The following is a 72,089-nucleotide window of genomic DNA, read 5'->3' on the forward strand; positions in this document are numbered from 1 at the left end:
CAGGAAGTGACACTGATGCTGTGTCGCTCTCGTCACAATAAAATGTTTGTCTTCAAACACGTCAGTGTGTCAAATAGTTCAAAGTACCACAGAGAAACTATTTGGTCCAAATCATCGGCCACATCGTCAGCAGTCACATTCATGTCTCTGGGTCCTCAGACTCCAAGATTAGAGACACCTGGCAAGATGTATCACTCAACTAAAACATGGGGTACTGCAGGGTTCTGTATTCAGCCCTCTGCTAATCTCTCTTTTGACAGCACCTCTTGGACAAATACTGCAGTAATGTGGAATTACTTTTCACTGTTATGCTGATGACACTCATCTCTACATGTCAGTTAATGGAAATCATCTCTCTCACATGCTGATTTTAGAGTGTTGTCTTGGTTCAGGTCCCTGGTGTTTGTTTTCTCCATCTTGGTTTTCTGATAATTCTTTTACACTTAGTCTTCAGTCTAGTTTCAGAAGCTTCAGTTGATAAATGATTCCACGGCATTGTGCACGAGCTGAAAACGCTCTCCCACCTGCTGTTTGTTGTTTCCTCACCTTCAGTCCACACAGGAGTCTCACAGGGGACGTCCCATCACATGTGGCTGAACCAACTCAACCATGTTGGATGGAGCTCAACCACTGAGTTATAAAAGGCAACAACATCAATTTAAACTGTCTTCAGATGGACAGACAGTCAGTGCAGAGAAGTTCACACTGGGGTCACATGACCACATGTTTGAGTTCCAGTCAAGATTTGAACATCTGCATTTTGAATCATCTGCATCATCTTATGTGTTAAAGTACAAAATAAGTCGTCACAGTGATCGATTCTTTTGTCACTTCAGTTTATTTTTCAGCACCAAATCACAACATAAGTCCCTCTGAAGTGTCTCACAAAGGTCAGGTCAAAGCTGAAAGAAATCTCAGGAAGAACAGACCCAGAGGGGGGACCATCTGCTGTGGCCAAACTACCAATGACAAGACTAAAATAAAAGTCTGCGACCAAATAAAAGGACATATGGCGCTTCCCCCGTAGCCTCACTGTGTGCAGCTCTATGAATGAACCACTTTTGCCAAAGAGGACTTCCAGTCTGCTTTCACCGCTTCAGGCAAATTTCTGAGCATTGCCAACAAAGTACGATTAAATCTCTCCACCTGTCCATTCCCTTGGGGGTGGTAGGGTGTTGTTCAGGACCCCTGCACACCACTATACTCCTGGACCTTTGCAAACAGTTTATTTTGAAACTTCTTACCCTGGTCATGATGGAGACGTGTGGAAAAACAAATCTGACGGCAAAATCTCCAACTATCTTCTCGGCAGCAGTGTGGGCAGCTTTGTTAAGACGGGATCAGCCCGGGCAAAGTGGTCCATTAAAACCAGGATGTACTTGTATCCTCCTTTACATCTCTCCAAGCGTAGGAAATCAACAGACACCAATCCAGTCACAGAATCTTCCTCCTGAGCTGCTTTTCTCACCACTTTTGTTTTTTCAGCTACTGAGGTGACTTCTCCATCTGCTTCACTAATGAGAGTGGAAATGGTGACCAGGCAGAACCATGGCTCATTTTCTTTGGACTTTACTTTTACTGCCTGCATCACACAGTGCATTACCTCAGAATTAACATCCTGTGTGCACTTGTTCATATATTGCTCCATATCTAAGTGCATACGTGAGAGACTATCTGCACCCCTATTGGCTTTCCCAGGGTGATACTTCATCACAAACTGGAAATCAGCTCGTTCTGCCACCAATCTCTGTGTGGTGGTATTTAACTTAGCAGTGGTGAGCACATAAGTAAGGGGATTATTGTTTGTATAGACAGTAAATGGTGGGGAATAATACGCTATCACCACGAGCTTGTCCTTGTTGTGAAAGTGTAGTGACACGGACCCACAACAGGGGGTGCAAATGAACGGTCAATAGATGAGCCAAAAAGTAACAATTTAATGTTGTGAAGGTGCACAACGAATACACAGACAATCTCAGAATATGATAACAGTCAATCCACAAAGGTGACGTGTGGGCAGGCTCGAGGATAGAAGACGTCTGTCCTGAGAAGAGCCGGAACCACACGATTTCCGCCGCCACCGAACCTGGTGAATACTGGAGCCGCCAAGTCCCGAATTCCCAGGTGATCACCGTCCCCGACTGTCGGATCTGGTACTGCTGGCGAAGAACAAAGACAGTCAAGTGTGGGTGTGTGTACACCCCGTAACAACAACGGTGGGAATGCCACCTCCACCTCTAACACACACTCGTGCAGCGTCTGTTTAACCACTTATCTGACGGATGTAGGACGAAACAGTCGCGACCCACGCCGATCCTCTGGTTGACAGCTGCAAAACAATAACTCTTAGAAACAATTACTACAGGCAGAGAAAGTTACCTCCATTGAAGTACGATATCTCGGCAACGAGGTGGAGATGACGTCTGGTCTTTATGGAGTGAGATGCTGTAGAGTAGATGGGTGACAGCTGTCAAGAGATAATGAGTGACAGCTGTCACCCCCGGCTGTGTCCGTGGTGGCAGCGCCCTCTCGTGCCTGAAGCCCGCACTTCAGGCAGGGCACCCACTGGTGGTGGGCCAGCAGTACCTCCTCTTCTGGCGGCCCACACAACAGGACCCCCCCCTCAACGGGGGCCTCCAGGCTTGTTCGGGTGACAGTGGTAGAAGTCGGCCAGGAGGGCCGGATCGAGGATGAAGCTCCTCTTCACCCAGGAGCGTTCTTCGGGTCCATACCCCTCCCAGTCCACAAAGTACTGGAACCCCTGGCCCATCCGACGGACGTCCAGGAGCCGGCACACCGTCCAAGCCGGCTCCCCGTCGATGATCCGAGCACAGAGGGGTGAGGTGTGGTGAGGTTTGATCCTTGAAACGTGAAAAACCGGGTGGATCCGCAGTGAAGCTGGGAGTTGGAGCTTCACTGCGGCAGGAATGAGGACTTTGAGGATCTTGTATGGTCCGATATATCTGTCCTTAAGTTTCGGGGAGTCCACCTGGAGGGGGATGTCCTTCGTGGATAGCCACACCTCCTGCCCGGGCTGGTAAGCAGGGGCCGGGGATCGCCGGCAGTCTGCATGGGTCTTCGCCCTCGTCCGGGCCTTCAACAAGGCAGAACGGGCGGAGCGCCACACCCGACGGCACTTCCGCAGGTGGGCCTGGACCGAGGGCACACCGACCTCTCCCTCCACCACGGGAAACAACGGGGGCTGATACCCCAAACACACCTCAAATGGGGAGAGGCTGGTGGCAGACGACACCTGGCTGTTATGCGCATACTCGATCCAGGCCAGATGTTTACTCCAGGCCGTCGGGTGTGCGGTCGTCACACAGCGCAGAGCTTGCTCCAATTCCTGATTGGCCCGTTCTGCCTGTCCATTGGTCTGCGGGTGATACCCGGACGAGAGGCTCACAGTAGCCCCCAGTTCCCGGCAGAAGCTCTTCCAGACGTGTGAGGAGAACTGGGGACCACGATCAGAGACGATGTCGGTGGGTATCTCATGCAGACGGACGACGTGGTGGACCAGGAGGTCTGCTGTCTCCTGGGCTGTTGGGAGCTTCGGGAGGGCCACGAAGTGGGCCGCCTTGGAGAATCGGTCCACTATCGTGAAGATGGTGGTGTTGCCCTGGGACGGCGGGAGGCCCGTGACGAAATCCAGGCCGATGTGGGACCAGGGGCGATGAGGCACAGGTAGCGGCTGGAGAAGTCCTTGGGACCTTTTATGGTCTGCCTTGCCCCTGGCACAGGTGGTGCAGGCCTGGATGTACTCCCGGACGTCGGTCTCAGGAACTGTTGCAGCTTCCTACGGCTTGTTGGTTGGGGCCAATCTCTCACCGCCGCAACCTTGGCCGGATCAGGGGCGACGGAGTTAGAGGAGATGATAAACCCCAGGAAGGACAAAGACGTGCAGTGAAACTCGCACTTCTCGCCCTTCACAAACAGTCGGTTCTCTAACAACCGCTGCAGGACCTGACGTACATGCTGGACATGGGTCTCAGGATCCGGAGAAAAGATGAGAATATCGTCCAGATATACGAAGACAAATCGGTGCAGGAAGTCCCGCAAGACGTCGTTAACCAAGGCTTGGAACGTCGCAGGGGCGATGGTGAGGCCGAACGGCATGACCAGGTACTCAAAGTGACCTAACGGGGTGTTAAATGCCGTCTTCCATTCGTCTCCCTTCCGGATCCGAACCAGGTGATACGCATTTCTAAGATCCAGCTTAGTAAAGATTTTGGCTCCATGCAGGGGGGTGAACACGGAATCCAACAATGGCAACGGGTATCGGTTGCGAACCGTAATCTCATTCAGCCCCCTGTAATCAATGCATGGACGGAGTCCGCCATCTTTCTTGCCCACAAAAAAGAAACCTGCCCCCATCGGGGAGGTGGAGTTCCGGATCAGCCCGGCAGCTAATGAGTCCCGGATGTAGGTCTCCATCGATTCGCGCTCAGGTCGTGAGAGGTTGTACAGCCTGCTGGACGGGAACTCAGCGCCTGGAACCAAATCAATGGCACAATCGTACGGACGGTGCGGGGGAAGGGTGAGTGCCAGATCCTTGCTGAAGACGTCAGCAAGATCGTGGTACTCAACCGGCACTGCCGTCAGATTGGGAGGGACTTTGACCTCCTCCTTAGCCTGTAAACTGGGAGGAACCGAGGATCCTAAACACACCCGATGGCAGGTTTCGCTCCACTGAACCACCACCCCAGACGGCCAATCAATCCGGGGATTGTGCTTCAACATCCATGGGAAGCCCAAAATCACGCGGGAGGTAGAAGGAGTTACAAAAAACTCAATCTCCTCCCGATGGTTTCCAGACACCACCAGAGTTACTGGTTGTGTCTTGTGTGTGATTAAAGGGAGGAGGGTGCCATCTAGTGCCCGCACCTGCAATGGCGAAGGAAGCGCCACCAGAGGGAGCCCTACCTCCCTTGCCCATCTGCTGTCTAGCAAATTCCCTTCTGACCCCGTGTCCACCAGTGCTGGGGCTTGAAGGGTTAAATCCCCTCAGGATTGTAACTGGGAGTCGTGTGGCAATCTGTGTGTGTCCCACGTGAATGTTTTGACCCCCCCTTAGCCCAGTCTCTGAGGGCGGTTGTTGTTGTGGCCGTTTGGGGCAGTTTTTCTGTATGTGCTCCTTTGAGCTGCAGAGAAAACACTCCCCGCGGACCAGCCTCCTCATTTTGGCCCTGTGCGTTTCCCTAACAACGTCAGCAGGGGGAGCTGTTGCTCCACGGAGCGCTGCGGCTGTGGAGCGTGGGGAGGGCGGCCCCTTTTCGAACCCGGAAGGGAGAGGGACGGCGCGTATCCGGCCACATCCTTCGCCTCGCTCCCGACGGCGTTCCTCCAACCGATTGTCTAACCGTATAACGAGATCGATACGCCCATCTAAATCCCGCGGCTCCTCCTTAGCTACCAGATGCTCCTTCAGGACCGATGACAGTCCGTTTATGAAGGCGGCGTGGAGCGCAACGTTATTCCAGCCGGACCTCGCAGCCGCGATGCGGAAGTCAACTGCATATTCGGCTGCGCACCGGCGCCCCTGTCGCATTGACAGCAGCATTGTTGAAGCGGTCTCTCCTCTGTTAGGGTGATCAAACACAGTTCTGAACTCCGCCACAAACCCAGTGTATGCTGATAACAACCGTGAGTTCTGTTCCCAGAGCGCCGTAGCCCAGGCGCGTGCCTTACCCCGAAGCAAATTAATAACATAAGCCACCTTGCTGGCATCAGACGCGTACATCACAGGTCGTTGTGCAAAGATGAGCGAACACTGCATCAAAAAGTCTGCGCACGTCTCCACACAACCCCCGTACGGCTCAGGGGGACTTATGTATGCTTCAGGGGATGGTGGGGAGGTTTGTTGAACGACCAGTGGAATGTTAATACCCGGCACCGGGTCGGCAGGAGGAGGAGCCGCAGCATCGCTCTGATCGCGCGCTTCCACCTGTGCGGTGAGAGCCTCCATCCTGCGATTAAGGATGACGTTTTGCTCGGACATCAAATCCAGCCGAGCGGTAAAGGCGGTGAGGATTTGCTGCAACTCACCGAGCACGCCTCCTGCAGACGCCTGTGCACTCTGCTCTTCCATTGGCTGTCCAACAGATGGATGACGCCCCTCGGGATCCATGACGCTGGCCGAGATATCCTGTTGTGAAAGTGTAGTGACACAGACCCACAACAGGGGGCGCAAATGAACGGTCAATAGATGAGCCCAAAAGTAACAATTTAATGTTGTGAAGGTGCACAACGAATACACAGACAATCTCAGAATATGATAACAGTCAATCCACAAAGGTGACGTGTGGGCAGGCTCGAGGATAGAAGACGTCTGTCCTGAGAAGAGCCGGAACCACACGATTTCCGCCGCCACCGAACCTGGTGAATACTGGAGCCGCCAAGTCCCGAATTCCCAGGTGATCACCGTCCCCGACTGTCGGATCTGGTACTGCTGGCGAAGAACAAAGACAGTCAAGTGTAACAACAATGGTGGGAATGCCACCTCCACCTCTAACACACACTCGTGCAGCGTCTGTTTAACCACTTATCTGATGGATGTAGGACGAAACAGTCGCGACCCACGCCGGTCCTCTGGTTGACAGCTGCAAAACAATAACTCTTAGAAACAATTACTACAGGCAGAGAAAGTTACCTCCACTGAAGTACGATATCTCGGCAACGAGGTGGAGATGACGTCTGGTCTTTATGGAGTGAGATTCTGTAGAGTAGATGGGTGACAGCTGTCAAGAGATAATGAGTGACAGCTGTCACCCCCGGCTGTGTCCGTGGCGGCAGCGCCCTCTCGTGCCTGAAGCCCGCACTTCAGGCAGGGCGCCCACTGGTGGTGGGCCAGCAGTACCTCCTCTTCTGGCGGCCCACACAACAGTCCTGTTGTCATTGATACAGCACCGCCCCAAGCCCCTCCTGTGAAGCATCACAGTGCACAATAAAAGGCTTTTTGAAATCTGGGTAACCGAGCACTGGGGGCTGGGAGAGAAAGTCAATAAGTTGGCCAAAAACTATATGATGCTTAAGGTGCCCCTTCATCATATGGGATAAAGGAAGTTGGCCAACACCCCTTTCTTTCTTTTTAACCTGTGTCTTCAAGGTCGGTTTTACTTGGTCTTTGCAGTCATTAGCAAGGAGATCATCATCAGCTATATGGGAGAAGTTTGGAATATAGCTGCAGTAACAGGAAATAAAACCCTGCAGCTTTCTCAGTTCTCCCACAGTGGTGGATTGCTGATGTTTTAAAACCTGCACAGGGACAATGTCAGCAGGGTCCATAGTACAGCTCTCTTTAGTAACTACTTTGCCAAGGAACCGTACCTGCTGCTTGAATAACTCTAACCTCCGGGAGTAAGCTTCACCGCATGGTCCTGATAACGGTGCAGGATGTTCCTCAGGTCACACAATTGATCTTCAAAAGTCTGTGAATGGACAAGGTTATCATGGAGGTAAGGCAGACAAATATCATCCCTGAACCCCCACAAACACTCCTCCATAGATCTGTGGAATACTGCTGGTGCCGAGGACAAGCCAAATGGAATTCTTACCTATTCATCCAAACCCCATGGTGTAACAAATGCCATGAGGGAGTGACTCGACTCTTCCAGGAAGCCCTGGTGATACGCCTTTCCTTGGTTGAGGACTGAAAACCAGGCACTTCCCTTCAGACTATTTAGCATATCCTGTATGTGGGGGATTGTGTGTCGATCGGGTCTTGACTTTTTATTCAACTCTCTAAAGTCACAGCCCAAATGCAGTCCTCCGTCCTTTTTCTGGACACAGACTATTGGACTAGAATATGATGACTTAGATTTAGTGATCCAGGCCCTGTTTAACAAATCTTCCAGGTATTCTTTTACTTCTTTATGAAGTGGACTGAGGACTGAGATGTAAGTCTTCTTCACAGGAATGGAGTCATGCAGTCTTATTTTCAATCCATCGTACTCATCACGGAAAAATGTTTGTCTTTCCTCCCTGAACAGTTGCCTAACTTGTTCCTGAGGTGATCAAGTGGAACTGGGGGATCCCAAATGCCCATCACATCCCTAACATCACCATTCACTTCTGTCCTTCCACCTCTTCCTTTGTTTATCACCCGGCCTGTGACTCCCCAGGCTCACAGTAGTGGGTCTGATGTCGGCAGGATAGATGGTCTGAACTCTCTGTGTCTGTCCTAAAATAGTCATTGCTGGCAGTTGAATATCATAAGTAGTTCTATTTCTGTTTGGTATTTTAAACACAGACCAACTTCTCTTCTGCAACTTCACCCCCCCCCCCCCCCACTCTGCACCTGCAGTCCCTCTGCTAGTTGGGGACACTGACTTGGGTCAACAGAACATCTTGTGTGTCTGTAAGTCTACCTGTACCTTTAGTTTGGCCGGCAGGAATAGTGATGAACCCACTGCCAACTTTTACTAGGTCTTCCCCCAGCCTGTCCTCCTCATCACTTCAATCAACTTCAATCAACTTTTTTCTTGTATAGCGCCAAATCACAACAAACAGTTGCCCCAAGGCGCTCCACATTGCAAGGCAAGGCCATACAATAATTATGAAACACAGTCTACGTCTAAAGCAACATAACCAAGGGATGGTCCAGGGTCACCCGATCCAGCCCTAACTATAAGCCTTAGCGAAAAGGAAAGTTTTAAGCCTAATCTTAAAAGTAGAGAGGGTATCTGTCTCCCTGATCTGAATTGGGAGCTGGTTCCACAGGAGAGGAGCCTGAAAGCTGAAGGCTCTGCCTCCCATTCTACTCTTACAAACCCTAGGAACTACAAGTAAGCCCGCAGTCTGAGAGCGAAGCGCTCTAATGGGGTAATATGGTACTACGAGGTCCCTAAGATAAGATGGGACCTGATTATTCAAAACCTTATAAGTAAGAAGAAGAATTTTAAATTCTATTCTAGCATTAACAGGAAGCCAATGAAGGGAGGCCAACACGGGTGAGATATGCTCTCTCCTGCTAGTCCCCGTCAGTACTCTAGCTGCAGCATTCTGAACCAACTGAAGGCTTTTTAGGGAACTTTTAGGACAACCTGATAATAATGAATTACAATAGTCCAGCCTAGAGGAAATAAATGCATGAATTAGTTTTTCAGCATCACTCTGAGACAAGACCTTTCTGATTTTAGAGATATTGCGTAAATGCAAAAAGGCAGTCCTACATATTTGTTTAATATGCGCTTTGAATGACATATCCTGATCAAAAATAACTCCAAGATTTCTCACAGTATTACTAGAGATCAGGGAAATGCCATCCAGAGTAACGATCTGGTTAGACACCATGCTTCTAAGATTTGTGGGGCCAAGTACAATAACTTCAGTTTTATCTGAGTTTAAAAGCAGGAAATTAGAGGTCATCCATGTCTTTATGTCTGTAAGACAATCCTGCAGTTTAGCTAATTGGTGCGTATCCTCTGGCTTCATGGATAGATAAAGCTGGGTATCATCTGCGTAACAATGAAAATTTAAGCAATACCGTCTAATAATACTGCCCAAGGGAAGCATGTATATCACTTGCAGGTACACCTCTGTTTTCTTACAATCGAATGAGAAGGCAGCACTAATAGCTGCACTGATGGCACAAGAGGGTTCAATACCCACGTTAAGGACACGCGCAGTCACATTAAACCCAAAACTGTCTTTTGGGCTTTAGGGGTTTTACCTTTTGTCGGGGGGGGGGGCGTTTCACTGAGTTTCCGCTCCAAGTTCTTGGACTTTAGGTCCTTTGATGTGCTTTCTAAACTCTTGGTGTCGTTCCCACTCCAGACTGGCTGCTGTGCTTGTTGTAGCTCATCTGTGGCAGCAGGATCCTCCAGGTGTCACTTAAATTGATACTTTCCATCCTGTTTCTACAGCCCTCAGAAACGTCCTCTGAATGAGGTCCGGGCCATGCTGCTCTTCAGTGTCTGGCTCTCTGGATGCCACCAAAAGTCTCTCTTTCAGCTCAATAGCCCAAAACCAGAAGTTCTGTGGTGATTTATTACTGTGAGGTTTATCAGACGATTATACAAGTTAGTGGAACTGTCCTCTTTATAATGTCCTCACAGAACTGGACGCAGCTGAGACAGGGTGAGATCTGACTTAATGTCCGTCATATCAGAGAAACTCAGTCCAAGACTCTAACAGCCTCACTGTGTTTGTTCTTTTGGCCAATATCATTCTGCTGAATCAGGTTAGAAGAGGACAACTTGTCTTTTTGACCTGTCTCCCCAATCTGACCTTTGATCTAAACTCTGGTTTCATGGTCACTTCTGGTAGAAGGGGCACTGGGGGGCAGCAGGTTGTCCCAGAGCAGGGTGACTTTGTGGCTGATTTGTCTCTCTCTTGGTAAGTCTTGACATTTCTTCTTCTAACTTTTTAGTAGAATCCAGAAACCTTTCATGCAGAGCCACATATTTTCTTTGCAAACTTGTGAGTTCCTCCCCGTGTTATGTGTCGACGCGGATTGAGGAGCGAACCTGCGTCAGACAGGACCCAGCGCTAAAAATAACCAGAAAGCGGTTCCAACAACAAAAACTATTTATTATACACCTGTGTTAAAAAGTGTAAAAACATAAAAAAACAACGTCCCTCTGGTGGAGTTATCGTGGCTCGCTCTCCAGCGCCCGCAAGGATTAAAGCCGGCGCTCCTGGACTTCCTACCACCGCCAAACACCCCCCAGGTGGACACGACAAACTGATTCTCTGTGAAGCAAAGAGACGGTGAGGTAAGTCAACAGATACAACTATATCTTCCAATAAACACACGCTGCCAGCAACACACTCAGGTCAGTGTCCTTTCTTTTTACTTTATGCAAATGAGCAGCTTCTCACAACAAGTGGAGGATCACTTATCCTTCACGCCACCGCAGTGAGAAGCAAACTACGCAATTCTCTTTACAATTCCAATATACTGTGTAACAAAACACCAAGTTACTATCAACAAGTACCTAAACACTTAATTACCTTTCGTGTGTGCTGACAGCATGTGTCCTCACCCCTCCCTGCTTCACGGGCTCGATGTGTCAAACCCAGGCGCGGTCCTCAGCGTCTCACAAACGAACGTCACAAGGTCGAGTTCCCGGCAGTTCTGCTTGAATCACACATGACTTAAATGCAGAACGCCATCCAATTATCTGCTTCAGCTGCAAGTCGTCCAGGTTGCACGTGAGCACCAAGCACAGGTGCTTTCCATGATGTTGATGAGGGTGAAGACTCTTCAGCCAGCACCTTCTTCACAGACAAATCAGCCCTCATGCCACCTGGAGAGCAAAGAAAAGAAAAGAACACCAAAACATCCAGCCACGCCCCCCCCAACACACAACACCCCGTCCTGACTTGTGGTTCCTGCTTGTCTGGTTTAGCTTCATTCACACACCTAATTAGCTTCAGCATAAACATGCAGGCTCCGTCCTCTTCTTCACTTCCAAAGATCTTTTCAGTGTCATTGTTGATCAGTTTTATCAGTGTACTTTTTGGAGCAGCCGGTCTGCTCTGTGTCGGTCTGATCCGTCAGATCTCAGAAGCTAAGCAGTGCAGGACCTGGTTAGTACTTGGATGGGAGACCTCTTTGGAACACCAGCGGCTGTGTGTGTTTCTCCAGGTAACACTGCAGTTGCATCAGGAAGGACATTCAGAGTAAATCTTGTGCCAAATACCATTGTGGATCTGTCTGTATCTGCTGTGTGGACCCAGAACAAAAACAGGAGCAGCTGAATGGACAACATCAGCGTGTACTTTTTGGACGGCTTGACAGTGTGTATCTCTGCAGACAAACACACTTCTTGTAGCTGCACCAAGGTCTCACCCAGCTTATCTTGCAGTAGCTCGAGCTCCATTGTGTTTGCTGGTCTTCTTGGCGCTCACCGTCTCCTGAAGCACAGCTGAACCGTCCTGTGATAACACATTTTGTCCCACATGTCTTTAAAGAAGAGGCGGCTTGTTGTCTTCAGCAGGTTTCTTTGGCTGACAGCAGGCATTAGCAGCAACATCTGCATTCTTCACATCCTCTCTTGTTCACATTCACATCACTTAGGGGAGGTGATGATTTAGTGTTGGGCTTGAGACCAGAGGATCCTCGGTTCAAATCCCAGCCTGACCGGAAAAATCACTAAGGACCCTTGGACAAGGTCCTTAATCCCCTAGTTGATCCCAGTGTGTCGTGGGCGCCTTGTATGGCAGCAGCCTGACATCGGGGTGAATGTGAGGCACTGATGTGAAAAGTGTGTTATAAATGCAGTCTGTTTACCTCCTTTTCTGCTCTTGATCATGAGCCTTCTGCATTTTGGAAAATTCCAGCTATCTCAGCCACATGGTGTCTGCAGCCAGTACAATCTGAGCGCTGATCCTAAGTCTGAATAAATGAGCAGGGTTGTGTCAGGAAGGGAATTACAAAAAAAAGGAAAAAGCCAACATATTTTCAAGTCACAAATTTAATTTCCATCCCATATGGGTCGAGGGCCGGGTTAACAGCGACCGCCAAGGGTGCTGTTGCTCAACAGGGTGTCTGTGCAAATAAAGTTAATGATGAGCAGTGAGGAAGAATAGGAGGGCGATGTGTCCAGAGACACAGGGAGAAGAGGAAAATTAGGATGAAAATGAGTCAGGACTTTAAATGTTGGCAGTTTGACGGGTAAAGGGAGAGAGCTGGCTGACATGGAGAGGAGAACGGCAGACATATTGTGTGTTTCAGACACCAAGTGAAAGGGCAGTAAGAGCAGGAGCATAGACATGCGTGTGTATATGCACTTAAAGAAATAGTGAACCTGTATAGGGCCAAAAATTTATCTGTTATATGCTTTACTGATGCTTCTAAAGCATTTGATAAGGTGAATCACAGGAAGCTATTCATGAAGTTGGCACAAAGAGGCGTGCCTGGTTATATTGTGCGGGTTCTGTTTTACTGGTATGTTCACCAGAGGATGCAGATGTAATGGGGTGGCAGTGTATCAGCCCCCTGTGGAGTTGGTAACGGTGTTATGCAGTGAGGAATCCTGTCACCAATTTTATTTAATTTATATGTGAACGATCTGTCAATGCAATTGAAAGCCTGTAACACAGGGTGTGTGATTGGTGGATTGCTGGTGAACCACCTTATGTATGCAGATGATCTGGTGATCATTAGCCCAAGTAGTGCTGGACTACAGCAACGTTTAAATATCTGCACTGAATTTGGTCTAATGCATGACATTAAGTACAGCACGAGTGCTGTTTTAATATGTAGAACCAAGCAGGACAAAAAGCTCAATTTTCCTGCTTTTAAACTGACTGGCAATGTTCTTAAAGTATGCAGCAAGATTTAATATCTTGGACATTTTATCAATGAGGAACTAAAAGATGATGATGACATATATAGAGAATGTTGTAAACTATATGTCCAGGCAAACACCATTGGACGCAAGTTCATCTTCTGTTCAACGCAGGTGAAAGTAGCCCTGTTTAAGGCACACTGTACACTGCTTTATTGTGCCCATTTATGGTCAAGCTATAAGAAATCTAGGATTCAGAGGCTGCAAGTTACGTACAATAATGCTATGTGTATCGCTTTGAAAATACCCAGAGGGGGCAGTGCCAGCCAGATGTTTGTCACTGCAGGAGTGAGAACATTTCATGCACTCTTAAGACATTTAATGTTTAAATTTATGAATAGACTGGAGGAATCTGGGAACAGTATTATCCTGGCCCTTATAAATCCCACCCTAGCTGCTCTCACTACACCTCTAGCCTGAGGGAGCACTGGCTGAAATGTTTGATTTTATTTATTTATTGTTTTTTGGACTGTATATTTTTGTATTGAAGTTGTTTTGTTATTTATGGACCTGAGTCTGAATTAAAGCACCTATCTATCACAGGAGGTGGGTTCAATTTGTTCTATCATGTTTTGTTTTCACAGCTGAGTTCAATCTGTCAGCGCTTGCCTCTACTGGTGGTTGGCTCTCACTGCGGTATTGTATCACTTCCTGTTCCGGAGCACAGCGGTGTTTTTCTGTATCTGTTAGCTGTTTAATCTGCGCAGTTAGATTGATCTAGTTATCTAGATTACGATTTGTTTCCCAGTGTAATCTTTACGTGCCTTAACTAAAGCACTCCTTCTGCTGAATCACCTCTAAATTATTTACACATTATTCACTTTGCGTGTTTTTAGGAATCCGCTAGCTTAGCGTAGCTACTAGCTCTTAGCCGATTTAGCATGGCGGCTTCTCCTGTCTCTCCCACACTTTTCTGCTCTGGGTGTGAAATGTTTAGTTATTCCTCGGCCTCCTTTAGCAGTAACGGTACTTGTAATAAGTGTAGCTTATTCGTAGCTTTGGAGGCCAGGCTGGGCGAATTGGAGACTCGGCTCCGCACCGTGGAAAATTCTACAGCTAGCAAGGCCCCTGTAGTCGGTGCGGACCAAGGTAGCTTAGCCGCCGTTAGTTCCCCCCTGGCAGATCCCGAGCAGCCGGGAAAGCAGGCTGACTGGGTGACTGTGAGGAGGAAGCGTAGCCCTAAACAGAAGCCCCGTGTACACCGCCAACCCGTTCACATCTCTAACCGTTTTTCCCCACTCGACGACACACCCGCCGAGGATCAAACTCTGGTTATTGGCGACTCTGTTTTGAGAAATGTGAAGTTAGCGACACCAGCAACCATTGTCAATTGTCTTCCGGGGGCCAGAGCAGGCGACATTGAAGGAAATTTGAAACTGCTGGCTAAGGCTAAGCGTAAATTTGGTAAGATTGTAATTCACGTCGGCAGTAATGACACCCGGTTACGCCAATCGGAGGTCACTAAAATTAACATTAAATCGGTGTGTAACTTTGCAAAAACAATGTCGGACTCTGTAGTTTTCTCTGGGCCCCTCCCCAATCGGACCGGGAGTGACATGTTTAGCCGCATGTTCTCCTTGAATTGCTGGCTATCTGAGTGGTGTCCAAAAAATGAGGTGGGCTTCATAGATAATTGGCAAAGCTTCTGGGGAAAACCTGGTCTTGTTAGGAGAGACGGCATCCATCCCACTTTGGATGGAGCAGCTCTCATTTCTAGAAATCTGGCCAATTTTCTTAAATCCTCCAAACCGTGACTATCCAGGGTTGGGACCAGGAAGCAGAGTTGTAGTCTTACACACCTCTCTGCAGCTTCTCTCCCCCTGCCATCCCCTCATTACCCCATCCCCGTAGAGACGGTGCCTGCTCCCAGACTACCAATAACCAGCAAAAATCTATTAAGCATAAAAATTCAAAAAGAAAAAATAATATAGCACCTTCAACTGCACCACAGACTAAAACAGTTAAATGTGGTCTATTAAACATTAGGTCTCTCTCTTCTAAGTCCCTGTTGGTAAATGATATAATAATTGATCAACATATTGATTTATTCTGCCTAACAGAAACCTGGTTACAGCAGGATGAATATGTTAGTTTAAATGAGTCAACACCCCCGAGTCACACTAACTGTCAGAATGCTCGTAGCACGGGCCGGGGTGGAGGATTAGCAGCAATCTTCCATTCCAGCTTATTAATTAATCCAAAACCCAGACAGAGCTTTAATTCATTTGAAAGCTTGTCTCTTAGTCTTGTCCATCCAAATTGGAAGTCCCAAAAACCAGTTTTATTTGTTATTATCTATCGTCCACCTGGTCGTTACTGTGAGTTTCTCTGTGAATTTTCAGACCTTTTGCCTGACTTAGTGCTTAGCTCAGATAAGATAATTATAGTGGGCGATTTTAACATCCACACAGATGCTGAGAATGACAGCCTCAACACTGCATTTAATCTATTATTAGACTCTATTGGCTTTGCTCAAAAAGTAAATGAGTCCACCCACCACTTTAATCATATCTTAGATCTTGTTCTGACTTATGGTATGGAAATAGAAGACTTAACAGTATTCCCTGAAAACTCCCTTCTGTCTGATCATTTCTTAATAACATTTACATTTACTCTGATGGACTATCCAGCAGTGGGGAATAAGTTTCATTACACTAGAAGTCTTCAGAAAGCGCTGTAACTAGGTTTAAGGATATGATTCCTTCTTTATGTTCTCTAATGCCATATACCAACACAGTGCAGAGTAGCTACCTAAACTCTGTAAGGGAGATAGAGTATCTCGTCAATAGTTTTACATCCTCATTGAAGACAACTTTGGATGCTGTAGCTCCTCTGAAAAAGAGAGCTTTAAATCAGAAGTGTCTGACTCCGTGGTATAACTCACAAACTCGTAGCTTAAAGCAGATAACCCGTAAGTTGGAGAGGAAATGGCGTCTCACTAATTTAGAAGATCTTCACTTAGCCTGGAAAAGAGTCTGTTGCTCTATAAAAAAGCCCTCCGTAAAGCTAGGACATCTTTCTACTCATCACTAATTGAAGAAAATAAGAACAACCCCAGGTTTCTTTTCAGCACTGTAGCCAGGCTGACAAAGAGTCAGAGCTCTATTGAGCTGAGTATTCCATTAACTTTAACTAGTAATGACTTCATGACTTTCTTTGCTAACAAAATTTTAACTATTAGAGATAAAATTACTCATAACCATCCCAAAGACGTATCGTTATCTTTGGCTGCTTTCAGTGATGCCGGTATTTGGTTAGACTCTTTCTCTCCGGTTGTTCTGTCTGTTCTTCATCCAAACCATCAACATGTTTATTAGACCCCATTCCTACCAGGCTGCTCAAGGAAGCCCTACCATTATTTAATGCTTCGATCTTAAATATGATCAATCTATCTTTGTTAGTTGGCTATGTACCACAGGCTTTTAAGGTGGCAGTAATTAAACCATTACTTAAAAAGCCATCACTTGACCCAGCTATCTTAGCTAATTATAGGCCAATCTCCAACCTTCCTTTTCTCTCAAAATTCTTGAAAGGGTAGTTGTAAAACAGCTAACTGATCATCTGCAGAGGAATGGTCTATTTGAAGAGTTTCAGTCAGGTTTTAGAATTCATCATAGTACAGAAACAGCATTAGTGAAGGTTACAAATGATCTTCTTATGGCCTCGGACAGTGGACTCATCTCTGTGCTTGTTCTGTTAGACCTCAGTGCTGCTTTTGATACTGTTGACCATAAAATTTTATTACAGAGATTAGAGCATGCCATAGGTATTAAAGGCACTGCGCTGCGGTGGTTTGAATCATATTTGTCTAATAGATTACAATTTGTTCATGTAAATGGGGAATCTTCTTCACAGACTAAGGTTAATTATGGAGTTCCACAAGGTTCTGTGCTAGGACCAATTTTATTCACTTTATACATGCTTCCCTTAGGCAGTATTATTAGACGGTATTGCTTAAATTTTCATTGTTACGCAGATGATACCCAGCTTTATCTATCCATGAAGCCAGAGGACACACACCAATTAGCTAAACTGCAGGATTGTCTTACAGACATAAAGACATGGATGACCTCTAATTTCCTGCTTTTAAACTCAGATAAAACTGAAGTTATTGTACTTGGCCCCACAAATCTTAGAAACATGGTGTCTAACCAGATCCTTACTCTGGATGGCATTACCCTGACCTCTAGTAATACTGTGAGAAATCTTGGAGTCATTTTTGATCAGGATATGTCATTCAAAGCGCATATTAAACAAATATGTAGGACTGCCTTTTTGCATTTACGCAATATCTCTAAAATCAGAAAGGTCTTGTCTCAGAGTGATGCTGAAAAACTAATTCATGCATTTATTTCCTCTAGGCTGGACTATTGTAATTCATTATTATCAGGTTGTCCTAAAAGTTCCCTAAAAAGCCTTCAGTTAATTCAGAATGCTGCAGCTAGAGTACTGACGGGGACTAGAAGGAGAGAGCATATCTCACCCATATTGGCCTCTCTTCATTGGCTTCCTGTTAATTCTAGAATAGAATTTAAAATTCTTCTTCTTACTTATAAGGTTTTGAATAATCAGGTCCCATCTTATCTTAGGGACCTCGTAGTACCATATCACCCCAATAGAGCGCTTCGCTCTCAGACTGCAGGCTTACTTGTAGTTCCTAGGGTTTGTAAGAGTAGAATGGGAGGCAGAGCCTTCAGCTTTCAGGCTCCTCTCCTGTGGAACCAGCTCCCAATTCAGATCAGGGAGACAGACACCCTCTCTACTTTTAAGATTAGGCTTAAAACTTTCCTTTTTGCTAAAGCTTATAGTTAGGGCTGGATCAGGTGACCCTGAACCATCCCTTAGTTATGCTGCTATAGACGTAGACTGCTGGGGGGTTCCCATGATGCACTGTTTCTTTCTCTTTTTGCTCTGTATGCACCACTCTGCATTTAATCATTAGTGATTGATCTCTGCTCCCCTCCACAGCATGTCTTTTTCTTGGTTCTCTCCCTCAGCCCCAACCAGTCCCAGCAGAAGACTGCCCCTCCTTGAGCCTGGTTCTGCTGGAGGTTTCTTCCTGTTAAAAGGGAGTTTTTCCTTCCCACTGTAGCCAAGTGCTTGCTCACAGGGGGTCGTTTTGACCGTTGGGGTTTTACGTAATTATTGTATGGCCTTGCCTTACAATATAAAGCGCCTTGGGGCAACTGTTGGTTGTGATTTGGCGCTATATAAAAAATTGATTGATTGATTGATTGATTGATGTTTTGGATGGGAGGAGAAATGGTGTTGGGGTCATTTTAAAGGAGGAGTATGTGAAAAGTGTGTTGGATGTGAAGCGAGTGTCTGACAGTGTGATGAGTGTGAAGTTGGAACCAGAAGGTGTGATGATGAATATCATCAGTGTATATGCCCCACAGGTAGGTTGTTAGATGGTGAAAGATTTCTGGAGTGAATTCGATGAGGTGGTGGAGAGCGACCCTAAGCATGAAAGAGTGCTGACAGGAGCAGACTTAAATGTCATGTTAGTGAAGGCAACAGAGGTGACAAGGAAGTAAAGGGTAGATATGGTATCACGGACAGGAATGTGGAAGAGCAGATGAAAGTAGTTTTTGCAAAAAAAAGGAAATGGACAGAATAGACAGACTGAAGGCATCAAACTTACCAGGAACCAGCGTGAGTACGACCCAACTTAAACCATAAATAAGTACTTAACATAAGAACAGTGAAAGAGAAACCAAAGCAGAACACAAAAGTCAGAAGAGAAGCAAGAAACTAAAGAAGAACTCATGAATGCAAAAAGTAAAGCAGCAGCGACCCCCCCCCCCCCCCAAAAAAAAAAAAAAAAAAAAAAAAACTATTACATTTAACAAATATGACACAGGACAGGGACCAGGGGGAGGACACAACACAGTAACACACACTTGTTGTTGAGCTATGAAATATGTTTAATTTTGAGCTTCTCCAAATGATGCTTCTGTTTAGATTTTGCAAATGTTCACTAAACCAACGTGTTTCCGTATTAGAGTGAAGAGATTTTAGAGTGTATAGTCTCAATCAAATCCAGTGTACTCATGAACAATGAATTTAAGTTATCCACGGGGCTATCTACTGATTGACCCTGTTTGGAAAGAGATGCTACAATATCAGGTCATCTGGTGTGAAGTTCACGTAAGGTCAAGGAGCTCATGTGAGTCTGAGATGACACACAGAATCCAGTTCTATTGGACAGGATAATGACACTTCAAACGTAATATGTGAGTGATCTGAACCTGCCAACATAAGAGAGGCTGTGTCAGGATCTAAGATGGTAATACTGCAAATGAAGACCACATCCAGAGTGTCACAGTGGATTGATCCCTGAATGCACTGAAGAAATCACAACTTTTCCAGATCCATAAACTGTCATGATGCGAGATGGTGAGACTCTAAACTGGAGGTGGACACAAATGCAGACTCGCAGGCTGAGGAACTGATGTCATCAAAAAGGCTTTATCGAAAAAATCAGGCAAGGGTTTGGTAGTCAGCAGTGTGGAGGTAACAGACAATCGTGAGGCAGAAAGCAGGAGCGTGATTCAAAAATTAAGCAGACTTTGGGTTCACAGTGTGGCTGAGATTGGGAAAAACAAACAAGGTCAAAATACAGTGAGGCAAACAAGACTGAGACAAAAGGTGAGGATGGAAATGGAATTTAACAAACTGACAGAGAACAGAGGGACAGTGAGGGCTTAAATACAAGGCAGGGTAATCAGGGTGTGAATGTAAAACAGGTGCAGGGAAAGTTCTGGAAGGGGGAATGACAGCAAGACAAAGATGAGTGAAGGCATGTGCAAGAAAGTGCAGTGAGGAAAAAGCAAAGCAGGAGAAATTAGTGACAGAAAAACCAATGGCGGATAACAAAAAAAGCCAAAAGAAAGATAAGATCCAAAAACCAACAATAATTAACCCAAACAGAACAAAGTGGGAAATAAAATGGCAAACCTAAAAAGAGGACAAGAAAATAAAACACTATTACTAAACTTGAACGAAAGGAAGGATAACAGATTATGCAACGAATGACTACACAAAAAAAAAAAAAAATACAGAGAGTAAAACCAGTGACAAAAGCATTACACAAAGAAAAGAGAGAAACAGAACCAAAATAAGACATAAATGACCAAAGTGTAATCATATGAAAAATAAAATAGCAGAATACTCAGTAAGAACCTGGACAAAATTGGAGACAAACCCAGATACAAACTCCGGGCCGAGGCAGAACCTGACATAAACATTTTACTGATGGGATTGGAAGGATTTTTCATGTGGACACTGAAATTAACAGTAATCAGGATCTTACCGCACCAGATCAGACATAAACTCATCAAATTCATCTGTGAATCTGGAAGACTGGCCCTGAAGCCTGGAATCAGTGACAAAATGACATGACTGAAATTCATCTATTTTCAATTTCAGTTTATTTTCATTTATATAGTGCCAGAGGCAACAGAGTTGCCTCAAAGCGCTTCACACAGGTAAGGTCTAACCTTACCAACCCCCAGAGCAACAGTGGTAAGGAAAAACATAAATTACAGAACAATTCACAGAACAATTCACAGACGAATATACAAGAAATGCTATTGGCGCACAGGACAAGAGGGTCGCCAATACAAATACAACTCCCATCTCTGGATGGAGCTATACCTTAAACAGAGAGAAAAAACAGAATCAGGCATCAGAATGACAAAAAATACTGTATAATTTATCAGCATTAAACAACAAGAAAACAGAGAAATACTAAGGTGATCGCCGGCCATCTCATCATGACTGCTTGTGGGAGCCTAAGAGGGGAAGAGAACCAGATGTACAAATGAGCTAAATTTAGGACCTGAGCCATTAAGCCATTAAGTTGAAGACAGATTTGTAAATTAAAGCCACACCTCCACCTTACTTAGCATCACTGGCAACATGACTAAATATGGACGCAGGTGGGCAAGATTCATTTAAAGGCAGGAAGACATTAGGGTTCAACCAGGTTAAACGTAATTCTATCATATCAAAACCATGTGCCAAAATTAGGTCATCGCTCGACAATGAATTCAAGGACACAACCACCACCTTAGGAAATCAGTAAAGCGGGACTCTCTTTGGTGGTGGGATAGTTGTCTTATATTGATGAAACATGGAGACTAGAGGTTGAGATGTTCTCAACCAAATATGCAAGTCAAACTGATAGATGTCACCTAATTTTAATTTCTTATTCTTTCTTTTTTCTTTGCTTTTTGTGGTGAGTTCTCTTTCAGTCTTCAAGAGCTGAAAAACTGCACAGTTGGGTTCAGGTCTGGAAATTGATTTGGCCAGTTAAGAACCTTCTACGTTTTTCTCAAAGCGCTTCACACAGGTAAGGTTAGACCTTACCTGTGTGAAGCACTTTGAGGCAACTCTGTTGGAGTGCGGAGTCGAGCCGCTGCTCCTCCACGTCGAAAGGAGTAAGTTAAGGTGGCTTGGGCATCTTTTCTGGATGCCCCCTGGACGCCTCGCTGGAGAGGTGTTCTGGGCACGTCCCATTGGGAGGAGGCCCCGGGGAAGACCCAGGACACGCTGGAGGGACTACATCTCGCGGCTGGTTTGGGAACGCCTCGAGGTTCCCCCGGAGGAGCTGGGGGAGGTGTGTGTGGATCGGGAGGTCTGGACAGCTTTGCTTGAGCTGCTGACCCCGCGACCCGACTCCGGATAAAGCGCAAGAAAATGGATGGATGGATGGATTGATAGACTTCCCATCGTCACGTCTTCCGAAGAGGAAGCAGAGACTGGGGACTCAGAGGCAGACTCATCCATTACTCAGGCCGAAGTCACCGAGGTGGTTAGAAAGCTCCTCGGTGGCAAGGATCCTGGGGGGGATGAAATCCGTCCTGAGTACCTTAAGTCTCTGGATGTTGTGGGACTGTCTTGGCTGACACGCCTCTGCAACACTGCGTGGCGATCGGGGACAGTGCCTCTGGATTGGCAGACCGGGGTGGTGGTCCCTCTGTTTAAGAAGGGGGGCCGGAGGGTGTGTTCCAACTATAGAGGGATCACACTCGTCAGCCTCCCTGGTAAGGTCTATTCCAGAGTACTGGAGAGGAGAATTCGACCGATGGTCGAACCTCGGATTCAGGAGGAGCAGTGTGGTTTTCGTCCTGGTCACGGCACACTGGACCAGCTCTACACGCTCCATCGGGTGCTCGAGGGTTCATGGGCGTTCGCCCAACCAGTCCACATGTGTTTTGTGGATCTGGAGAAGGCGTTCGACTGTGTCCCTCGGGGCACCCTGTGGGGAGTACTCCGGGAGTACGGGGTCTGGGGTCCTTTGCTAAGGGCTATCTGGTCCCTGTACGACCGCAGCAGGAGCTTGGTTCGCATTGCCGGTAGTAAGTCAAACCTGTTTCCAGTGCACGTTGGCCTCTGCCAGGGCTGCCCTTTGTCACCAGTTCTGTTCATTATTTTCATGGACAGAATTTCTAGGCGCAGCCAGGGTCTAGAGGGGGTCTGGTTTGGGAACCACAGAATCTCGTCTCTGCTGTTTGCAGATGATGTGGTTCTGTTGGCTTCGTCAAATCAGGACCTTCAGCGTGCACTGGGGCGGTTTGCAGCCGAGTGTGAAGCGTCTGGGATGAAAATCAGCACCTCCAAATCCGAGGCCATGGTTCTCGACCGGAAAAAGGTGCTTTGCCCTCTTCAGCTCGGTGGAGTGTCCTTGCCTCAAGTGGAGGAGTTTAAGTATCTCAGGGTCTTGTTCACAAGTGAGGGACGGATGGAGCGTGAGATTGATAGACGGATCGGTGCAGCATCTGCAGTGATGCGGTCGCTGTATCGGACCGTCGTGGTGAAGAGAGAGCTCAGTAGGGGGGCAAAGCTCTCGATTTAACGATCGATCTACGTTCCGATCCTCACCTATGGTCATGAGATTTGGCTCATGACCAAAAGAACGAGATTGCGAGTACAAGCGGCCGAGATGAGTTTCCTCCGCAGGGTGGCTGGGCGCTCCCTTAGAGATAGGGTGAGGAGCTTGGTCACTCAGGAGGAGCTCTGAGTTGAGCCGCTGCTCCTCCACGTCGAAAGGAGTCAGTTGAGGTGGCTTGGACATCTTTTCCGGATGCCCCCTGGACGCCTCGCTGGAGAGGTGTTCCGGGCATGTCCCATTGGGAGGAGGCCCCGGGGAAGACCCAGGGCACGCTAAAGGGACTACATCTCTCGGCTGGCTTGGGAAAACCTTGGGGTTCCCCCGGAGGAGCTGGGGAGGTGTGTGTGGATCAGGAGGTCTGGGCGGCTTTGCTTGAGCTGCTGCCCCCGCGACCCAACTCCGGATAAATAAGAAGAAAATGGATGGATGGATGAATGGATGGATAAATGAAAATAAATTGAAATTGAGTTGAAATTCTCCTGGTTTTATTTTCAATACCTTGATATCAAAAATAATTTTTGAAACTGAAGTACAGGCAGTGTGAGAAAATTGGGTGCTTTTCTCATATTTTAAGGAGAGAAATGAACTTTCATGCGAGTAATTTTCTGGAAAAATATCAGTACTTTTACTGACTTATGTTTCAAGTACTTAAATGACACTGATCAAGACTGAAGTGGAACAACATTAGACATTGGTTGTGTCATCTTTTGCACATTGGCTCCCTCTAGTGGTGGTTGTGTAGTCTTGTTGCACACTGACTCCCTCTAGTGGTGGTTGTGTAGTGTTGTTGCACACTGGCTCCCTCTAGTGGTGGTTGTGTAGTCTTGTTGCACACTGACTCCCTCTAGTGGTGGTTGTGTAGTGTTGTTGCACACTGGCTCCCTCTAGTGGTAGGTGTGTAGTGTTTTTTGCACACTCGCGCTCTCTAATGGTGGTTGTGTTGTGTTTTTGCACACTGGCTCCCTCTAGTGGTGGTTGTGTAGTATTTTTGCACACTGGCTCCCTCTAGTGGTGGTTGTGTAGTGTTTTTGCACACTGACTCCCTCTAGTGGTGGTTGTGTAGTGTTTTTGCACACTGACTCCCTCTAGTGGTGGTTGTGTAGTGTTTTTGCACACTGACTCCCTCTAGTGGTGGTTGTGTAGTGTTTTTGCACACTGACTCCCTCTAGTGGTGGTTGTGTAGTGTTTTTGCACACTGACTCCCTCTAGTGGTGGTTGTGTAGTGTTTTTGCACACTGACTCCCTCTAGTGGTGGTTGTGTAGTGTTTTTGCACACTGGCTCCCTCTAGTGGTGGTTGTGTAGTATTTTTGCACACTGACTCCCTCTAGTGGTGGTTGTGTAGTGTTTTTGCACACTGTCTCCCTCTAGTGGTGGTTGTGTAGTATTTTTGCACACTGGCTCCCTCTAGTGGTGGTTGTGTAGTATTTTTGCACACTGACTCCCTCTAGTGGTGGTTGTGTAGTGTTTTTGCACACTGTCTCCCTCTAGTGGTGGTTGTGTAGTGTTTTTGCACACTGTCTCCCTCTAGTGGTGGTTGTGTAGTGTTTTTGCACACTGGCTCCCTCTAGTGGTGGTTGTGTAGTGTTTTTGTCCTCTCTTTTGCTGCTTGCTGTCACTGTGGGCTGCAGAGCACAGTAGTACACAGCAGAGTCTCGCAGCTGCAGCTTCTGGATCTTCAGATCAACTGATGTCTTGTTGACTTCAGCATCAAATCTCTCTTTGTTGAACTCTGCAGCATTTCTTCTTGTTCCAAATTTATCACGTCGCAGCATAAACTCTGGAGAACCATTTAGTTCTTGTTGGTACCAGAACAAACCAGGATTTGTGTCACTGGTTTCAAAGGAACATTGAAGTGTGACGTGGTGTCCTTCAGCAGCAATGACATCTGCTGTGCGCTGGATCACTCTGTCTTCTCCTTTACACTCTGGGGAAGAACAGAACATGCAGAGGAAGAGATGAATCAATAAAGATGATTGATTAAAGGAGAACAATCAGTAGGTTTAAAGAGTTACCGAGCCAGAGAGTCAAAATCAGGATGTTTGTCAGCCAGTGTTTCATGTCTGCAGTGAGAGGGGAGGAGAGAGAGGAAGAACACTGAGACTCTGAACCATCTGGACCTTCATCTACATCATCTGTTGGTAAACCGTCAACATGACATCATCCATTGATGGCAAACAGTCTGTGGCTCCCTCTAGTGGTCATTGTTAAGCACTTTATTTAGTTTGAGTCGGGAAGGAAAATGTGTGATTGGTGGAACCCTGGTAGGAGAACTGCAGCTGTGAACACAAAGTTTGTGAGGAAAAACAGTGTGACTGCCATCAGTACAGAAAGATAGAACAGGATGTCATCAGCAAAAGGGAGAATGTTGTGTTGCCAAATGATGTGACAGAAAGCCAACATTTAAATTGTTCTGAACGTAAACATCATAAAAAGTAGACGTCGCACTGGTTGCTGAGGTGCAAGAAATGCGGCCACCATCTTGGAGTGGTCTTCGCAGTGATTCCATCACAAGACACAGTGAAGGTTTGATTTTCTAATTTTGTTTATTTTTATTCTTTCTATAATAAAAATAAGGAAAAGTCTTGGACTGAACATCGATGTAGGTTGATGTAAATATATCATGATTGTATGTGATACACAAAGTTCAAAATTGCTTGAGTGCATGAAGGTATTTTAAATAGACTGAGACAATTTGTTCATGACAAACTATTGTAGGCTTCAATGATACATACATATGAGTTTATTAAAGGGTCTGGGGTGGGGGGCTCCCGCGACCTCTCGCCTTTTCAAGCATTTTTATTTCTCTGCCTCTGACTTGCCTGGAAGCTCCTCAACATGACATTTTGGTCCTTCAGATTTGTTTCAGTAAATGCTTCTGGGGAGCATGAGTATGGCTAAAACCCTTTAGCTTCTGTTTTGGAATGGGCGGGGACACCGGTGATCGTAACTTGAACTCACCGAGCACGCCTCCTGCAGACGCCTGTGCACTCTGCTCTTCCATTGGCTGTCCAACAGATGGATGACGCCCCTCGGGATCCATGACGCTGGCCGAGATATCCTGTTGTGAAAGTGTAGTGACACAGACCCACAACAGGGGGCGCAAATGAACGGTCAATAGATGAGCCCAAAAGTAACAATTTAATGTTGTGAAGGTGCACAACGAATACACAGACAATCTCAGAATATGATAACAGTCAATCCACAAAGGTGACGTGTGGGCAGGCTCGAGGATAGAAGACGTCTGTCCTGAGAAGAGCCGGAACCACACGATTTCCGCCGCCACCGAACCTGGTGAATACTGGAGCCGCCAAGTCCCGAATTCCCAGGTGATCACCGTCCCCGACTGTCGGATCTGGTACTGCTGGCGAAGAACAAAGACAGTCAAGTGTAACAACAATGGTGGGAATGCCACCTCCACCTCTAACACACACTCGTGCAGCGTCTGTTTAACCACTTATCTGATGGATGTAGGACGAAACAGTCGCGACCCACGCCGGTCCTCTGGTTGACAGCTGCAAAACAATAACTCTTAGAAACAATTACTACAGGCAGAGAAAGTTACCTCCACTGAAGTACGATATCTCGGCAACGAGGTGGAGATGACGTCTGGTCTTTATGGAGTGAGATTCTGTAGAGTAGATGGGTGACAGCTGTCAAGAGATAATGAGTGACAGCTGTCACCCCCGGCTGTGTCCGTGGCGGCAGCGCCCTCTCGTGCCTGAAGCCCGCACTTCAGGCAGGGCGCCCACTGGTGGTGGGCCAGCAGTACCTCCTCTTCTGGCGGCCCACACAACAGTCCTGTTGTCATTGATACAGCACCGCCCCAAGCCCCTCCTGTGAAGCATCACAGTGCACAATAAAAGGCTTTTTGAAATCTGGGTAACCGAGCACTGGGGGCTGGGAGAGAAAGTCAATAAGTTGGCCAAAAACTATATGATGCTTAAGGTGCCCCTTCATCATATGGGATAAAGGAAGTTGGCCAACACCCCTTTCTTTCTTTTTAACCTGTGTCTTCAAGGTCGGTTTTACTTGGTCTTTGCAGTCATTAGCAAGGAGATCATCATCAGCTATATGGGAGAAGTTTGGAATATAGCTGCAGTAACAGGAAATAAAACCCTGCAGCTTTCTCAGTTCTCCCACAGTGGTGGATTGCTGATGTTTTAAAACCTGCACAGGGACAATGTCAGCAGGGTCCATAGTACAGCTCTCTTTAGTAACTACTTTGCCAAGGAACCGTACCTGCTGCTTGAATAACTCTAACCTCCGGGAGTAAGCTTCACCGCATGGTCCTGATAACGGTGCAGGATGTTCCTCAGGTCACACAATTGATCTTCAAAAGTCTGTGAATGGACAAGGTTATCATGGAGGTAAGGCAGACAAATATCATCCCTGAACCCCCACAAACACTCCTCCATAGATCTGTGGAATACTGCTGGTGCCGAGGACAAGCCAAATGGAATTCTTACCTATTCATCCAAACCCCATGGTGTAACAAATGCCATGAGGGAGTGACTCGACTCTTCCAGGAAGCCCTGGTGATACGCCTTTCCTTGGTTGAGGACTGAAAACCAGGCACTTCCCTTCAGACTATTTAGCATATCCTGTATGTGGGGGATTGTGTGTCGATCGGGTCTTGACTTTTTATTCAACTCTCTAAAGTCACAGCCCAAATGCAGTCCTCCATCCTTTTTCTGGACACAGACTATTGGACTAGAATATGATGACTTAGATTTAGTGATCCAGGCCCTGTTTAACAAATCTTCCAGGTATTCTTTTACTTCTTTATGAAGTGGACTGAGGACTGAGATGTAAGTCTTCTTCACAGGAATGGAGTCATGCAGTCTTATTTTCAATCCATCGTACTCATCACGGAAAAATGTTTGTCTTTCCTCCCTGAACAGTTGCCTAACTTGTTCCTGAGGTGATCAAGTGGAACTGGGGGATCCCAAATGCCCATCACATCCCTAACATCACCATTCACTTCTGTCCTTCCACCTCTTCCTTTGTTTATCACCCGGCCTGTGACTCCCCAGGCTCACAGTAGTGGGTCTGATGTCGGCAGGATAGATGGTCTGAACTCTCTGTGTCTGTCCTAAAATAGTCATTGCTGGCAGTTGAATATCATAAGTAGTTCTATTTCTGTTTGGTATTTTAAACACAGACCAACTTCTCTTCTGCAACTTCACCCCCCCCCCCCCCACTCTGCACCTGCAGTCCCTCTGCTAGTTGGGGACACTGACTTGGGTCAAACAGAACATCTTGTGTGTCTGTAAGTCTACCTGTACCTTTAGTTTGGCCGGCAGGAATAGTGATGAACCCACTGCCAACTTTTACTAGGTCTTCCCCCAGCCTGTCCTCCTCATCACTTCAATCAACTTCAATCAACTTTTTTCTTGTATAGCGCCAAATCACAACAAACAGTTGCCCCAAGGCGCTCCACATTGCAAGGCAAGGCCATACAATAATTATGAAACACAGTCTACGTCTAAAGCAACATAACCAAGGGATGGTCCAGGGTCACCCGATCCAGCCCTAACTATAAGCCTTAGCGAAAAGGAAAGTTTTAAGCCTAATCTTAAAAGTAGAGAGGGTATCTGTCTCCCTGATCTGAATTGGGAGCTGGTTCCACAGGAGAGGAGCCTGAAAGCTGAAGGCTCTGCCTCCCATTCTACTCTTACAAACCCTAGGAACTACAAGTAAGCCCGCAGTCTGAGAGCGAAGCGCTCTAATGGGGTAATATGGTACTACGAGGTCCCTAAGATAAGATGGGACCTGATTATTCAAAACCTTATAAGTAAGAAGAAGAATTTTAAATTCTATTCTAGCATTAACAGGAAGCCAATGAAGGGAGGCCAACACGGGTGAGATATGCTCTCTCCTGCTAGTCCCCGTCAGTACTCTAGCTGCAGCATTCTGAACCAACTGAAGGCTTTTTAGGGAACTTTTAGGACAACCTGATAATAATGAATTACAATAGTCCAGCCTAGAGGAAATAAATGCATGAATTAGTTTTTCAGCATCACTCTGAGACAAGACCTTTCTGATTTTAGAGATATTGCGTAAATGCAAAAAGGCAGTCCTACATATTTGTTTAATATGCGCTTTGAATGACATATCCTGATCAAAAATAACTCCAAGATTTCTCACAGTATTACTAGAGATCAGGGAAATGCCATCCAGAGTAACGATCTGGTTAGACACCATGCTTCTAAGATTTGTGGGGCCAAGTACAATAACTTCAGTTTTATCTGAGTTTAAAAGCAGGAAATTAGAGGTCATCCATGTCTTTATGTCTGTAAGACAATCCTGCAGTTTAGCTAATTGGTGCGTATCCTCTGGCTTCATGGATAGATAAAGCTGGGTATCATCTGCGTAACAATGAAAATTTAAGCAATACCGTCTAATAATACTGCCCAAGGGAAGCATGTATATCACTTGCAGGTACACCTCTGTTTTCTTACAATCGAATGAGAAGGCAGCACTAATAGCTGCACTGATGGCACAAGAGGGTTCAATACCCACGTTAAGGACACGCGCAGTCACATTAAACCCAAAACTGTCTTTTGGGCTTTAGGGGTTTTACCTTTTGTCGGGGGGGGGGGGCGTTTCACTGAGTTTCCGCTCCAAGTTCTTGGACTTTAGGTCCTTTGATGTGCTTTCTAAACTCTTGGTGTCGTTCCCACTCCAGACTGGCTGCTGTGCTTGTTGTAGCTCATCTGTGGCAGCAGGATCCTCCAGGTGTCACTTAAATTGATACTTTCCATCCTGTTTCTACAGCCCTCAGAAACGTCCTCTGAATGAGGTCCGGGCCATGCTGCTCTTCAGTGTCTGGCTCTCTGGATGCCACCAAAAGTCTCTCTTTCAGCTCAATAGCCCAAAACCAGAAGTTCTGTGGTGATTTATTACTGTGAGGTTTATCAGACGATTATACAAGTTAGTGGAACTGTCCTCTTTATAATGTCCTCACAGAACTGGACGCAGCTGAGACAGGGTGAGATCTGACTTAATGTCCGTCATATCAGAGAAACTCAGTCCAAGACTCTAACAGCCTCACTGTGTTTGTTCTTTTGGCCAATATCATTCTGCTGAATCAGGTTAGAAGAGGACAACTTGTCTTTTTGACCTGTCTCCCCAATCTGACCTTTGATCTAAACTCTGGTTTCATGGTCACTTCTGGTAGAAGGGGCACTGGGGGGCAGCAGGTTGTCCCAGAGCAGGGTGACTTTGTGGCTGATTTGTCTCTCTCTTGGTAAGTCTTGACATTTCTTCTTCTAACTTTTTAGTAGAATCCAGAAACCTTTCATGCAGAGCCACATATTTTCTTTGCAAACTTGTGAGTTCCTCCCCGTCCTGACTTGTGGTTCCTGCTTGTCTGGTTTAGCTTCATTCACACACCTAATTAGCTTCAGCATAAACATGCAGGCTCCGTCCTCTTCTTCACTTCCAAAGATCTTTTCAGTGTCATTGTTGATCAGTTTTATCAGTGTACTTTTTGGAGCAGCCGGTCTGCTCTGTGTCGGTCTGATCCGTCAGATCTCAGAAGCTAAGCAGTGCAGGACCTGGTTAGTACTTGGATGGGAGACCTCTTTGGAACACCAGCGGCTGTGTGTGTTTCTCCAGGTAACACTGCAGTTGCATCAGGAAGGACATTCAGAGTAAATCTTGTGCCAAATACCATTGTGGATCTGTCTGTATCTGCTGTGTGGACCCAGAACAAAAACAGGAGCAGCTGAATGGACAACATCAGCGTGTACTTTTTGGACGGCTTGACAGTGTGTATCTCTGCAGACAAACACACTTCTTGTAGCTGCACCAAGGTCTCACCCAGCTTATCTTGCAGTAGCTCGAGCTCCATTGTGTTTGCTGGTCTTCTTGGCGCTCACCGTCTCCTGAAGCACAGCTGAACCGTCCTGTGATAACACATTTTGTCCCACATGTCTTTAAAGAAGAGGCGGCTTGTTGTCTTCAGCAGGTTTCTTTGGCTGACAGCAGGCATTAGCAGCAACATCTGCATTCTTCACATCCTCTCTTGTTCACATTCACATCACTTAGGGGAGGTGATGATTTAGTGTTGGGCTTGAGACCAGAGGATCCTCGGTTCAAATCCCAGCCTGACCGGAAAAATCACTAAGGACCCTTGGACAAGGTCCTTAATCCCCTAGTTGATCCCAGTGTGTCGTGGGCGCCTTGTATGGCAGCAGCCTGACATCGGGGTGAATGTGAGGCACTGATGTGAAAAGTGTGTTATAAATGCAGTCTGTTTACCTCCTTTTCTGCTCTTGATCATGAGCCTTCTGCATTTTGGAAAATTCCAGCTATCTCAGCCACATGGTGTCTGCAGCCAGTACAATCTGAGCGCTGATCCTAAGTCTGAATAAATGAGCAGGGTTGTGTCAGGAAGGGAATTACAAAAAAAAGGAAAAAGCCAACATATTTTCAAGTCACAAATTTAATTTCCATCCCATATGGGTCGAGGGCCGGGTTAACAGCGACCGCCAAGGGTGCTGTTGCTCAACAGGGTGTCTGTGCAAATAAAGTTAATGATGAGCAGTGAGGAAGAATAGGAGGGCGATGTGTCCAGAGACACAGGGAGAAGAGGAAAATTAGGATGAAAATGAGTCAGGACTTTAAATGTTGGCAGTTTGACGGGTAAAGGGAGAGAGCTGGCTGACATGGAGAGGAGAACGGCAGACATATTGTGTGTTTCAGACACCAAGTGAAAGGGCAGTAAGAGCAGGAGCATAGACATGCGTGTGTATATGCACTTAAAGAAATAGTGAACCTGTATAGGGCCAAAAATTTATCTGTTATATGCTTTACTGATGCTTCTAAAGCATTTGATAAGGTGAATCACAGGAAGCTATTCATGAAGTTGGCACAAAGAGGCGTGCCTGGTTATATTGTGCGGGTTCTGTTTTACTGGTATGTTCACCAGAGGATGCAGATGTAATGGGGTGGCAGTGTATCAGCCCCCTGTGGAGTTGGTAACGGTGTTATGCAGTGAGGAATCCTGTCACCAATTTTATTTAATTTATATGTGAACGATCTGTCAATGCAATTGAAAGCCTGTAACACAGGGTGTGTGATTGGTGGATTGCTGGTGAACCACCTTATGTATGCAGATGATCTGGTGATCATTAGCCCAAGTAGTGCTGGACTACAGCAACGTTTAAATATCTGCACTGAATTTGGTCTAATGCATGACATTAAGTACAGCACGAGTGCTGTTTTAATATGTAGAACCAAGCAGGACAAAAAGCTCAATTTTCCTGCTTTTAAACTGACTGGCAATGTTCTTAAAGTATGCAGCAAGATTTAATATCTTGGACATTTTATCAATGAGGAACTAAAAGATGATGATGACATATATAGAGAATGTTGTAAACTATATGTCCAGGCAAACACCATTGGACGCAAGTTCATCTTCTGTTCAACGCAGGTGAAAGTAGCCCTGTTTAAGGCACACTGTACACTGCTTTATTGTGCCCATTTATGGTCAAGCTATAAGAAATCTAGGATTCAGAGGCTGCAAGTTACGTACAATAATGCTATGTGTATCGCTTTGAAAATACCCAGAGGGGGCAGTGCCAGCCAGATGTTTGTCACTGCAGGAGTGAGAACATTTCATGCACTCTTAAGACATTTAATGTTTAAATTTATGAATAGACTGGAGGAATCTGGGAACAGTATTATCCTGGCCCTTATAAATCCCACCCTAGCTGCTCTCACTACACCTCTAGCCTGAGGGAGCACTGGCTGAAATGTTTGATTTTATTTATTTATTGTTTTTTGGACTGTATATTTTTGTATTGAAGTTGTTTTGTTATTTATGGACCTGAGTCTGAATTAAAGCACCTATCTATCACAGGAGGTGGGTTCAATTTGTTCTATCATGTTTTGTTTTCACAGCTGAGTTCAATCTGTCAGCGCTTGCCTCTACTGGTGGTTGGCTCTCACTGCGGTATTGTATCACTTCCTGTTCCGGAGCACAGCGGTGTTTTTCTGTATCTGTTAGCTGTTTAATCTGCGCAGTTAGATTGATCTAGTTATCTAGATTACGATTTGTTTCCCAGTGTAATCTTTACGTGCCTTAACTAAAGCACTCCTTCTGCTGAATCACCTCTAAATTATTTACACATTATTCACTTTGCGTGTTTTTAGGAATCCGCTAGCTTAGCGTAGCTACTAGCTCTTAGCCGATTTAGCATGGCGGCTTCTCCTGTCTCTCCCACACTTTTCTGCTCTGGGTGTGAAATGTTTAGTTATTCCTCGGCCTCCTTTAGCAGTAACGGTACTTGTAATAAGTGTAGCTTATTCGTAGCTTTGGAGGCCAGGCTGGGCGAATTGGAGACTCGGCTCCGCACCGTGGAAAATTCTACAGCTAGCCAGGCCCCTGTAGTCGGTGCAGACCAAGGTAGCTTAGCCGCCGTTAGTTCCCCCCTGGCAGATCCCGAGCAGCCGGGAAAGCAGGCTGACTGGGTGACTGTGAGGAGGAAGCGTAGCCCTAAACAGAAGCCCCGTGTACACCGCCAACCCGTTCACATCTCTAACCGTTTTTCCCCACTCGACGACACACCCGCCGAGGATCAAACTCTGGTTATTGGCGACTCTGTTTTGAGAAATGTGAAGTTAGCGACACCAGCAACCATTGTCAATTGTCTTCCGGGGGCCAGAGCAGGCGACATTGAAGGAAATTTGAAACTGCTGGCTAAGGCTAAGCGTAAATTTGGTAAGATTGTAATTCACGTCGGCAGTAATGACACCCGGTTACGCCAATCGGAGGTCACTAAAATTAACATTAAATCGGTGTGTAACTTTGCAAAAACAATGTCGGACTCTGTAGTTTTCTCTGGACCCCTCCCCAATCGGACCGGGAGTGACATGTTTAGCCGCATGTTCTCCTTGAATTGCTGGCTATCTGAGTGGTGTCCAAAAAATGAGGTGGGCTTCATAGATAATTGGCAAAGCTTCTGGGGAAAACCTGGTCTTGTTAGGAGAGACGGCATCCATCCCACTTTGGATGGAGCAGCTCTCATTTCTAGAAATCTGGCCAATTTTCTTAAATCCTCCAAACCGTGACTATCCAGGGTTGGGACCAGGAAGCAGAGTTGTAGTCTTACACACCTCTCTGCAGCTTCTCTCCCCCTGCCATCCCCTCATTACCCCATCCCCGTAGAGACGGTGCCTGCTCCCAGACTACCAATAACCAGCAAAAATCTATTTAAGCATAAAAATTCAAAAAGAAAAAATAATATAGCACCTTCAACTGCACCACAGACTAAAACAGTTAAATGTGGTCTATTAAACATTAGGTCTCTCTCTTCTAAGTCCCTGTTGGTAAATGATATAATAATTGATCAACATATTGATTTATTCTGCCTAACAGAAACCTGGTTACAGCAGGATGAATATGTTAGTTTAAATGAGTCAACACCCCCGAGTCACACTAACTGTCAGAATGCTCGTAGCACGGGCCGGGGTGGAGGATTAGCAGCAATCTTCCATTCCAGCTTATTAATTAATCCAAAACCCAGACAGAGCTTTAATTCATTTGAAAGCTTGTCTCTTAGTCTTGTCCATCCAATTGGAAGTCCCAAAAACCAGTTTTATTTGTTATTATCTATCGTCCACCTGGTCGTTACTGTGAGTTTCTCTGTGAATTTTCAGACCTTTTGCCTGACTTAGTGCTTAGCTCAGATAAGATAATTATAGTGGGCGATTTTAACATCCACACAGATGCTGAGAATGACAGCCTCAACACTGCATTTAATCTATTATTAGACTCTATTGGCTTTGCTCAAAAAGTAAATGAGTCCACCCACCACTTTAATCATATCTTAGATCTTGTTCTGACTTATGGTATGGAAATAGAAGACTTAACAGTATTCCCTGAAAACTCCCTTCTGTCTGATCATTTCTTAATAACATTTACATTTACTCTGATGGACTATCCAGCAGTGGGGAATAAGTTTCATTACACTAGAAGTCTTTCAGAAAGCGCTGTAACTAGGTTTAAGGATATGATTCCTTCTTTATGTTCTCTAATGCCATATACCAACACAGTGCAGAGTAGCTACCTAAACTCTGTAAGGGAGATAGAGTATCTCGTCAATAGTTTTACATCCTCATTGAAGACAACTTTGGATGCTGTAGCTCCTCTGAAAAAGAGAGCTTTAAATCAGAAGTGTCTGACTCCGTGGTATAACTCACAAACTCGTAGCTTAAAGCAGATAACCCGTAAGTTGGAGAGGAAATGGCGTCTCACTAATTTAGAAGATCTTCACTTAGCCTGGAAAAAGAGTCTGTTGCTCTATAAAAAGCCCTCCGTAAAGCTAGGACATCTTTCTACTCATCACTAATTGAAGAAAATAAGAACAACCCCAGGTTTCTTTTCAGCACTGTAGCCAGGCTGACAAAGAGTCAGAGCTCTATTGAGCTGAGTATTCCATTAACTTTAACTAGTAATGACTTCATGACTTTCTTTGCTAACAAAATTTTAACTATTAGAGATAAAATTACTCATAACCATCCCAAAGACGTATCGTTATCTTTGGCTGCTTTCAGTGATGCCGGTATTTGGTTAGACTCTTTCTCTCCGGTTGTTCTGTCTGTTCTTCATCCAAACCATCAACATGTTTATTAGACCCCATTCCTACCAGGCTGCTCAAGGAAGCCCTACCATTATTTAATGCTTCGATCTTAAATATGATCAATCTATCTTTGTTAGTTGGCTATGTACCACAGGCTTTTAAGGTGGCAGTAATTAAACCATTACTTAAAAAGCCATCACTTGACCCAGCTATCTTAGCTAATTATAGGCCAATCTCCAACCTTCCTTTTCTCTCAAAAATTCTTGAAAGGGTAGTTGTAAAACAGCTAACTGATCATCTGCAGAGGAATGGTCTATTTGAAGAGTTTCAGTCAGGTTTTAGAATTCATCATAGTACAGAAACAGCATTAGTGAAGGTTACAAATGATCTTCTTATGGCCTCGGACAGTGGACTCATCTCTGTGCTTGTTCTGTTAGACCTCAGTGCTGCTTTTGATACTGTTGACCATAAAATTTTATTACAGAGATTAGAGCATGCCATAGGTATTAAAGGCACTGCGCTGCGGTGGTTTGAATCATATTTGTCTAATAGATTACAATTTGTTCATGTAAATGGGGAATCTTCTTCACAGACTAAGGTTAATTATGGAGTTCCACAAGGTTCTGTGCTAGGACCAATTTTATTCACTTTATACATGCTTCCCTTAGGCAGTATTATTAGACGGTATTGCTTAAATTTTCATTGTTACGCAGATGATACCCAGCTTTATCTATCCATGAAGCCAGAGGACACACACCAATTAGCTAAACTGCAGGATTGTCTTACAGACATAAAGACATGGATGACCTCTAATTTCCTGCTTTTAAACTCAGATAAAACTGAAGTTATTGTACTTGGCCCCACAAATCTTAGAAACATGGTGTCTAACCAGATCCTTACTCTGGATGGCATTACCCTGACCTCTAGTAATACTGTGAGAAATCTTGGAGTCATTTTTGATCAGGATATGTCATTCAAAGCGCATATTAAACAAATATGTAGGACTGCCTTTTTGCATTTACGCAATATCTCTAAAATCAGAAAGGTCTTGTCTCAGAGTGATGCTGAAAAACTAATTCATGCATTTATTTCCTCTAGGCTGGACTATTGTAATTCATTATTATCAGGTTGTCCTAAAAGTTCCCTAAAAAGCCTTCAGTTAATTCAGAATGCTGCAGCTAGAGTACTGACGGGGACTAGAAGGAGAGAGCATATCTCACCCATATTGGCCTCTCTTCATTGGCTTCCTGTTAATTCTAGAATAGAATTTAAAATTCTTCTTCTTACTTATAAGGTTTTGAATAATCAGGTCCCATCTTATCTTAGGGACCTCGTAGTACCATATCACCCCAATAGAGCGCTTCGCTCTCAGACTGCAGGCTTACTTGTAGTTCCTAGGGTTTGTAAGAGTAGAATGGGAGGCAGAGCCTTCAGCTTTCAGGCTCCTCTCCTGTGGAACCAGCTCCCAATTCAGATCAGGGAGACAGACACCCTCTCTACTTTTAAGATTAGGCTTAAAACTTTCCTTTTTGCTAAAGCTTATAGTTAGGGCTGGATCAGGTGACCCTGAACCATCCCTTAGTTATGCTGCTATAGACGTAGACTGCTGGGGGTTCCCATGATGCACTGTTTCTTTCTCTTTTTGCTCTGTATGCACCACTCTGCATTTAATCATTAGTGATTGATCTCTGCTCCCCTCCACAGCATGTCTTTTTCTTGGTTCTCTCCCTCAGCCCCAACCAGTCCCAGCAGAAGACTGCCCCTCCTTGAGCCTGGTTCTGCTGGAGGTTTCTTCCTGTTAAAAGGGAGTTTTTCCTTCCCACTGTAGCCAAGTGCTTGCTCACAGGGGGTCGTTTTGACCGTTGGGGTTTTACGTAATTATTGTATGGCCTTGCCTTACAATATAAAGCGCCTTGGGGCAACTGTTGGTTGTGATTTGGCGCTATATAAAAAAATTGATTGATTGATTGATTGATTGATGTTTTGGATGGGAGGAGAAATGGTGTTGGGGTCATTTTAAAGGAGGAGTATGTGAAAAGTGTGTTGGATGTGAAGCGAGTGTCTGACAGTGTGATGAGTGTGAAGTTGGAACCAGAAGGTGTGATGATGAATATCATCAGTGTATATGCCCCACAGGTAGGTTGTTAGATGGTGAAAGATTTCTGGAGTGAATTCGATGAGGTGGTGGAGAGCGACCCTAAGCATGAAAGAGTGCTGACAGGAGCAGACTTAAATGTCATGTTAGTGAAGGCAACAGAGGTGACAAGGAAGTAAAGGGTAGATATGGTATCACGGACAGGAATGTGGAAGAGCAGATGAAAGTAGTTTTTGCAAAAAAAGGAAATGGACAGAATAGACAGACTGAAGGCATCAAACTTACCAGGAACCAGCGTGAGTACGACCCAACTTAAACCATAAATAAGTACTTAACATAAGAACAGTGAAAGAGAAACCAAAGCAGAACACAAAAGTCAGAAGAGAAGCAAGAAACTAAAGAAGAACTCATGAATGCAAAAAGTAAAGCAGCAGCGACCCCCCCCCCCCCCCCCCCCCCCAAAAAAAAACAAAAAAAAAAAAACTATTACATTTAACAAATATGACACAGGACAGGGACCAGGGGGAGGACACAACACAGTAACACACACTTGTTGTTGAGCTATGAAATATGTTTAATTTTGAGCTTCTCCAAATGATGCTTCTGTTTAGATTTTGCAAATGTTCACTAAACCAACGTGTTTCCGTATTAGAGTGAAGAGATTTTAGAGTGTATAGTCTCAATCAAATCCAGTGTACTCATGAACAATGAATTTAAGTTATCCACGGGGCTATCTACTGATTGACCCTGTTTGGAAAGAGATGCTACAATATCAGGTCATCTGGTGTGAAGTTCACGTAAGGTCAAGGAGCTCATGTGAGTCTGAGATGACACACAGAATCCAGTTCTATTGGACAGGATAATGACACTTCAAACGTAATATGTGAGTGATCTGAACCTGCCAACATAAGAGAGGCTGTGTCAGGATCTAAGATGGTAATACTGCAAATGAAGACCACATCCAGAGTGTCACAGTGGATTGATCCCTGAATGCACTGAAGAAATCACAACTTTTCCAGATCCATAAACTGTCATGATGCGAGATGGTGAGACTCTAAACTGGAGGTGGACACAAAATGCAGACTCGCAGGCTGAGGAACTGATGTCATCAAAAAGGCTTTATCGAAAAAATCAGGCAAGGGTTTGGTAGTCAGCAGTGTGGAGGTAACAGACAATCGTGAGGCAGAAAGCAGGAGCGTGATTCAAAAATTAAGCAGACTTTGGGTTCACAGTGTGGCTGAGATTGGGAAAAACAAACAAGGTCAAAATACAGTGAGGCAAACAAGACTGAGACAAAGGTGAGGATGGAAATGGAATTTAACAAACTGACAGAGAACAGAGGGACAGTGAGGGCTTAAATACAAGGCAGGGTAATCAGGGTGTGAATGTAAAACAGGTGCAGGGAAAGTTCTGGAAGGGGGAATGACAGCAAGACAAAGATGAGTGAAGGCATGTGCAAGAAAGTGCAGTGAGGAAAAAGCAAAGCAGGAGAAATTAGTGACAGAAAAACCAATGGCGGATAACAAAAAAAGCCAAAAGAAAGATAAGATCCAAAAACCAACAATAATTAACCCAAACAGAACAAAGTGGGAAATAAAATGGCAAACCTAAAAAGAGGACAAGAAAATAAAACACTATTACTAAACTTGAACGAAAGGAAGGATAACAGATTATGCAACGAATGACTACACAAAAAAAAAAAAAAAATACAGAGAGTAAAACCAGTGACAAAAGCATTACACAAAGAAAAGAGAGAAACAGAACCAAAATAAGACATAAATGACCAAAGTGTAATCATATGAAAAATAAAATAGCAGAATACTCAGTAAGAACCTGGACAAAATTGGAGACAAACCCAGATACAAACTCCGGGCCGAGGCAGAACCTGACATAAACATTTTACTGATGGGATTGGAAGGATTTTTCATGTGGACACTGAAATTAACAGTAATCAGGATCTTACCGCACCAGATCAGACATAAACTCATCAAATTCATCTGTGAATCTGGAAGACTGGCCCTGAAGCCTGGAATCAGTGACAAAATGACATGACTGAAATTCATCTATTTTCAATTTCAGTTTATTTTCATTTATATAGTGCCAGAGGCAACAGAGTTGCCTCAAAGCGCTTCACACAGGTAAGGTCTAACCTTACCAACCCCCAGAGCAACAGTGGTAAGGAAAAACATAAATTACAGAACAATTCACAGAACAATTCACAGACGAATATACAAGAAATGCTATTGGCGCACAGGACAAGAGGGTCGCCAATACAAATACAACTCCCATCTCTGGATGGAGCTATACCTTAAACAGAGAGAAAAAACAGAATCAGGCATCAGAATGACAAAAAATACTGTATAATTTATCAGCATTAAACAACAAGAAAAACAGAGAAATACTAAGGTGATCGCCGGCCATCTCATCATGACTGCTTGTGGGAGCCTAAGAGGGGAAGAGAACCAGATGTACAAATGAGCTAAATTTAGGACCTGAGCCATTAAGCCATTAAGTTGAAGACAGATTTGTAAATTAAAGCCACACCTCCACCTTACTTAGCATCACTGGCAACATGACTAAATATGGATGCAGGTGGGCAAGATTCATTTAAAGGCAGGAAGACATTAGGGTTCAACCAGGTTAAACGTAATTCTATCATATCAAAACCATGTGCCAAAATTAGGTCATCGCTCGACAATGAATTCAAGGACACAACCACCACCTTAGGAAATCAGTAAAGCGGGACTCTCTTTGGTGGTGGGATAGTTGTCTTATATTGATGAAACATGGAGACTAGAGGTTGAGATGTTCTCAACCAAATATGCAAGTCAAACTGATAGATGTCACCTAATTTTAATTTCTTATTCTTTCTTTTTCTTTGCTTTTTGTGGTGAGTTCTCTTTCAGTCTTCAAGAGCTGAAAAACTGCACAGTTGGGTTCAGGTCTGGAAATTGATTTGGCCAGTTAAGAACCTTCTACGTTTTTCTCAAAGCGCTTCACACAGGTAAGGTTAGACCTTACCTGTGTGAAGCACTTTGAGGCAACTCTGTTGGAGTGCGGAGTCGAGCCGCTGCTCCTCCACGTCGAAAGGAGTAAGTTAAGGTGGCTTGGGCATCTTTTCTGGATGCCCCCTGGACGCCTCGCTGGAGAGGTGTTCTGGGCACGTCCCATTGGGAGGAGGCCCCGGGGAAGACCCAGGACACGCTGGAGGGACTACATCTCGCGGCTGGTTTGGGAACGCCTCGAGGTTCCCCCGGAGGAGCTGGGGGAGGTGTGTGTGGATCGGGAGGTCTGGACAGCTTTGCTTGAGCTGCTGACCCCGCGACCCGACTCCGGATAAAGCGCAAGAAAATGGATGGATGGATGGATTGATAGACTTCCCATCGTCACGTCTTCCGAAGAGGAAGCAGAGACTGGGGACTCAGAGGCAGACTCATCCATTACTCAGGCCGAAGTCACCGAGGTGGTTAGAAAGCTCCTCGGTGGCAAGGATCCTGGGGGGGATGAAATCCGTCCTGAGTACCTTAAGTCTCTGGATGTTGTGGGACTGTCTTGGCTGACACGCCTCTGCAACACTGCGTGGCGATCGGGGACAGTGCCTCTGGATTGGCAGACCGGGGTGGTGGTCCCTCTGTTTAAGAAGGGGGGCCGGAGGGTGTGTTCCAACTATAGAGGGATCACACTCGTCAGCCTCCCTGGTAAGGTCTATTCCAGAGTACTGGAGAGGAGAATTCGACCGATGGTCGAACCTCGGATTCAGGAGGAGCAGTGTGGTTTTCGTCCTGGTCACGGCACACTGGACCAGCTCTACACGCTCCATCGGGTGCTCGAGGGTTCATGGGCGTTCGCCCAACCAGTCCACATGTGTTTTGTGGATCTGGAGAAGGCGTTCGACTGTGTCCCTCGGGGCACCCTGTGGGAGTACTCCGGGAGTACGGGGTCTGGGGTCCTTTGCTAAGGGCTATCTGGTCCCTGTACGACCGCAGCAGGAGCTTGGTTCGCATTGCCGGTAGTAAGTCAAACCTGTTTCCAGTGCACGTTGGCCTCTGCCAGGGCTGCCCTTTGTCACCAGTTCTGTTCATTATTTTCATGGACAGAATTTCTAGGCGCAGCCAGGGTCTAGAGGGGGTCTGGTTTGGGAACCACAGAATCTCGTCTCTGCTGTTTGCAGATGATGTGGTTCTGTTGGCTTCGTCAAATCAGGACCTTCAGCGTGCACTGGGGCGGTTTGCAGCCGAGTGTGAAGCGTCTGGGATGAAAATCAGCACCTCCAAATCCGAGGCCATGGTTCTCGACCGGAAAAAGGTGCTTTGCCCTCTTCAGCTCGGTGGAGTGTCCTTGCCTCAAGTGGAGGAGTTTAAGTATCTCAGGGTCTTGTTCACAAGTGAGGGACGGATGGAGCGTGAGATTGATAGACGGATCGGTGCAGCATCTGCAGTGATGCGGTCGCTGTATCGGACCGTCGTGGTGAAGAGAGAGCTCAGTAGGGGGGCAAAGCTCTCGATTTAACGATCGATCTACGTTCCGATCCTCACCTATGGTCATGAGATTTGGCTCATGACCAAAAGAACGAGATTGCGAGTACAAGCGGCCGAGATGAGTTTCCTCCGCAGGGTGGCTGGGCGCTCCCTTAGAGATAGGGTGAGGAGCTTGGTCACTCAGGAGGAGCTCTGAGTTGAGCCGCTGCTCCTCCACGTCGAAAGGAGTCAGTTGAGGTGGCTTGGACATCTTTTCCGGATGCCCCCTGGACGCCTCGCTGGAGAGGTGTTCCGGGCATGTCCCATTGGGAGGAGGCCCCGGGGAAGACCCAGGGCACGCTAAAGGGACTACATCTCTCGGCTGGCTTGGGAAAACCTTGGGGTTCCCCCGGAGGAGCTGGGGAGGTGTGTGTGGATCAGGAGGTCTGGGCGGCTTTGCTTGAGCTGCTGCCCCCGCGACCCAACTCCGGATAAATAAGAAGAAAATGGATGGATGGATGAATGGATGGATAAATGAAAATAAATTGAAATTGAGTTGAAATTCTCCTGGTTTTATTTTCAATACCTTGATATCAAAAATAATTTTTGAAACTGAAGTACAGGCAGTGTGAGAAAATTGGGTGCTTTTCTCATATTTTAAGGAGAGAAATGAACTTTCATGCGAGTAATTTTCTGGAAAAATATCAGTACTTTTACTGACTTATGTTTCAAGTACTTAAATGACACTGATCAAGACTGAAGTGGAACAACATTAGACATTGGTTGTGTCATCTTTTGCACATTGGCTCCCTCTAGTGGTGGTTGTGTAGTCTTGTTGCACACTGACTCCCTCTAGTGGTGGTTGTGTAGTGTTGTTGCACACTGGCTCCCTCTAGTGGTGGTTGTGTAGTCTTGTTGCACACTGACTCCCTCTAGTGGTGGTTGTGTAGTGTTGTTGCACACTGGCTCCCTCTAGTGGTAGGTGTGTAGTGTTTTTTGCACACTCGCGCTCTCTAATGGTGGTTGTGTTGTGTTTTTGCACACTGGCTCCCTCTAGTGGTGGTTGTGTAGTATTTTTGCACACTGGCTCCCTCTAGTGGTGGTTGTGTAGTGTTTTTGCACACTGGCTCCCTCTAGTGGTGGTTGTGTAGTATTTTTGCACACTGACTCCCTCTAGTGGTGGTTGTGTAGTGTTTTTGCACACTGTCTCCCTCTAGTGGTGGTTGTGTAGTATTTTTGCACACTGGCTCCCTCTAGTGGTGGTTGTGTAGTATTTTTGCACACTGACTCCCTCTAGTGGTGGTTGTGTAGTGTTTTTGCACACTGTCTCCCTCTAGTGGTGGTTGTGTAGTGTTTTTGCACACTGTCTCCCTCTAGTGGTGGTTGTGTAGTGTTTTTGCACACTGTCTCCCTCTAGTGGTGTAGTGTTTTTGTCCTCTCTTTTGCTGCTTGCTGTCACTGTGGGCTGCAGAGCACAGTAGTACACAGCAGAGTCTCGCAGCTGCAGCTTCTGGATCTTCAGATCAACTGATGTCTTGTTGACTTCAGCATCAAATCTCTCTTTGTTGAACTCTGCAGCATTTCTTCTTGTTCCAAATTTATCACGTCGCAGCATAAACTCTGGAGAACCATTTAGTTCTTGTTGGTACCAGAACAAACCAGGATTTGTGTCACTGGTTTCAAAGGAACATTGAAGTGTGACGTGGTGTCCTTCAGCAGCAATGACATCTGCTGTGCGCTGGATCACTCTGTCTTCTCCTTTACACTCTGGGGAAGAACAGAACATGCAGAGGAAGAGATGAATCAATAAAGATGATTGATTAAAGGAGAACAATCAGTAGGTTTAAAGAGTTACCGAGCCAGAGAGTCAAAATCAGGATGTTTGTCAGCCAGTGTTTCATGTCTGCAGTGAGAGGGGAGGAGAGAGAGGAAGAACACTGAGACTCTGAACCATCTGGACCTTCATCTACATCATCTGTTGGTAAACCGTCAACATGACATCATCCATTGATGGCAAACAGTCTGTGGCTCCCTCTAGTGGTCATTGTTAAGCACTTTATTTAGTTTGAGTCGGGAAGGAAAATGTGATTGGTGGAACCCTGGTAGGAGAACTGCAGCTGTGAACACAAAGTTTGTGAGGAAAAACAGTGTGACTGCCATCAGTACAGAAAGATAGAACAGGATGTCATCAGCAAAAGGGAGAATGTTGTGTTGCCAAATGATGTGACAGAAAGCCAACATTTAAATTGTTCTGAACGTAAACATCATAAAAAGTAGACGTCGCACTGGTTGCTGAGGTGCAAGAAATGCGGCCACCATCTTGGAGTGGTCTTCGCAGTGATTCCATCACAAGACACAGTGAAGGTTTGATTTTCTAATTTTGTTTATTTTTATTCTTTCTATAATAAAAATAAGGAAAAGTCTTGGACTGAACATCGATGTAGGTTGATGTAAATATATCATGATTGTATGTGATACACAAAGTTCAAAATTGCTTGAGTGCATGAAGGTATTTTAAATAGACTGAGACAATTTGTTCATGACAAACTATTGTAGGCTTCAATGATACATACATATGAGTTTATTAAAGGGTCTGGGGTGGGGGGCTCCCGCGACCTCTCGCCTTTTCAAGCATTTTTATTTCTCTGCCTCTGACTTGCCTGGAAGCTCCTCAACATGACATTTTGGTCCTTCAGATTTGTTTCAGTAAATGCTTCTGGGGAGCATGAGTATGGCTAAAACCCTTTAGCTTCTGTTTTGGAATGGGCGGGGACACCGGTGATCGTAACTTGATCACAAAAAAGTCAAATTTGATTTTGAGAAATAAATTGGCAGGAAACATGGCTGAGAATAAAATATTCGTAATTCTGTATGTTTTCACATTCACGAGCATATTCTGTCTCTGATTTAAAGAATTTTGCCGATTCTTGATTAAATTTTTATGTTGCAGATGACAGAAATCTGAGTGGTGCAATAAGTGGTCAGTTTCAATCAATCAACATTTATTTAAGGACTGAAAGATTAGTCGAGTAACTCAAATAATTCTATTACAAAAAATGTTTGGGGCAAATTCTGTTCCTTGAAGCGCTGTTTAATGTTGTAGTACATATGCCAGGCCTGTATGTGGCGCTGTACCATCACCAGAAAAAATTTTTTGTTTAAAACCACACTTTTTATGCGATTACTTGATTAATCAATTAAATAATTGCTAGAATACTCGATTCCAAAAATATTCAATAGCTGCAGCCCTAATTTATTTCTAAAGTGCTTTAGAGTAAAATCAAAGATTCACAAAAATAAAACACAAATACAATTAAGTTAAAACAGCACATAAAAACCAAACATGTCACAGCACCATGAGGGATTAACAGCCAGCTGAATCATTTTTTGTTTTTGCTTCAGTTTAAACTGTTTGGGGTCTACATGTCATGATTCGAGGTGACGTGGCACAGAAGGTCGTTGGACACAAATGCAGACTCAAAGACAAAACGTTAGGGTTCGTTTAAAAAAAAAGGTTTGATTCAGTACACAGTATCAGTCAGTCAGGTGGAGGTACAGGGAGACGTAGTGCTGAGGCGTGGTCCAAAAAACAAGCAGGGTTCAGGTACACGGCGTGGCAGAGTTCAAAGGCAACACAGAGGCAAGGTCAAAATCCAGACAGGCAATCAAACAAGGTCAAAACCAGGCTGTGAAAAAGGCTGGAACGATGACAAAAAAAGTGCAGGGAAGTTGAGGACTGAGGCTGCTTAAATAAGGGAGCTGATAATTCAGTTGTTAAGTTTGACATACAGTGGTGTAAAAAAGTATTCAGTCAGTCCCTGATTGTTAAGTTCTCCTACTTAGAAAGATGAGAGAGGTCTGTCATTTTCATCATAGGTTCACTTCAACTATGAGAGACAAAATGAGAAAAATATCCAGGAAATCACATTGTAGGATGTTTACAGAATTTATTTTTATTTTGTTCACCGTTCTCATGATCATTTTGGCCCCACGGGATGAGATCTTGCGTGGAGCCCCAGATCGAGGGAGATTATCAATGGTCTTGTATGTCTTCCATTTTCTTAAAATTGCTCCCACAGTTGTTTTATTCACACCAACCTGCTTGACTATTGTAGATTCACTCTTCCCAGTCTGGTGCACATCTACAATTTTCTTCCTGGTGTCCTTCGACAGCTCTTTGGTCTTGGCCATGGTTGAGTTTGGAGTCTGACTGTTTGAGGCTGTGGACAGGTGTCTTTCATACAGATAACAAGTTACAACAGGTGCCATTAATACAGGTAACAGGTGGAGGACAGAAGAACTTTTTAAAGAAGTTAGAGGTCTGTGAGAGCCAGAAATCTTGCTTGTTTGTTATTGACCAAATACTTATTTTCCACCATAATTTACAAATAAATTCTTTAAAAATCCTACAATGTGATTTCCTGGATTTTTTTTTCTCATTTTGTCTCTCACACTTGAAGTGAACCTATGATGAAAATTACAGACCTCTCTCATCTTTCTAAGTAGGAGAACTTGCACAAGCAGGGACTGACTAAATACTTTTTTTACCGCAACGTAACGCATCACGCGATTTCAACTTCCGGGTCCAAAAAAAAAAAAAATACGCGCTTTGTCAGGTGTTTGTGGTCGTTGGTCGTCTGCATCAGCTGAGCTTCTTTCGAAGTGAAGACCTCACAGGCAGAGTTCCCGTATGTGCAACCGAGTCAGTAGGTTGGAAACGTCACCGGAGCCGTCACTTTATAGATTCCAAAACAGAAACAGAAGTGTTTACCACTGATCAGGTCGGCCCCCTACCCTGACATTTTTGTTTTGATTTCTGACGCTGTAGCGGCTGTACAGACCATTTATGAAATGAATCTCGTCCATTTACATAACCATAAGTGTTTTGTTTGGACCCGGAAACAGATTTATCACGTGCTGCGTCACGTCAGAACTTAACAGTCCCATTAAGTGAACAAGACACAGGTGTGGAAGAACAAACTGGAAAGTGGTGTGGTAAACAGAAGGGACAAGACACACCCACACCAAACCCTGAACACCAGACAAGAGAGTGCAGTAAAACAAAAGCAAAGTGAACAGGGCCCAACTAAAAGATGAACCTAAAACCACAGGGGTCTAAAAAAAATACCAAAATCAAAGCTGAACAGAACACAAGGCCTAATAAGAAATCTAATAAAGACACAACACCAAGGAACATGGAATTAAACCAGGAACCAGAAGTAAGACTAAAATGGGACCAACAAGAAAGTATATGCTAAGACAAAACTAAAACAGGATTCACGTGGCAAAAGTGATGGCAATAAAATACAACTAATGACTACACAATTGAAAAGAACAGCTGGACGGAAACTAGAACAGAACTGCACACCTGACTAAAGTACAATAAACAGAGACACGTGACTAAGGTATGAAAAACAGACAACAAAACCAGTGGCAATAATATAACAGAAAATCAAAAAATGAGGATCGAAGTAGTTGGTAAGAGCACAGACGGAGGACAAAAGAAGACAGGTCAGGACTAGTACGAATCCAGACACAACGCACAAATTTGAAAAATCTGAGACGCGTTTTCAGTCTGACTCAGTTGCATATCCAACAGTCTGTCTGTGAGGTTTTAGCAATGCCTGAGACTGATCTAAAGTGGAAGCAAACCCGAAGTGACATCACAAATAAATCTTTTTTTTCTGCTCTCAAATCAATTCTTCCCTGACACTGTTTCACATCACATCATGTGATGTTCGTTTCTTGGAGTCCATAAGGTGGATGAGGCACAGAAACAAACTGGAAGTGACGTTCCGGGATCTGACATGGAAGCCACCACCGGGTCTTCATGGCAGATTAAGCAGATGGCACATGAGACCATTCAAAATGTCAGCACCCATGGGTTCTTGGCATCTTCATGGCAGATGAGGCTGATGGCCTATTGGATTTCTTTTCCTTCCGCCTCACTCGATGTTCAGTATTAAAGTTGCTTTGTTCTTTGTTATTTTCTGTGTTCTGTAAAGTGTCTTTTAGCACCGTGTAAAACGCTATATGCTAATATCTTTTTCAATACACTAGGGTCAAGATTAGATTTCTTAAGTAATGGTTTAATCACTGCAGATTTGGAATAAGGAACAGATCCAGAAGTTAAAGAAAGATTAATAATTTCCAGCACAGTCAGCCAAAAGGTCCTTAAACAGTTTTGTTGGTATCGGATCAAATAAACAGGTTGTGCTTTTTGTTGACGTTACGAGTTTCGTCAGCATGTCTAGTGAGATACTATCAAATTCTGTAAATCTAGGTAATACCTCAGTAGTGGCGCCCACCTCAATAGCAGGGTGTAGTGGCTGGATTAAGGCATGCTGGGATATGTTTAACCTGATGTCTTCTATTTTCTTCCCAAAGTAATCCAGGAAATCTTGTGCTGTAAAAGGAGAGTGAACTACAGGTGGTTGTCCATGAATAAGTGTTGCCACCGTGTCGAACAAGAACTCTGAGTTATGCCTGTTTTTGTTGATCAAATCAGAGTAATAGGTCCACTTTGTAGCCAATAATGCATGATTATAGTCTAAGATAGCATCACGCCACGCAAGGTGAAATACTTCTAATTTTGAACAACGCCATTTCCGTTCTAGACCTCTAGGCTTGTGCTTGAGGTCACGCAAGTCATCACTGAACCAAGGTGACTGTGTTTTGGGGGGAGTGTGGTTTTAATATTGGTGGCACAATGATGTCGAGTGTAATTTTGAGCGCTGAGTTTAAACTATCCACAAGACTGTCTACTGATTAGTCATTGTCCAAACATGAAGCTAAGACATCAGGCAGTCGAGCTTCGAGTTCAGTTGTAGTTGAGTTGATGCGTTGTGGCAGTGATAAGAAGGTTGTTGTTCCACTAAACAGGGCAGCAAAACTAAACCTTATGAGTGATTAGAGACCATAACAATGTCTGCAAAACAGCACAGACATGTTGGATGTGTGAATCAAGATTGGGAGAAAAACAAAATCAGTATATAATCTAGGTAGACGAAAACACACCTATTCAAGAATTCGCGTAGGACATCATTAACTAAATTCTGGAAAACAGCCAGCGCATTTGTGAGACCATATGAGATGACTAGATATTGGTAGTGCCCGGTGTGTGTGTTGAAAGCCGTTTTCCACTCATCCCCTTGTTTTATCCTAACTAATTGGTGTGCGTTGCACAAGTGGAGTTTCGTGAAAACTTTGGCATCTTGGAGTAACTCAAACGCTGAGGATATGAGTGGCAGGGGATATCGGTTCTTTACGGTAATGTCATTAAGACTCTGGTAGTGAATACATGGACGGAGTGACTTATCTTACTTTTTGACAAAGAAGAATCCCGCGAATTAAACCAGCCATGAGAAACTCCTGAATATACTTGTGCATTGCAGTGCTGACAGAGAAAACAACTTCCCTTGAGGGGACGAGCTTCTGGGATAAGTTCGATAGCACAATCGTAGTAACGGTGTGGTGGCAAAGACTTGGCTTTAGCTTTACAGAAAACGGGAGCCAGATTGTAGTAACAAGGAGATACCATGGCCAAATCCAGTTTAGAACTCAGTGGAGAAGGTTCTGGTTTCAGAAGACAGTTATTTTTACACACCGGTCCCCATGAATTAATCTGACCTGACCACTTAAAATTTGGACTATGGTGTTGAAACCAGGGCTGCCCCAGGATTGCCAGGGGAGTCATATTATCAAAGACATGAAAGCTAATGGACTCAGAATGGTTACCAGCTATAGTCATGTGACTGAGTGAGTGCTGTGGGTTATTTGAAATAGTTCATGACTGTCCATTGCATGCACCACTAGAGGGCACGAGAGCCGAAAAAGCTTAAGACGGAGGGTCCTGGCGAGAGAAGACAACAATAAATTAGAGTCTGAGTCACAAATGCAGACACTGACACGGATGAATGGTTGGACATTAAATTAGGAGGAATTGTATTTGAATTGAAGAGTGAGAAATAGAATTTGGACTCACACGCAACATGGTCCTTGACCTCGTGGTGGCTCCCCTGACCAGACAACCGAAGATCATGTGACCCAAGTGTCCACAATAAAAACACCATCCTACACAAACACAAATGTGTTCTGTCCAACTGCATTGACTCCTACATGTTGTGAGGGGAAGAGTGGGAGATGGAGCGGCTGGAGGCTGAAGAGTGAGCCGGCGACGTGGCAAGCAGGATGACTAACTTCATGACGAGGACGCTCCGCCAGTTGACGGTCGGTCCAGATTGCCAGTGAGATGAGCTGGTTGAGATCTTCAGGGAGTTCTACGGTGATGAGGTGATCCTGGATGTTCTCGCTAACCCCTGGAAGAACACATCAAGGAGCGCTGTTGGGTTCCACTCACTCATCAAAGCCAAAATCCAGAAGTCTATAGCGTAGTCTGCGATGCAGCGGTTGCCCTGCTTCAGTCTCATCAATGAGTGCACAGCTTCGCGCCCCATGGATGTATGCTGGAACACCTGCTGCAGAGCCATCATGAAGGCACTAAGGGACGTGCAGGAAACAGACTGACGACTCCACTCCACCATGGCCCATGGCGCTGCTGGACTGGTCAGGTGAGTTATCATGAATGTTATCTTCGTCCTTTCGGACGGAAACATTGATGACAAAAGTTCAAAGTGTAACTCACACTGTGTGATGAAGGGTCTGACGTCACCCATTTCTCCACAGAATTATTCAGGTCGAGACAGCTGATTGCAAAACCCAGGTACAGATACAGAAGCTGGTGCGGCTGTTGACGAACCAGGAAGAGATGTGCCGGTTGCTGTAACCGGGCTGGCCTGATGATCCAACTTGGACAAGAGCTGCTGGATGTGAGTGCTTACAGAGGATATGAACAAGTCCTAGCTTTAAGCCAGCTCGCTAACTCTGGAGCTAAGCGTGGTCAGCTGATACGCTTGCAGTGCTAGCTGCCAATGGTGGTGGCGTAGCACTCACTGAAATGCATCTGAGTCTGCTGTAGCTATGGCTGGCCAGATCGATCTATCAGGTTTGATGGTAAAGAATAGTTGAACACAAATGCAAAACTCAGGCAAGCAGCTCTGTGGTTCAAAAGAGTTCAATGAGTTATCAAGCAGAGGTCGGGACACGTTGAGGCAGTACAACAAACATCAGTCAGAGGCAGAGTCAGGTACACACAGGACTAGATAACACAGAGCTGGAAAGGGGCACAAATCACATGGATCTGGTGAGGAACTAACTTGTTGTGACTCAGTCGTGCAACAGCAGAATTACTCACATACATGGCATCAATATGCACACAGTTGAAGGAGCCAGACGGGCGAGCAGAGATACATTGCAACTGGTTTAATGCAGCACACCTGGACACCCAGTAAAAGCTTACAGCACCACATCTGGTGTGGAGGAGTAGTGGCCCTTTTGTACCCTAATAATCACAACTCCTCCCTTCTATTCAAGTGAACACAACTAAACATCAGTTGACATTAAAAATAACTAACTTTAATAAAACTAGAATAAAACCCTGAAATCGCTAAAATACAAAAAACAACTATAAAAACCAGCAAAGTTAATCCAAATGTCATGAATATACCTAAAACTGGTAAAATCAACGGATTGTTCAGCCCTGTGGTTGAGACCAGACTCACGAGCTGAACACATTTAATACAGTTCAATACTTCAGTCAGTCAGGTGCCTTTTGGATCCGGCTGGAATGTCTTCGTGACTCCTGTTACAGAGACGGTGCTGATGTTCTCATCTCACTCACTGACAGGATAAAATGTTGCGTGGACTTCCTCTCTCTCCGTTGACACAGGCAATGTTGGTCTTGATTCCTTAGCAGGCTGGATGATGCTGGATGACCTGCGATCATCTGGTCTGGTGTTCACTTTTCCTTCCCCCTCCGGTAATCCCGCACAGGGACTGGGTTCCCAACACTGCAGGTCCTCTGGGCATCTTGTGTCTGTTCCACCACAGCTGCGACCCTGTGTTTCAGGAGGTCCAGCCACATTTTCTTCCTGGTTCTATTTGTGGATCCGAAATCACTCCACAATTACAATCAGGTTCTGGGAGAAATACTTAACATCACTTACCTGATCACAAATAAACACATCAAATTCATCTATGAAAAGGAAATACTGGCCCGGATGCCAGAAAACAATGGCAAAATGACATGAATGAAATTCCTTACTTTGATCATGACTGCTCGTGGCAACCGAAGAGGGACAGAGAACCAGATGCTCAGTGAGCTAAATTCTGAACCCCCATCAGCCATTAAGCTTGAGACAGATTTATAACTTATAGCCGCACCTCCATGTTGCTGAGTATCACTGGTAACATGACTAAGCATGGACGCAGGAAGACATTAGGCTTCAGCAAGGTTTAATATAACCCTATCAGATCAGATCAACATTACAAAATTACATCATCACCCCAGAATGATTTCAAGGACAGTTCTCTTATATTGATGAAACCTGGAGTTGTGGTGTTTTTGCACACTGGCTCCCTCTAGTGGTGGTTGTGTAGTGTTTTTGCACACTGGCTCCCTCTAGTGGTGGTTGTGTAGTGTTTTTGCACACTGGCTCCCTCTAGTGGTGGTTGTGTAGTGTTTTTGTCCTCTCTTTTGCTGCTTGCTGTCACTGTGGGCTGCAGAGCACAGTAGTACACAGCAGAGTCTCGCAGCTGCAGCTTCTGGATCTTCAGATCAACTGATGTCTTGTTGACTTCAGCATCAAATCTCTCTTTGTTGAACTCTGCAACATTTCTTCTTGTTCCAAATGTATCACGTAGCAGCACAAACTTTGGAGAACCATTTAGTTCTTGTTGGTACCAGAACAAATAAGGACGTGTGTCGCTGGTTTCAAAGGAACATTGAAGTGTGACGTGGTGTCCTTCAGCAGCAATGACATCTGCTGTGCGCTGGATCACTCTGTCTTCTCCTTTACACTCTGGGGAAGAACAGAACATGCAGAGGAAGAGATGAATCAATAAAGATGATTGATTAAAAGGAGAACAATCAGTAGGTTTAAAGAGTTACCGAGCCAGAGAGCCAGAATCAGGATGTTTGTCAGCCAGTGTTTCATGTCTGCAGTGAGAGGGGAGGAGAGAGAGGAAGAACACTGAGACTCTGAACCATCTGGACCTTCATCTACATCATCTATTGGTGAACCGTCAACATGACATCATCCATTGATGGCAAACAGTCTGTGGCTCCCTCTAGTGGTCATTGTTATGCACTTTATGTAGTTTGAGTTGGGAAGGAAAATGTGTGATTGGTGGAACCCTGGTAGGAGAACTGCAGCTGTGACCACAAAGTTTGTGAGAAAAACAGAGCAACTTCCATCAGTACTGAAAGATAGAACAGGATGTCATCAGCAAAAGCGAGAATGTTGTGTTGTCAAATGATGTCACAGAAAGCCAACATTTAAATTGTACTGAGACCCTCGGATTGACCCCTGTGGTACACCACAGCAAACTGGATCTTCTTAGTGTTGAATGTTTAAGTGCTTTTGTTCAAAGAGTTCAAACTCATGCTATGTGTCCACTTGGTGGCACTGTTTGTCACTGAGTGAGGTTTTTGTCCACAGACTGAGTGTTTTGTGTCACTGTGGGCCTCACAGCACAGTAGTACACAGCAGAGTCTGTCACTGCAGTACTGCTGATCTCCAAATACACACCACGTTTATCTTCAGACAGTTTAGTTGAGAACCTTTTGTCTGATTTCACAGACTCTGCTGCTCTTGTGCTGCTCAAACCTGAGATGATCAGGAGGAACTCTGGTGGTTTTCCTGGATATTGTCGATACCAGTAAAATTCATCAGCAGCATCAGCAGTTTTGTGGTATTTGTACTCCAGAGTAGTAGTACTGCCTTCTAAAGTGTCCTCTTGATGGTGGACTGCAGTGAGTTCTTCACAGCTGACACCTGAAGGACACAAAAGTGTCTCTTGATGGTCCAAATGTTGTTGGTGATGGATGTTCATGGTGATTATTGGTTATTGATGATGTCACCTACCTGTCAGTGTGATCAGAAACAAAGTGAAGTGCGCTGACATCATCTTCAAGACAAAGTCCTCTTTGGTGTGAAACAGCACTCGTGCAGTTTGAGTCTTTTCTTGGCTGACACTTTGGCTCCTCCTTTCATCCCTTCATGCCCCTCCCACAGCATTTGGTGATCAGGTGTAACCACGGTGACTGGAATCAGGAAGGTGCAGAATCCTGCGCTTTGAAAACCACTTCCTGCTCTTTGGAGAGTCGTCACGTATTGGTGTGGAGCTTTTTGTACGACCTCTTCAACACTTTGTAGCAGCCTCTGTTGTGGGGGAGGCAAAGCAGCAGGTGTGGGAGGAGTTCAGAGCAACCTTGGAGAAGGACTTTCGGTCAGCACCAAGGTGCTTCTGGCAGACCGTGAGGCACCTCAGGAGGGGAAAACGGGGAACCATCCAAGTGGTCTACAGTCAGGATGAAACTCTGTTGACCTCAACTGAGGATGTAATCCAGCCCTGGAAGGAACACTTTGAGGAACTCCTGCATCAGACTGGGGCACCCTCTAGAGTAGGGGCAGAGCTGGAAGCTGATTAAGGATTTTCATCAATTTCCCTGGTGGAAGTCACTGAGGTAGTCAAACAACTCCACAGTGGCAAGATCCTGGGGGTTCATGACATCTGTCCAGAAATGCTGAAGGCTCTGGGTGTGGAGTGATTGTCTTGGATGAGACGACTCTTCAACATTGCATTGAGGTCTAGGACAGTGCCTAAGAGTGGCAAACTGGGATGGTGGTCCCCATATTTAAAAAGGGGGACCAGAGAATGTGTGCCAACTACAGGGGCATCACGCTATTCGGCCTCCCTGGTAAAGTCTACTCCTGGGTGCTGGAAAGGATGGTTCAGCTGATAGTCGAACCTCTGATTGAAGAGGAACAATATGGGTTCCATCCTGGTCGTGGAACAACTGACCAGCTCTTCACTCTCACAAGGATCCTGGAGGGTGTCTGGGAGTATGCCCATCCAGTCTACGTGTGTTTTGTGGACTTGGAGAAGGTGTATGATCGAGTATCCCAGGAGATACTGTGGGAGGTACTGCAGGAGTATGGAGTCACTTCTCAGGGCCATCCAATCTCTGTACTCACAAAGTGAGAGCTGTTTTCAGGTGCTCGGCAGTAAGTCAGACTCATTTCCGGTGGACGTTGACCTCCGCCAGGGCTGCACCTTGTCACCAATCCTGTTTGTGATATTGTTGGACAGGATATCGAGGTGTAGTCGGGGGGAGGAGGGTTTCCAGTTTGGTGGGCTCAGTGTCTCATAACTGCTTTTTGCATTTGATGTGGTCCTGTTGGCGTCATCAGCCTGTGACCTCCAACAGTCACTGGATCAGTTCACAGCCGAGTGTGATGCGGCTGGGATGAGGATCAGCACCTCTAAATCTGAGGCCATGATTCTCAGCAGGAAACTGATGGATTGCCTTATCCAGGTAGGGAATATGTTCTTGCACCAAGTGAAGGAGTTCAAGTACCTTGGGGTCTTGTTCACGAGTGAGGGGACAACGGAGCGTGAGATTGGCCGGAGAAGTGGTGCAGCAGGGGTGGTATTGCATTCGTTCTACCGTACTGTTGTGACGAAAAGGGAGCCGAGCCAAAAAGCGAAGCTCTGGATCTACTGGTCAATCTTCGTTCTTACTGTCTCCTATGGTCATGAGGGTTGGGTCATGACCGAAAGAACTAGATCACGGGTACAAGTGGCTGAAATGGGCTTCCTTAGGAGGGTGGCTGGTGTCTCAGTTGGAGATAAGGTGAGAAGATCATTCATCCGTGGGGAGCTTGGTGTAGAACCACTGCCAATTTGCATTGAAAGGAGCCAGCTGAGGTGTTTGGGGCATCTGGTAAGGATGCCTCATGGGTGCGTTCCTTGGGAGGTGTTTAAGTTACGTCCATCTGGGAGTCTTGTTCACATTGATGTCTAAAACTGAAAAATTGCAGCAGCTGATAAAATGTGACACCACAGGGCCATGGTCTTGGTCATCTGAGTTTAAGAGACACAATGACAGAATCATCAGCAAATTTAACAATAACTCATCCTTGGTGTTGACTTTGGCACATGTTGGTATATAGAACAAATAGGTGAAAGGACAAAGAGGTGAAAGGACACGACCCTGTGGGGAACCAGTGGAGGAGATGAGAACATCAGATAAAACATCACTGACTCCAACAGGCTGAGATCTGACAGTTAAAAAAAATCCATCAGCCAACAAAAACTTTCTGGGTCAATGTGTTTGTTTTTTAACCTCTCTGCTATAATGTGAGTCTGAATACAATTAAAAGCAGAAGAAAAATCAATAAATATGAGCTGTGCAGATGTTTTAGTCCCCTCTAAATGTGGAAGTACCGCATTCAATAAAGTGCATCATCAGTCCCCCTACCTGACCTGGGTGCAAACTGGAGAGAGTCCAAATCATTGACAGAATTTAAAAGAGCAATTTTCACAATTTTTGTCAAATGTTTTTATATGTAAAGAGGTCAGTGAAACAGGCCTGTAGTCACTGAGCTGCTTGGGTGCACTGACTTTTAGCACAGGAAAAATTGTGGAGTCTTTCTTTTTTAAAAAAACCTTTATTTAACCAGAAATAATCCCACAGATTCAGAATCTCTTTTACAAGGGAGTCCTGGCCAAGAGAGCAGCACAGTAGTTCCAGATAAAGTACACACTTGAAATAACAACAAAACAGACAGTTAAAACAGTTTGGCAAATCACATCATTACATTATAATCACCAGCTGCTTTTAGTAAGAGGATACTTGCATACAGTAGTCAAAAAGTCCTTGATCCTACCTTTGAAACCTTCCATTCTTGGGAGATAGTACAGTTTCAGATGACTCTGTAATTTATACCAGGACGAGGGTGCGAATGCTTCAAAGGCACTTTCCCCAAAGATAGTCCAAATATGAGGAATAGCGTACATTATCAATGTATCACGCCTGAGACTACAGCTTTTGATGTTGCTTTTAGGAGCCAAGAGAGAAGATAAATAAGGAGGCAAGTCACCCAGGATGGTCTTATAAAGAAAACAATACCAGTGTTCCCATCTACGATTATGCCTAGAAGACCAGCCAACAGTCTCAAAGACCACAGTGATGAGGACAAAAACCTAAATCTGTTACAAATCTTAATGCTGCATGATACACTGAATCCAGCATTTTCAGAGAGGAGAGTTTTGCATGTATAAGATGTCACCGTAGTCAAGTATTGATACGAAAGTTGCCTGAATCAGTCTTTTTCTCACCTTAAAGGAGAAACAACTTTTGTTTCTACAGTAGAAACCCAGTTTAACCCTGAGTTTCTTTGAAAGACACTCAATATGGTATTTAAAAGATAGATTTTCATCCAAGTAAAATCCCAAGTATTTATAGACTAAAACTCAGTCATTTTTTCCTTTTGTGTAACAATCTGACAAACATCATCTGTCTTTCCTGATTTTGAAAAGCACATTTTAGTTTTGTCAGAATTGATCCCAAGTCTTAATTGATTAAGATTACTCTGAATAATATTAAAAGCAGATTGTAGCTTTTCTGTGGCACTTGCTAATGATAAAGCAGAACAATACAAAACAGTGTCATCTGCATAAAAATGAAATTCGGCATTGGTTACATTTTGACACAAGACATTTATATAAATAGTAAATAAAACTGGACCCAGTATGGACCCCTGGGGGACACCATTTTGAGTCAACAAAAACTTGGAAGACACACCATCAACCTGAACACTGTGTTCTGCCGCTCAAGTCATTGTCAAACCACATGACAGCTTTTGAAGACATTCTAATATCGTACAGTCTCTGGCACAAGACCACGTGGTCAACAGTGTCAAAAGTCTTTGACAGATCTAAAATCAATGCAACACAGTATTCTTTAGAATCAATAGCACTTCTGAGATCCTTTAAGACTTTCATGGTGGCAGTGACAGTCATGTGGTTTTTTTTGGGGGGGGGGGGGGGGGGGGGGGGATTAGACTGCAATTAATTTAAAATGCTATTTCCTGTTAGAAAATCTTTCAACTGGTCACTTATAAACCCTTCTAAAACTTTGGCTAAGACAGTTTAGATATCAGCCTATAATTATTAGGATTTGTTCGGTCACCACCCTTCAATAAAGGACTGACATATGCTGACTTCATACATGAGGAATTATTCTAGTTTCTGTAGTCAGGTTGAAAATGTATGTCAAAGGTTCCACAATATGTTCAGCAGCAATTTTTTCAAAAAATCTGGGTCTAACCCATCAGGACCAGAGCATTTCTTGGCATTTAACTTAATGAGAGCATTGTATACGTCCTCTCTAGTAATGAGAGCAAAATCAAAATCACAAGATATATTTTCAGCAGACAGAGAGTAATCCACTTGACTGTTTCATTTCCTGCTCAAACAACAAACATGAAGATATAAAGTGCTGGTTTAAGGAATCTAACATACTTTTCTTGTCTGTAATGATGTCATCATTCAGCTTCAAAGTATTCAGAAGTACAGTGTCCCTTGTGCCTGAATAATTTAATCATCTTCCAGAATTTAGAAGGTTTGTTTCTGCTGTCACATAGCAGGGGTGGTGGCCAAGTGGTTAATGCGCTTGGTTTCAGTTTAGAAGGTTCCAGGTTCAAATCCCACCCCTGCCACATTTCTCCATGTAATGTGGAGTTGCGTCAGGAAGGGCATCCGGCGTAAAACCTGTGATTATTCAACATGCAGGTCCACCTTGGATTTGCTGTGGCAACCCCGAGTACAAAACAAGGGAGCAGCTGAAGGGACTTACTATTTCTGCTGTCACATATTTCATAAACATAAAAATCTGCTTTACCTTTACGTGTTTGAGACACACACTTGTTTCTCAGATGCCTAAAATGTTGCCAGTCTGACTTATTTTTGGGTTTTCTTCCAGTTGCCCAGGCAAGGTCTTGTTCATCAATTAGCTTTGTCAGGGCAGGCGGGAGCCCGTGACCAGGAGCGGCTGGACCCGCAATACAGACTCCCAGACTTGACTTGGGTGTAAGAGAAAACGTGGTCTTTATTTCAGGCACAGGTTCGGTACACATGGGGTCAGTCAGCATGGCAGAGGTACAAACAGGATCAGGCTGAGATGCAGTCATAAACAAGCAGGGGTCAGAGGCACAAGCAAACACCGACATCCGGGATGAAGCGAGAGGCATGGTCAAAGAATACAGAGCAAGGTTCAGAACAAGGCAAGACAAAAATCAGGATTGTGAATGGGCGCTGGAAAATGTACAAAGACAACAATCTGGCGAAGAAGTGAAGGACTGTGGAGTTTAAATACTTGTGGACTAATTAGTGAGAAGCGAGGGACAGGTGGTGTAAACGAGGTGCACGTGAGGAACAGTCTAGAAGGGGTGTGGCTTCTGGCTAAAGAGTAAGGCAGGGCGAGAGTGCAAGGAAGGGAGTGAGCAAAGTGGCGTGATGTAATAGACAAAGACACGGGAGCAGGTGCAAGAGTGTGAGCGAATGGAAACAAAACAGACTGCATCAAAGTGAGGGAAAACATAATGGCAGGTGCAGGGTGTGAACAGAAGTAACTGGGTGTGAGACCAGGAATGAAGACATGATGGGAGGTGCTGAGTGGAAACAAACAGCAAAAGCAGAACAGAGCTAAAATGGAAATCATGGTCAGAATATAAAACAACAACAGGAACCAAAATCAAACATGAGCATGAGTACAAAAGCAACTAGAACTGATCAGGAAATCAATACAAAAGCAGAATTAAACAGGAACAGACTAATAAACAGAAATCAAAACCGGATATAAAAGTATAACAGAAAACATATACAGATGAAAGCTAAATGATAAACAATGAAAACACAAACTGGCTGAACAAAACTAGAACAGAACAATGGCTAAAGTATGGAAAGTAACAAAGTGATAAGAAAAACATAACAGAATAACTCATGATGAAAATAATTACTGATAAATCAAAGCTGAAGCAGATGGAAAACCACAACAAGGGGAAAAACAAGGGCTCAGTGCCCTGACCCGGCCAAATCCCTGACAAGCTCAGACAGTTGCTCTGAAAACCACGGGTTATCACGTCCTTTAATCTTGGATTTTCTAAGAGGAGCATGTTTATTCATAATGTCCAACAATAATGATTTAAAATATTGCAGTGCAATCTCAGGCTCTGGGATCAAATTTAGTCTGGTCCAATCACAGAGATAAAGGTCATTCAAAAAAGCTTGTTCACAGAACAATTTAAATTTTCTCTTTAGTATAATACGTAGTTTACACTTTACACGTAGCTTTGTGTCTCTCACACAAGCAGTTATGCAGTGATGACTAACATCATTTACAAAAACAGCAGTCACTTTGTATTTCTGCAGAACATTGGTTCAAATCAAGGAGTGGAGTCATTCCATGTCAATTCAACGAACTTTTGAGGGGTCTCACGCACCTTGTCTCAGATTTTCTTCAAATTTTAATCAAATATTCCCAGTCTATTCAGAACAACAAATCTGACATTTCTGAGTTCTGATGTTTCGGAGATATGGCCAATTTAGTGTGCATGGGGTCTGCTGTTTTTAGGCAAAAATGATGGCCGTCATTTCTGGAGCCATGTTAGAGGCATGAAATTTTCTGTGGCAGTTGTCATGGACACCCAGACTTGGACTATAGTCAAACAACAGACATTGACACTAAACTGTGAAGTTTATGTACTGTATTTCTAGTGCTGAAATGACAATTTCATTGTAATTGTGTGCACACTGCATTCATATGATTCATGGCACATCCCGGTTTCTGTTTGCAGAGGGTAGAACAACATGCCTATTAGGAAACTTTTAACAGATAGGTCTCAACAGCTTTAACAGTTTTGAAAATGTTTTTTCACTATTCAGCTTAATTTAGTATGTTATCAATCTAAAAGTTATCGGATGGTAATTCATCGGAAGATAATTAGTCCGATGATAATCCAATAATGAAAACAATATCTTCGATAATTATCTGTTATCGGATTATCGGTGGTAATCGGTGTGCCCACCACTGCCTAAAGGACATGGTTAGATGGCGAGGAGCTTTTCCAAGTATGTGAGAGTCAAATAAAGAAAAATGCTTAAAAGAGCAGGGGGTCTGGGGGGTGGAGCCCCGCCAGAAGCTGAAAGGTTTTTGCCATGCTAATGCTCCCCTGAAGCATTTACTCAAAACAAAGTCTGAAGAACCTAAATGACATGGTGAGATGCTGACGAGCTTCACTCGTTCATGTCTGCGACATATGCATATTATGTTTCAGCATGTGTGTGTAATAAAAATGCTTCTTGATTTTCTTAGTCACCACTCAGTGACTGACCAAGAGCTGTTTGATGAGATAAAACAGTTATTTAGGAGAAGAAGACTGAGAAGATGTTTAAAATTTTTGTGTTCTAAAACCAGGCTCATGCCAAACATCCAGCATGCTGACAATGTTCTGTAACCTTTGATGGTGATGACATGTAAGGTGTATAAAACAAACAGTTACAGTTACTCAAAGGGGCCTCCTGGTTAACTTCATACTCTGAGAATGAAGACAGACAGAGCAAAGCCAGGAGGGCATGAATAACACTTACTGTTCTGGCTCCCTAAGAGCCACCTCAGTTATTATTTTGGTGTTATATAGGTTCATACAGCCTTCATTTGTTCTTTGCAATAATTTTGCATTGTACGTTTTATTTTGGCATCATACCGGAAGTGGTGTCGTGAGTCATTTCCTTTCTAATGAGAAGAAACAAAAGACCTGCTGCACCTGTTGTGCTGTGTTTTAAGCCAGCACAGCCTGTAAGTTAGTAGGAATTACATATTTTATCAGCATACATTTAGTACTAACTGCCATGCGCTGTTTTGTTAGTAATGCAACTGAAAAATAAATGTTTTACCAGACGTTAGCATAGACGCTAATTAGCCATTCGCTAGCAGCTAACGTTAGCCTGTTAACCTTCTTTAGCTGCTGTTTACCGTGTAAATTTAGGTGTTATTAGGTCCGATGTTTTATTGCTCATATTTTACATTGTTAAAATGTTGTTTTACACATCAGCTCATACATGCTATTCTGTGTCCTTTATTTACAGTTTTACTATTCACTCATTTGTTAATTCAGCCACGCCATGCATCCATCAAATAAAAAGCAAAAAGGGAAAAAAGGTGTGGTTTTTGAGATGATGGTTATCTACCTGCCTAGTTAAGTGCGAGGGCAGGACACTTACCATGATGGAGTTGGCACAGGTGCAGAGCTGGATGGATGGATGGACGGACAGCTGGACGGAGGTAAGCCTCAGGCTGCGGAGCTGGATGGATAGAAGTAGGCCTCAGGCTGCTGTAGTTCCAGGCTGAAAACTAGTCACACTGCGGCAGCTCCCAAAGTCTCCGAACAGGCAGAAGAGGCTATCTATAGTAGCCCATAGTAGAGCCTAATCCTGGATGCTAACTAACTCAGCCCTCTGGAGTAGTCAGACATGCAGAGAGGGACAGCCTCCCAAGAGAGATACAAACCTTGTCCAATTTCACAGAGCTTGTTGGAAATCAAGCAATTGTAGATCAGCAATAAAAGCTATTATGCTTAAAAGCACAAATGAAACTGCACTGTAAAATCTAACGTGTCGTTTCAACTTAAAAATACGAGTGAAAGGGCTGCCTTAAAATGTCAAGTGAAAGAAAATAAGTTATCTAGGTTAGATATTCCTTGTTGGGTAAACACCTGCGTTAGTTTGGGTTGATTTATCTTTCATAATTGATTTAACTCATTCAGGTAGTTATTTGAATCTGAAATGGTCAGCTTTATAAACCTTTTGTTTCAGTTAAGCTGACTTGGATTTGTCAATTGATTTTCTATTTAGGGTAGTTGTCTGAACTAGCAAATCTGTTTCATTTCAATTAAAACTGTAAGTTGTGTAAACCTTTTGTGTCAGTTAACTTGACTTGGATTTATTAATTGATTGACTTGCTTGGTTGTGATTTGAATTTGCACACACACATACACACTTAAATGAAATCAATTAATTTCACTGAGTGAAAGTTTTACCTCTGAAGAAACGTGGTCAACGATGCCCTCCAACTTGTGTCCAAAATGGAGGAAGGGAAGAAAGGAGCACATGTTCACCCGCCCGCAGCTGCATTCCCACAATGCATTTCAAGAAAAGCATGATGACGCAGGCGTTTTTATCCCCAAAGTCAAGTTGACTTACATTTCTAATTCAGTTGGGCCTGGATTTTCAAATTAGCATTTATTTTGTAGTTGAGACATTTTTAACTAATAATTTCATGTTATTATAACAACCTCAGTAATCATGTGTCTTAATGACAGAATAATATGTTAAGATAACAAACAGACAAAATCACAATTTACAGTGTGACAAAAGATACTAAAAACCATTAAAAACGATTAAAACAGACAAACACTGAGCAGAGACAACATACATGCTGCCATCTTGGAATTAATCTGTCTCCATAAGGTTCCCATAAACTGGGGACCTTAAGGTTCCCATAAACTGGGGACCTTATGGAGACAGAAAACATCTGAAAATGAAACAGAAGACACTCTACAGAAGTCCTTCATCTCACACCAACATGTGGGGCATATGCAGTGATGACATTCATCATCACCCCTTCAAAGTTCAACTTAACACTTGTCACCCTGTGAGACACTCACTTAACCCCCAACACACTGTTACATTCTTCCTCGAGAATGACTCCACACCATGAAACAACAGTTCAAACACAACTCTGATGCTACTGACTCCCTCTAGTGGTGGTTGTGTAGTGTTTTTGCACACTGGCTCCCTCTAGTGGTGGTTGTGTAGTGTTTTGCACACTGGCTCCCTCTAGTGGTGTTTATGGAGTGTTTTGTAATCTCTTGCTTGCTCTTTTTGCAGCTTCTAGATCTTCAGATCAACTGATGTCTTGTTGACTTCAGCATCAAATCTCTCTTTGCGGAACTCTGCAGCATTTTGTCCTCCTCCAAAACTGAAATGTCTCAGCATAAACTTTGGAGAACCATTTAGTTCTTGTTGGTACCAGAACAAATAAGGATTTGTGTCGCTGGTCTGAAAGGAACATTGAAGTGTGACGTGGTGTCCTTCAGCAGCAATGACATCTGCTGTGCGCTGGATCACTCTGTCTTCTCCTTTACACTCTGGGGAAGAACAGAACATGCAGAGGAAGAGATGAATCAATAAAGATGATTGATTAAAGGAGAACAATCAGTAGGTTTAAAGAGTTACTGAGCCAGAGAGTCAGAATCAGGATGTTTGTCAGCCAGTATTTCATGTCTGCAGTGAGAGGGGAGGAGAGAGAGGAAGAACACTGAGACTCTGAACCATCTGGACCTTCATCTACATCATCTGTTGGTGAACCGTCAACATGACATCATCCATTGATGGCAAACATTCTGTGGCTCCCTCTAGTGGTCATTGTTAAGCACTTTATTTAAAAGGGAGAATGTTGTGTTGCCAAATGATGTCAACACTTAAATTGTACTGAGACCCTCAGATTGACCCCTGTGGTACACCACAGCAAACTGGATCTTCTTTGTGTCACGATTTGAGTTCTTTGGTCAAAAGAGTTCCTCATGATGCTGTGTGTCCACTTGGTGGTGCTGTTTGTCACTGAGTGAGGTTTTAGTCCACAGACTGAGTGTTTTGTGTCACTGTGGGCTTCACAGCACAGTAGTACACAGCAGAGTCTGTCACTGCAGTACTGCTGATCTCCAAATACACACCACGTTTATCTTCAGACAGTTTAGTTGATAACCTTTTGTCTGATTTCACAGACTCTGCTGCTCTTGTGCTGCCAAAACCTGAGATGAACAGGAGGAACTCTGGTGGTTTTCCTGGATATTGTCGATACCAGTAAAATTCATCATTAGCATCAGCAGTTTTGTGGTATTTGTACTCCAGAGTAGTAGTACTGCCTTCTAAAGTGTCCTCTTGATGGTGGACTGCAGTGAGTTCTTCACAGCTGACACCTGAAGGACACAAACTGTGTTGGAGTAAAAAGAGAGAAAAATGAGCCACATGAAGAAACTCTTGTTGATGTTGAATCCTACCTGTTAGAATTGTTAGTAAAATGAAAAGTGTGTGTGGCAGCAGCATTGTGAGTGGAACTTTCTCTGAATGCTTCCTGTGTTGAACTCTGCTTCCTTCTGGAGTTCAGCAGCAGCTTCGTCTCCTTCCTCAGTCACTTTGTCTGGTTTTTCTTTCTTCAGTTGTCGGTTAAAACGTCCTCGACCTTCATCTCAGGAAGTGACACTGATGCTGCGTCGCTCTCGTCACAATAAAATGTTTGTCTTCAAACACGTCAGTGTGTCAAATAGTTCAAAGTATCACAGAGAAATCATTTGGTCCAAATCATCGGCCACATCGTCAGAAGTCACATTCATGTCTCTGGGTCGTCAGACTCTGAGATTAAAGATACCTGGCAAGATGTATTACTCAACTAAAACATGGAGTACTGCAGGGTTCTGTATTCGGCCCTCTGCTATTCTCTCTTTTGACAGCACCTTTTGGAAAAATACTGCAGTAATATGGAATTACTTTTCACTGTTATGCTGATGACACTCATCTCTACATGTCAGTTAATGTAAATCATCTCTCTCAAATGACAATTTTAAAGTGTTGTCTTGGTTCAGGTCCCTGGTGTTTTTTTTTTTTTCCTCCATCTTGGTTTTCTGATAATTCTTTTATAATTATTACTTGCTGTCTCTTCATGCTCTCTTGTGTTTTTAGAAGTCAAGGACACGTCCATGTTTCACTTGTCTGCAGTAAATAGATGGTTATTTTCCAGAAGATGGACCGGTTGTCTTCTTGGGTGGTTTTTAGCCAGAACCTGGGACAGATGCCTGTGATGGATCAGACCAGACTTGGGTTGATCAAACCTCAAGCAGACCAGACTCAAAGGCGTTTCAGAGAATTTGGCAGTACATCCAACCAGCCTCACAACCGCAGACCACGTGTAACCACACCAGCCCAGGACCTCCACATCCAGCTTGTTCACCTCCAAGATCGTCTGAGACCAGCCACTCGGACAGCTGCTGAAACAATCAGTTTGCATAACCAAAGAATTTCTGCACAAACTGTCAGAAACCATCTCAGGGAAGCTCATCTGCATGCTCGTCATCCTCATCGGGGTCTCGAACTGACTCCAGTTCGTCGTCGTAACCGACTTGAGTGGGCAAATGCTCACATTCGCAGGCGTTTGGCACGTTGGAGAGGTGTTCTCTTCACGAATGAATCCCGGTTCACACTATTCAGGACAGATGGCAGACAGCGTGTGTGGCGTTGTGTGGGTGAGCAGTTTTCTGATGTCAGTGTTGTGGATTGAGTGGCCCGTGGTGGCGGTGGGGTTATGGTATGGGCAGGCATCTGTTATGGACGAAGAACACAGGTGCAGTTTATTGATGGCATTTTGAATGCACAGAGATACCGTGACGAGATCCTGAGGCCCATTGTTGTGCCATACATCCAAGAACATCACCTCATGTTGCAGCAGGATAATGCACGGCCCCATGTTGCAAGGATCTGTACACAATTGGAAGCTGAAAATGTGCCAGTTCTTGCATGGCCGGCATACTCACCGGACATGTCACCCATTGAGCATGTTTGGGATGCTCTGGACTGGCGTATACGACAGCGTGTACCAGTTCCTGCCAATATCCAGCAACTTCGCACAGCCATTGAAGAGTGGACCAACATTCCACAGGCCACAATTGACAACCTGATCAACTCTATGCGAAGGAGATGTGTTGCACTGCATGAGGCAAATGGTGGTCACACCAGATACTGACTGGTATCCCCCCCGCAATAAAACAAAACTGCACCTTTCAGAGTGGCCTTTTATTGTGGGCAGTCTAAGGCACACCTGTGCACTAATCATGGTGTCTAATCAGCATCTTGATATGGCACACCTGTGAGGTGGGATGGATTATCTCAGCAAAGGAGATTGTGCTCACTATCACAGATTTAGACTGGTTTGTGAACAATATTTGAGGGAAATGGTGATATTGTGTATGTGGAAAAAGTTTTAGATCTTTGAGTTCATCTCATACAAAATGGGAGCAAAACCAAAAGTGTTGCATTTATATTTTTGTTGAGTGTACATTTCCTAAACATCAGGGTAGCGCAACCATAAACTTATGACTTTTATTTTGAAGTGAAGAGACAATAGCTGTAAAGAGGACATTCCATCAGCCAGAGGACCCTAAGTGACTGTTTGAACTAAGCTAAAATTTTTGTAGATCTCTGTCAAATACAACCCCTGGCAAAAATTATGTAATCACCGGCCTCGGAGGATGTTCATTCAGTTGTTTAATTTTGTAGAAAAAAAGCAGATCACAGACATGACACAAAACTAAAGTCTTTTCAAATGGCAACTTTCTGGCTTTAAGAAACACTATAAGAAATCAGGAAAAAAAATTGTGGCAGTCAGTAACGGTTACTTTTTAGACCAAGCAGATGGAAAAAAATATGGACTCACTCAATTCTGAGGAATAAATTATGGAGTCACCCTGTAAATTTTCATCCCCAAAACTAACACCTGCATCAAATCAGATCTGCTCGTTAGTCTGCATCTAAAAAGGAGTGATCACACCTTGGTGAGCTGTTGCACCAAGTGGACTGACATGAATCATGGCTCCAACATGAGAGATGTCAATTGAAACAAAGGAGAGGATTATCAAACTCTTAAAAGAGGGTAAATCATCACGCAATGTTGCAAAAGATGTTGGTTGTTCACAGTCAGCTGTGTCTAAACTCTGGACCAAATACAAACAACATGGGAAGGTTGTTAAAGGCAAACATACTGGTAGACCAAGGAAGACATCAAAGCATCAAGACAAAACTTAACGCAGTATGTCTCAAAAATCGAAAATGCACAACAAAACAAATGAACGAATGGGAGGAAACTGGAGTCAACGTCTGTGACCGAACTGTAAGAAACCGCCTAAAGGAAATGGGATTTACATACAGAAAAGCTAAACGAAAGCCATTATTAACACCTAAACAGAAAAAAACAAGGTTACAATGGGCTAAGGAAAAGCAATCGTGGACTGTGGATGACTGGATCAATCAATCAATTTCAATCAATTTTATTTATATAGCGCCAAATCACAACAAACAGTTGCCCCAAAGCGCTTTATATTGTAAGGCAAGGCCATACAATGATTACGTAAAAACCCCAACGGTCAAAACGACCCCCTGTGAGCAAGCACTTGGCGACAGTGGGAAGGAAAAACTCCCTTTTAACAGGAAGGAACCGCCAGCAGAACCACGCTCAGGGAGGGGCAGTCTTCTGCTGGGACTGGTTGGGGAGAGAATCAAGAAAAAGACATGCTGTGGAGGGGAGCAGAGATCAATCACTAATGATTAAATGCAGAGTGGTGCATACAGAGCAAAAAGAGAAAGAAACAGTGCATCATGGGAACCCCCCAGCAGTCTAAGTCTGTAGCAGCATAACTAAGGGATGGTTCAGGGTCACCTGATCCAGCCCTAACTATAAGCTTTAGCAAAAAGGAAAGTTTTAAGCCTAATCTTAAATGTAGAGGGTGTCTGTCTCCCTGATCTGAATTGGGAGCTGGTTCCACAGGAGAGGAGCCTGAAAGCTGAAGGCTCTTCCTCCCATTCTACTCTTACAAACCCTAGGAACTACAAGTAAGCCTGCAGTCTGAGAGCGAAGCGCTCTATTGGGGTGATATTGTTGTGAAAGTGTCGTGACACGGACCCACAACAGGGGGCGTAAATGAACGGACAATGGATAAGCCAAAAGTGACAATTTAATGTTGTGAATATCACAACGACGTACAGACAATAACAACATAGTGACTGTCAATCATACACCAGGTGACGTGTGGGCAGGCTCGACGATAGAAGACGCCTGGCGAGAGAAGAGCCGGATCCACACAGCTTCCACTGCCAACGGAGCTGAAGAACACCGGAGCCGCCAAGCCCTGCGCCCCAGGTGGCCGCTGTCTTCAGCAGTCAGACCCGGTACTGCTGGCAGAGAACAGAGACAGTCCTGATGAGTGTGAGGTCGCACACTCAGTAATCCCACAGTCTGTATTCAGTAAGGAGGGAGCACCTCCACCTCCAATCACACACTCGTGCAACTCCTGTCTAACCACTTATCTGGTTGGGGTGTGAAGCGAAGCCGTCGCTGATCACACCAAACGCCAATCCCACAGATAAGGACACACCACAGGAAAACGGCTGCAAAGAAGTTCAGATTATTACTCAATGTTTTGAGTCAGCAGAAAAAGTTACCTGATTGGTAGTTGATTTCTCGGCGAGGAGGTGGAGTCGCAGTCCGGCCTTTATGGAGATGGTAATGCGTTGGCTGAGTGACAGCTGGTGCTGATGAAGAGTGACAGCTGTCACTCCCAGTGGCTCTGGTGCCCTCTTGTGCTTGAAGCCCGCACTCCAAGCAGGGCGCCATCTGGTGGTGGTGGGCCAGCAGTACCTCCTCTTCAGCGGCCCACACAACAGGACCCCCCCCTCAACGGGCGCCTCCTGGCGCCTGACCAGGCTTGTCCGGGTGCCGCCGGTAGAAGTCGGCCAGGAGGGCCGGGTCCAGGATGACGCTCCTCTTCACCCAGGAGCGTTCTTCGGGTCCATACCCCTCCCAGTCCACCAGATACTGGAACCCCCGGCCCTTTCGACGGACATCCAGGAGCCTGCGCATGGTCCAGGCAGGCTCTCCATCTATGATCCGGGCAGGAGGTGGCGCCGGTCCGGGGGTGCAGAGAGTCGACGTGTGGTAGCATTTGATCCTTGAGGTATGGAACACTGGATGAGGACTTTGGTTATGGCAAAAGGTCCTATGTACCTGTCCTTGAGCTTCTGGGATTCCACCTGCAGGGGGATGTCCTTTGTGGATAGCCAAACCTCCTGCCCGGGCTGGTATGCAGGGGCCGGGGAATGCCGGCGGTCTGCATGGGCCTTAGCCCTCGTCCGGGCTCTGAGCAGGGCAGAGCGGGTGGTACGCCACACCCGACGGCACTTCCTCAGATGGGCCTGGACCGAGGGCACCCCGACCTCTCCCTCCACTAGCGGAAACAATGGGGGCTGGTACCCCAAACACAACTCAAACGGGGAGAGGCCGGTGGCAGATGAAACTTGGCTATTATGAGCGTACTCGATCAATCAATCAATCAATCAATCAATCAATCAATCAATCAACTTTTTTCTTATATAGCGCCAAATCACAACAAACAGTTGCCCCAAGGCGCTCCATATTGTAAGGCAAGGCCATACAATAATTATGAAAAACCCCAACGGTCAAAACGACCCCCTATGAGCAAGCACTTGGCAACAGTGGGAAGGAAAAACTCCCTTTTAACAGGAAGAAACCTCCAGCAGAACCAGGCTCAGGGAGGGGCAGTCTTCTGCTGAGACTGGTTGGGGCTGAGGGAAAAAACCAGGAAAAAGACATGCCGTGAAGGGGGGCAGAGATCGATCACTAATGATTAAATGCAGAGTGATGCATACGGAGCAAAAAGAGAAAGAAACAGTGCATCATGGGAACCCCCCACAATCTACGTCTAAAGCAGCATAACCAAGGGATGGTCCAGGGTCACCCGATCCAGCCCTAACTATAAGCCTTAGCGAAAAGGAAAGTTTTAAGCCTAATCTTAAAAGTAGAGAGGGTATCTGTCTCCCTGATCTGAATTGGGAGCTGGTTCCACAGGAGAGGAGCCTGAAAGCTGAAGGCTCTGCCTCCCATTCTACTCTTACAAACCCTAGGAACTACAAGTAAGCCCGCAGTCTGAGAGCGAAGCGCTCTAATGGGGTAATATGGTACTACGAGGTCCCTAAGATAAGATGGGACCTGATTATTCAAAACCTTATAAGTAAGAAGAAGAATTTTAAATTCTATTCTAGAATTAACAGGAAGCCAATGAAGAGAGGCCAACACGGGTGAGATATGCTCTCTCCTGCTAGTCCCCGTCAGTACTCTAGCTGCAGCATTCTGAACCAACTGAAGGCTTTTAGGGAACTTTTAGGACAACCTGATAATAATGAATTACAATAGTCCAGCCTAGAGGAAATAAATGCATGAATTAGTTTTTCAGCATCACTCTGAGACAAGACCTTTCTGATTTTAGAGATATTGCGTAAATGCAAAAGGCAGTCCTACATATTTGTTTAATATGCACTTTGAATGACATATCCTGATCAAAAATGACTCCAAGATTTCTCACAGTATTACTAGAGATCAGGGAAATGCCATCCAGAGTAACGATCTGGTTAGACACCATGCTTCTAAGATTTGTGGGGCCAAGTACAATAACTTCAGTTTTATCTGAGTTTAAAAGCAGGAAATTAGAGGTCATCCATGTCTTTATGTCTGTAAGACAATCCTGCAGATTAGCTAATTGGTGTGTATCCTCAGGCTCATGGATAGATAAAGCTGGGTATCATCTGCGTAACAATGAAAATTTAAGCAATACCGTCTAATATACTGCCTAAGGGAAGCATGTATAAGTGAATAAAATTGGTCCTAGCACAGAACCTTGTGGAACTCCATAATTAACTTTAGTCTGTGAAGAAGATTCCCCATTTACATGAACAAACTGTAATCTATTAGACAAATATGATTCAAACCACCGCAGCGCAGTGCCTTTAATACCTATGACATGCTCTAATCTCTGTAATAAAATTTTATGGTCAACAGTATCAAAAGCAGCACTGAGGTCCCACAGAACAAGCACAGAGATAAGTCCACTGTCCGAAGCCATAAGAAGATCATTTGTAACCTTCACTAATGCTGTTTCTGTACTATGATG

At 44.8% G+C, this 72,089-nt stretch overlaps 1 protein-coding gene, 1 long non-coding RNA gene and 3 gene segments (V, D, J or C); all 5 read right to left on the reverse strand.

The window, feature by feature from the left end:
• The window catches only part of LOC117521332, a 3,200-nt gene extending 2,784 nt beyond the window's left edge, over positions 1-416 (reverse strand). The window contains exon 1 of the mRNA XM_034182640.1: positions 362-416. Coding sequence (XP_034038531.1) covers positions 362-416 — 55 coding nt within the window. The remainder of the gene's footprint in view (positions 1-361) is intronic.
• Positions 417-21,071: 20,655 nt separating this feature from the next.
• On the reverse strand, positions 21,072-25,252 carry LOC117521333. The segment is given in 3 exon segments: positions 21,072-21,091; positions 24,759-25,118; positions 25,207-25,252. Coding segments are annotated over 3 exon segments (426 nt in total).
• Positions 25,253-26,067: 815 nt separating this feature from the next.
• LOC117522333 lies at positions 26,068-45,152 on the reverse strand. Its single transcript, XR_004564200.1, has 3 exons — positions 45,134-45,152; positions 44,449-44,453; positions 26,068-26,147 (listed from the first exon to the last, which is right to left on the reverse strand). It is a non-coding gene; the product is annotated as an uncharacterized LOC117522333 (long non-coding RNA).
• An 8,716-nt stretch (positions 45,153-53,868) lies between these two features.
• Positions 53,869-54,438, reverse strand: LOC117521334. The segment is given in 2 exon segments: positions 53,869-54,230; positions 54,321-54,438. Coding segments are annotated over 2 exon segments (405 nt in total).
• Positions 54,439-64,889: 10,451 nt separating this feature from the next.
• LOC117522271 lies at positions 64,890-65,489 on the reverse strand. The segment is given in 2 exon segments: positions 64,890-65,279; positions 65,361-65,489. Coding segments are annotated over 2 exon segments (393 nt in total).
• Positions 65,490-72,089: the final 6,600 nt, after the last annotated feature.

The sequence above is a fragment of the Thalassophryne amazonica genome, chromosome 12, assembly GCF_902500255.1.
Source record: "Thalassophryne amazonica chromosome 12, fThaAma1.1, whole genome shotgun sequence".
Lineage (NCBI taxonomy): Eukaryota > Metazoa > Chordata > Actinopteri > Batrachoidiformes > Batrachoididae > Thalassophryne > Thalassophryne amazonica.